Here is a 72,089-nt window from a genome sequence, read left to right on the forward strand (position 1 = left end):
ATCCCTAAAAGGGTATATCAGATTCAAGGTGCACATGGGGTCATTCTGAATAACTTCACACACACGCTACTGTGCATTTCCAAGTATAATTCTGTCAGTAAACCTATACCTGTCACCCAGCGCATAAATACTAGGCCTCAAATTTATATTCAGCTAAATCTGTCATTACTGCTGTACTGTTGTGGCTGGGCAAGTTATTTAGTGTCCGTCAAAGCACATTTTTTGTTCTGGGTTGAAATACAATTCCCAATTTAGCAATTTCCTAATTTAGTGGTTTCTGCTGTATCAGAGCTATTTGAAATCTATCCCTTAAAGGGTATATAATATTCAAGGTGCACATAGGGTCATTCTGAATAACTTCACACACACGCTACTGTGCATTTCCAAGTCTAATTCTGTCAGTAAACCTATACCTGTCACCCAGCGCCTAAATACTAGGCCTCAAATTTATATCCAGCTAAATCTGTCGTTACTGCTGTACTGTTGTGGCTGGACAAGTTATTTAGTGTCCGTCAAAGCACTTTTTTTTTTCTGGGTTGAAATACAATTCCCAATTTAGCAATTTCCTAATTTAGTGGTTTCTGCTGTATCAGAGCTATTTGAAATCTATCCCTAAAAGGGTATATAATATTCAAGGTGCACATAGGGTCATTCAGAATAACTTCACACACACGCTACTGTGCATTTCCAAGTCTAATTCTGTTAGTAAACCTATACCTGTCACCCAGCGCCTAAATACTAGGCCTCAAATTTATATCCAGCTAAATCTGTCGTTACTGCTGTACTGTTGTGGCTGGGCAAGTTATTTAGTGTCCGTCAAAGCACATTTTTTGTTCTGGGTTGAAATACAATTCCCAATTTAGCAATTTCCTAATTTAGTGGTTTCTGCTGTATCAGGCCTACTTTAAATACATCCCTAAAAGGGTATATCAGAATCATGGTGCTCATAGGGTCATTCTCAATAACTTCACACACACGCTACTGTGCATATCCCAGTCTAATTCTGTCCGTAAAACGTATACCTGTCACCCAGCGCCTAAATACTAGGCCTCAAATTCATGCCAATGGACTGTTGCAGTGGTGGCTGACGTGAAGCCTGATTCTCTGCTATGACATGCAGACTGATTCTCTGCTGACATGAAGCCAGATTCTCTGTTACGGGACCTCTCTCCTCTGCCTGTGTGCTGGGCCTAAATATATGCCAATGGACTGTTGCACTGGTGGCTGACGTGAAGCCTAATTGTCTGTTACGGGACCTCTCTCCTCTGCCTGGGTGCTGGGCCTAAATATCTGACAATGGACTGTTGCATTGGTGGCTGACGTGAAGCCTGATTCTCTTCTATGATATGAAGACTGATTCTCTGCTGACATGAAGCCAGATTCTCTGTTACGGGACCTCTCTCCTCTGCCTGGGTGCTGGGCCTAAATATATGCCAATGGACTGTTGCAGTGGTGGCTGACGTGAAGCCTGATTCTCTGCTATGACATGCAGACTGATTCTCTGCTGACATGAAGACAGATTCTCTGTTACGGGACCTCTCTCCTCTGCCTGTGTGCTGGGCCTAAATATATGCCAATGGACTGTTGCACTGGTGGCTGACGTGAAGCCTAATTGTCTGTTACGGGACCTCTCTCCTCTGCCTGGGTGCTGGGCCTAAATATCTGACAATGGACTGTTGCATTGGTGGCTGACGTGAAGCCTGATTCTCTTTTATGATATGAAGACTGATTCTCTGCTGACATGAAGCCAGATTGTCTGTTACGGGACCTCTCTCCTCTGCCTGGGTGCTTGGCCTAAATTTATGACAATGGACTGTTGCAGTGGTGGCTGACGTGAAGCCTGATTCTCTGCTATGACATGCAGACTGATTCTCTGCTGACATGAAGACAGATTCTCTGTTACGGGACCTCCCTCCTCTGCCTGGGTGCCGGGGCCTAAATATCAGAGAATGGACTGTTCCAGTGGTGGGTGACGTGAAGCCAGATTCTCTGCTATGGGACCTCTCTCCAATTGATTTTGGTAAATTTTTATTTATTTAATTTTTATTTTAATTCATTTCCCTATCCACATTTGTTTGCAGGGGATTTACCTACATGTTGCTGCCTTTTGCAGCCCTCTAGCCCTTTCCTGGGCTGTTTTACAGCCTTTTTAGTACCGAAAAGTTAGGGTCCCCATTGACTTCAATGGGGTTCGGGTTCGGGACGAAGTTCGGATCGGGTTCGGATCCCAAACCCGAACATTTCCGGGAAGTTCGGCCGAACTTCTCGAACCCGAACATCCAGGTATTCGCTCAACTCTAATAGCAACCCATTCTTTCATAATCACTTCTTGGAGTTTGTCAGAATTAGTGGGTTTTTGTTTGTCCACCCGCCTCTTGAGGATTGACCACAAGTTCTCAATGGGATTAAGATCTGGGGAGCTTCCAGGACATGGACCCAAAATGTCAACGTTTTGGTCCCCAAGCCACTTAGTTATCACTTTTGCCTTATGGCTCCATTGTGCTGGAAAGTGCATTGTTCTTCACCAAACTGTTGTTGGATTGTTGGAAGAAGTTGCTGTTGGAGGGTGTTTTGGTACCATTCTTTTTTCATGGCTGTGTTTTTGGCCAAAATTGTGAGTGAGCCCACTCCCTTGGATGAGAAGCAACCCCACACATGGGTTTCAGGATGCTTTACTGTTGGCATGACACAGGACTGATGCTAGCGCTCACCTTTTCTTCTCCTGACAAGCCTTTTTTCTGATGCCACAAACAATCGGAAAGAGGCTTCATCGGAGAATATGACTTTGCCCCAGTCCTCAGCAGTCCATTCACCATATTTTCTGCAGAAGATCAATCTGTCCCTGATGTTTTTTTGGGAGAGAAGTGGCTTCTTTGCTGCCCTTTTTGACACCAGGCCATCTTCCAAAAGTCTTCTGTGCGTGCAGATGCGCTCACACCTGCCTGCTGCCATTCATGAGCAAGCTCTGCACTGGTGGCACTCCGATCCCGCAGCTGAATCCACTTTAGGAGACGATCCTGGCACTTGCTGGACTTTCTTGTATGCCCTGAAGCCTTCTTAACAAGAATTTAAACTCTTTCCTTGAAGTTCTTGGTGATCCTATAAATTGTTGATTGAGGTGCAATCTTAGTAGCCACAATATCCTTGCCTGTAAAGCCATTTTTATGCAATGCAATGATGGCTGCATAAGTTTCTTTGCAAGTTACTATGGTTAACAATGGAAGAACAATGATTTCAAGCATTACCCTCCTTTTAACAGGTCAAGTCTGCCATTTTAACCCAATCAGCCTGACATAATGATCTACAGTAGAGTTGAGCGAACACCTGGATGTTCGGGTTCGAGAAGTTCGGCCGAACATCCCGGAAATGTTCGGGTTCGGGATCCGAACCCGATCCGAACTTCGTCCCGAACCCGAACCCCATTGAAGTCAATGGGGACCCGAACTTTTCGGCACTAAAAAGGCTGTAAAACAGCCCAGGAAAGAGCTAGAGGGCTGCAAAAGGCAGCAACATGTAGGTAAATCCCCTGCAAACAAATGTGGATAGGGAAATGAATTAAAATAAAAATTAAATAAATAAAAATTAACCAAAATCAATTGGAGAGAGGTTCCATAGCAGAGAATCTGGCTTCCCGTCACCCACCACTGGAACAGTCCATTCTCAGATATTTAGGCCCCGGCACCCAGGCAGAGGAGAGAGGTCCCGTAACAGAGAATCTGTCTTCATGTCAGCAGAGAATTAGTCTGCATGTCATAGCAGAGAATGAGGCTTCACGTCAGCCACCACTGCAACAGTCCATTGGCATATATTTAGGCCTAGCACACAGGCAGAGCAGAGAGGTCCCGTAACAGAGAATCTGGCTTCATGTCAGCAGAGAATCAGTCTGCATGTCATAGCAGAGAATGAGGCTTCACGTCACCCACCACTGCAACAGTCCATTGGCATATATTTAGGCCTAGCACACAGGCAGAGCAGAGAGGTCCCGTAACAGACAATCTGGCTTCATGTCAGCAGAGAATCAGTCTGCATGTCATAGCAGAGAATGAGGCTTCACGTCAGCCACCACTGCAACAATCCATTGGCATATATTTAGGCCTAGCACACAGGCAGAGCAGAGAGGTCCCGTAACAGACAATCTGGCTTCATGTCAGCAGAGAATCAGTCTGCATGTCATAGCAGAGAATCAGGCTTCACGTCAGCCACCACTGCAACAGTCCATTGTCATAAATTTAGGCCCAGCACCCAGGCAGAGGAGAGAGGTCCCGTAACAGACAATCTGGCTTCATGTCAGCAGAGAATTAGTCTGCATGTCATAGCAGAGAATCAGGCTTCATGTCAGCCACCACTGCAACAGTCCATTGGCATATATTTAGGCCCAGCACCCAGGCAGAGGAGGGAGGTCCCGTAACAGAGAATCTGTCTTCATGTCAGCAGAGAATCAGTCTGCATGTCATAGCAGAGAATGAGGCTTCACGTCACCCACCACTGCAACAGTCCATTGGCATATATTTAGGCCTAGCACACAGGCAGAGCAGAGAGGTCCCGTAACAGACAATCTGGCTTCATGTCAGCAGAGAATCAGTCTGCATGTCATAGCAGAGAATCAGGCTTCACGTCAGCCACCACTGCAACAGTCCATTGGCATATATTTAGGCCTAGCACACAGGCAGAGCAGAGAGGTCCCGTAACAGACAATCTGGCTTCATGTCAGCAGAGAATCAGTCTGCATGTCATAGCAGAGAATGAGGCTTCACGTCAGCCACCACTGCAACAGTCCATTGGCATATATTTAGGCCTAGCACACAGGCAGAGCAGAGAGGTCCCGTAACAGACAATCTGGCTTCATGTCAGCAGAGAATCAGTCTGCATGTCATAGCAGAGAATCAGGCTTCACGTCAGCCACCACTGCAACAGTCCATTGTCATAAATTTAGGCCCAGCACCCAGGCAGAGGAGAGAGGTCCCGTAACAGACAATCTGGCTTCATGTCAGCAGAGAATTAGTCTGCATGTCATAGCAGAGAATCAGGCTTCATGTCAGCCACCACTGCAACAGTCCATTGGCATATATTTAGGCCCAGCACCCAGGCAGAGGAGGGAGGTCCCGTAACAGAGAATCTGTCTTCATGTCAGCAGAGAATCAGTCTGCATGTCATAGCAGAGAATGAGGCTTCACGTCACCCACCACTGCAACAGTCCATTGGCATATATTTAGGCCTAGCACACAGGCAGAGCAGAGAGGTCCCGTAACAGACAATCTGGCTTCATGTCAGCAGAGAATCAGTCTGCATGTCATAGCAGAGAATCAGGCTTCACGTCAGCCACCACTGCAACAGTCCATTGGCATATATTTAGGCCTAGCACACAGGCAGAGCAGAGAGGTCCCGTAACAGACAATCTGGCTTCATGTCAGCAGAGAATCAGTCTGCATGTCATAGCAGAGAATGAGGCTTCACGTCAGCCACCACTGCAACAGTCCATTGGCATATATTTAGGCCCAGCACCCAGGCAGAGGAGGGAGGTCCCGTAACAGAGAATCTGTCTTCATGTCAGCAGAGAATCAGTCTGCATGTCATAGCAGAGAATGAGGCTTCACGTCACCCACCACTGCAACAGTCCATTGGCATATATTTAGGCCTAGCACACAGGCAGAGCAGAGAGGTCCCGTAACAGACAATCTGGCTTCATGTCAGCAGAGAATCAGTCTGCATGTCATAGCAGAGAATCAGGCTTCACGTCAGCCACCACTGCAACAGTCCATTGTCATAAATTTAGGCCCAGCACCCAGGCAGAGGAGAGAGGTCCCGTAACAGACAATCTGGCTTCATGTCAGCAGAGAATTAGTCTGCATGTCATAGCAGAGAATCAGGCTTCATGTCAGCCACCACTGCAACAGTCCATTGGCATATATTTAGGCCCAGCACCCAGGCAGAGGAGGGAGGTCCCGTAACAGAGAATCTGTCTTCATGTCAGCAGAGAATCAGTCTGCATGTCATAGCAGAGAATGAGGCTTCACGTCAGCCACCACTGCAACAGTCCATTGGCATATATTTAGGCCTAGCACACAGGCAGAGGAGAGGTTCATTCAACTTTGGGTAGCTTCGCAATATAATGGTAAAATGAAAATAAAAATAGGATTGAATGAGGAAGTGCCCTGGAGTCCAATAATATATGGTTATGGGGAGGTAGTTAATGTCTAATCTGGACAAGGGACGGACAGGTCCTGTGGGATCCATGCCTGGTTCATTTTTATGAACGTCAGCTTGTCCACATTGGCTGTAGACAGGCGGCTGCGTTTGTCTGTAATGACGCCCCCTGCCGTGCTGAATACACGTTCAGACAAAACGCTGGCTGCCGGGCAGGCCAGCACCTCCAAGGCATAAAAGGCTAGCTCTGGCCACGTGGACAATTTAGAGACCCAGAAGTTGAATGGGGCCGAACCATCAGTCAGTACGTGGAGGGGTGTGCACACGTACTGTTCCACCATGTTAGTGAAATGTTGCCTCCTGCTAACACGTTGCGTATCAGGTGGTGGTGCAGTTAGCTGTGGCGTGTTGACAAAAGTTTTCCACATCTCTGCCATGCTAACCCTGCCCTCAGAGGAGCTGGCCGTGACACAGCTGCCTTGGCGACCTCTTGCTCCTCCTCTGCCTTGGCCTTGGGCTTCCACTTGTTCCCCTGTGACATTTGGGAATGCTCTCAGTAGCGCGTCTACCAACGTGCGCTTGTACTCGCGCATCTTCCTATCACGCTCCAGTGCAGGAAGTAAGGTGGGCACATTGTCTTTGTAGCGTGGATCCAGCAGGGTGGCAACCCAGTAGTCCGCACAGGTTAAAATGTGGGCAACTCTGCTGTCGTTGCGCAGGCACTGCAGCATGTAGTCGCTCATGTGTGCCAGGCTGCCCAGGGGTAAGGACAAGCTGTCCTCTGTGGGAGGCGTATCGTCATCGTCCTGCCTTTCCCCCCAGCCACGCACCAGTGATGGACCCGAGCTGCGTTGGGTGCCACCCCGCTGTGACCATGCTTCATCCTCATCCTCCTCCACCTCCTCCTCATCCTCGTCCTCCTCGTCCTCCAGTAGTGGGCCCTGGCTGGCCACATTTGTACCTGGCCTCTGCTGTTGCCAAAAACCTCCCTCTGAGTCACTTCGAAGAGACTGGCCTGAAAGTGCTAAAAATGACCCCTCTTCCTCCTCCTCCTCCTCCTCCTCCTGGGCCACCTCCTCTTCCATCATCGCCCTAAGTGTTTTCTCAAGGAGACATAGAAGTGGTATTGTAACGCTGATAACGGTGTCATCGCCACTGGCCATGTTGGTGGAGTACTCGAAACAGCGCAACAGGGCACACAGGTCTCGCATGGAGGCCCAGTCATTGGTGGTGAAGTGGTGCTGTTCTGTAGTGCGACTGACCCGTGCGTGCTGCAGCTGAAACTCCACTATGGCCTGCTGCTGCTCGCACAGTCTGTCCAGCATGTGCAAGGTGGAGTTCCACCTGGTGGGCACGTCGCATATGAGGCGGTGAGCGGGAAGGCCGAAGTTACGCTGTAGCGCAGACAGGCGAGCAGCAGCAGGATGTGAACGCCGGAAGCGCGAACAGACGGCCCGCACTTTATGCAGCAGCTCTGACATGTCGGGGTAGTTGTGAATGAACTTCTGCACCACCAAATTCAGCACATGCGCCAAGCAAGGGATGTGCGTCAAATTGGCTAGTCCCAGAGCTGCAACGAGATTTCGCCCATTATCACACACCACCAGGCCGGGCTTGAGGCTCACCGGCAGCAACCACTCGTCGGTCTGTTGTTCTATACCCCGCCACAACTCCTGTGCGGTGTGGGGCCTGTCCCCCAAACATATGAGTTTCAGAATGGCCTGCTGACGTTTACCCCGGGCTGTGCTGAAGTTGGTGGTGAAGGTGTGTGGCTGACTGGATGAGCAGGTGGAAGAAGAGGAGGAGGAAGCCGAGAAGGAGGAGGTGGCAACAGGAGGCAAAGAATGTTGCCCTGCGATCCTTGGCGGCGGAAGGACGTGCGCCAAACAGCTCTCCGCCTGGGGCCCAGCTGCCACTACATTTACCCAGTGTGCAGTTAGGGAGATATAGCGTCCCTGGCCGTGCTTACTGGTCCACGTATCTGTGGTTAGGTGGACCTTGCCACAGATGGCGTTGCGCAGTGCACACTTGATTTTATCGGATACTTGGTTGTGCAGGGAAGGCACGGCTCTCTTGGAGAAGTAGTGCCGGCTGGGAACAACATACTGTGGGACAGCAAGCGACATGAGCTGTTTGAAGCTGTCTGTGTCCACCAGCCTAAATGACAGCATTTCATAGGCCAGTAGTTTAGAAATGCTGGCATTCAGGGCCAGGGATCGAGGGTGGCTAGGTGGGAATTTACGCTTTCTATCAAATGTTTGTGAGATGGAGAGCTGAACGCTGGCGTGTGACATGGTTGAGACGCTTGGTGACGGAGGTGGTGGTGGTGGTGTTGGTGGTACATCCCCTGTTTGCTGGGCGGCAGGTGCCAACGTTCCTCCAGAGGCGGAGGAAGAGGCCGAGGCGGCAGCAGCAGAATAGGCCGAGGCGGCAGCAGCAGAAGAGGTAGCAGGGGGAGCCTGAGTGACTTCCTTGGTTTTAAGGTGTTTACTCCACTGCAGTTCATGCTTTGCATGCAGGTGCCTGGTCATGCAGGTTGTGCTCAGGTTCAGAACGTTAATGCCTCGCTTCAGGCTCTGATGGCACAGCGTGCAAACCACTCGGGTCTTGTCGTCAGCACATTGTTTGAAGAAGTGCCATGCCAGGGAACTCCTTGAAGCTGCCTTTGGGGTGCTCGGTCCCAGATGGCGGCGGTCAGTAGCAGGCGGAGTCTCTTGGCGGCGGGTGTTCTGCTTTTGCCCACTGCTCCCTCTTTTGCTACGCTGTTGGCTCGGTCTCACCACTGCCTCTTCCTCCGAACTGTGAAAGTCAGTGGCACGACCTTCATTCCATGTGGGGTCTAGGACCTCATCGTCCCCTGCATCGTCTTCCACCCAGTCTTGATCCCTGACCTCCTGTTCAGTCTGCACACTGCAGAAAGACGCAGCAGTTGGCACCTGTGTTTCGTCATCATCAGAGACATGCTGAGGTGGTATTCCCATGTCCTCATCATCAGGAAACATAAGTGGTTGTGCGTCAGTGCATTCTATGTCTTTCACCGCTGGGGAAGGGCTAGGTGGATGCCCTTGGGAAACCCTGCCAGCGGAGTCTTCAAACAGCATAAGAGACTGCTGCATAACTTGAGGCTGAGACAGTTTCCCTGGTATGCATGGGGGTGATGTGACAGACTGATGGGGTTGGTTTTCAGGCGCCATCTGTGCGCTTTCTGCAGAAGACTGGGTGGGAGATAATGTGAACGTGCTGGATCCACTGTCGGCCACCCAATTGACTAATGCCTGTACCTGCTCAGGCCTTACCATCCTTAGAACGGCATTGGGCCCCACCATATATCGCTGTAAATTCTGGCGGCTACTGGGACCTGAGGTAGTTGGTACACTAGGACGTGTGGATGTGGCAGAACGGCCACGTCCTCTCCCAGCACCAGAGGGTCCACTAACACCACCACGACCATGTCCACATCCGCGTCCCTTACTAGATGTTTTTCTCATTGTTATGGTTCACCACAACAACAAATATATTATTTGGCCCAATGTATTGTATTCAAATTCAGCGGGATATAAATTTGAGGCCTAGTATTTAGGCGCTGGGTGACCGGTATGGATTTAGTGACAGAATTAGACTTGGAAATGCACAGAAGCGTGTGTGTGAAGTTATTCTGAATGACCCTATGTGCACCTTCAATATGATCTACCCTTTTAGGGATAGATTTCAAATAGCTCTGATATAGCAGAAACGACTAAATTATGAAATTGCTAAATTGGGAATTGTATTTCAACCCAGAACAAAAAATGTGCTTTGACGGACACTAAATAACTTTCCCAGCCACAACAGGACAGCTGTAACGCGAGATTTAGCGGGATATAAATTTGAGGCCTAGTATTTAGGCGCTGGGTGACAGGTATGGGTTTAGTGACAGAATTAGATTTGGAAATGCACAGTAGCGGGTGTGTGAAGTTATTCTGAATGACCCTATGTGCACCTTGAATATTATATACCCTTTTAGGGATAGATTTCAAATAGCTCTGATATAGCAGAAACCACTAAATTATGAAATTGCTAAATTGGGAATTGTATTTCAACCCAGAACAAGAAATGTGCTTGAACGGACACTAAATAACTCGCCCAGCTACAGCACTAGGGACAGATTTAGCGGGATATAAATTTGAGGCCTAGTATTTAGGCGCTGGGTGACAGGTATGGGTTTAGTGCCAGAATTAGACTTGGAAATACACAGTAGCGGGTGTGTGTGAAGTTATTCTGAATGACCCAATGTGCACCTTGAATATTATATACCCTTTTAGGGATAGATTTCAAATAGCTCTGATATAGCAGAAACCACTAAATTATGAAATTGCTAAATTGGGAATTGTATTTCAACCCAGAACAAGAAATGTGCTTGAACGGACACTAAATAACTCGCCCAGCTACAGCACTAGGGACAGATTTAGCGGGATATAAATTTGAGGCCTAGTATTTAGGCGCTGGGTGACAGGTATGGGTTTAGTGACAGAATTAGACTTGGAAATACACAGTAGCGGGTGTGTGTGAAGTTATTCTGAATGACCCAATGTGCACCTTGAATATTATATACCCTTTTAGGGATAGATTTCAAATAGCTCTGATATAGCAGAAACCACTAAATTATGAAATTGCTAAATTGGGAATTGTATTTCAACCCAGAACAAGAAATGTGCTTGAACGGACACTAAATAACTCGCCCAGCTACAGCACTAGGGACAGATTTAGCGGGATATAAATTTGAGGCCTAGTATTTAGGCGCTGGGTGACAGGTATGGGTTTAGTGCCAGAATTAGACTTGGAAATACACAGTAGCGGGTGTGTGTGAAGTTATTCTGAATGACCCAATGTGCACCTTGAATATTATATACCCTTTTAGGGATAGATTTCAAATAGCTCTGATATAGCAGAAACCACTAAATTATGAAATTGCTAAATTGGGAATTGTATTTCAACCCAGAACAAGAAATGTGCTTGAACGGACACTAAATAACTCGCCCAGCTACAGCACTAGGGACAGATTTAGCGGGATATAAATTTGAGGCCTAGTATTTAGGCGCTGGGTGACAGGTATGGGTTTAGTGCCAGAATTAGACTTGGAAATACACAGTAGCGGGTGTGTGTGAAGTTATTCTGAATGACCCAATGTGCACCTTGAATATTATATACCCTTTTAGGGATAGATTTCAAATAGCTCTGATATAGCAGAAACCACTAAATTATGAAATTGCTAAATTGGGAATTGTATTTCAACCCAGAACAAGAAATGTGCTTGAACGGACACTAAATAACTCGCCCAGCTACAGCACTAGGGACAGATTTAGCTGGATATAAATTTGAGGCCTAGTATTTAGGCGCTGGGTGACAGGTATGGGTTTAGTGCCAGAATTAGACTTGGAAATACACAGTAGCGGGTGTGTGTGAAGTTATTCTGAATGACCCAATGTGCACCTTGAATATTATATACCCTTTTAGGGATAGATTTCAAATAGCTCTGATATAGCAGAAACCACTAAATTATGAAATTGCTAAATTGGGAATTGTATTTCAACCCAGAACAAGAAATGTGCTTGAACGGACACTAAATAACTCGCCCAGCTACAGCACTAGGGACAGATTTAGCGGGATATAAATTTGAGGCCTAGTATTTAGGCGCTGGGTGACAGGTATGGGTTTAGTGACAGAATTAGACTTGGAAATACACAGTAGCGGGTGTGTGTGAAGTTATTCTGAATGACCCAATGTGCACCTTGAATATTATATACCCTTTTAGGGATAGATTTCAAATAGCTCTGATATAGCAGAAACCACTAAATTATGAAATTGCTAAATTGGGAATTGTATTTCAACCCAGAACAAGAAATGTGCTTGAACGGACACTAAATAACTCGCCCAGCTACAGCACTAAGGACAGATTTAGCGGGATATAAATTTGAGGCCTAGTATTTAGGCGCTGGGTGACAGGTATGGGTTTAGTGCCAGAATTAGACTTGGAAATACACAGTAGCGGGTGTGTGTGAAGTTATTCTGAATGACCCAATGTGCACCTTGAATATTATATACCCTTTTAGGGATAGATTTCAAATAGCTCTGATATAGCAGAAACCACTAAATTATGAAATTGCTAAATTGGGAATTGTATTTCAACCCAGAACAAGAAATGTGCTTGAACGGACACTAAATAACTCGCCCAGCTACAGCACTAGGGACAGATTTAGCTGGATATAAATTTGAGGCCTAGTATTTAGGCGCTGGGTGACAGGTATGGGTTTAGTGCCAGAATTAGACTTGGAAATACACAGTAGCGGGTGTGTGTGAAGTTATTCTGAATGACCCAATGTGCACCTTGAATATTATATACCCTTTTAGGGATAGATTTCAAATAGCTCTGATATAGCAGAAACCACTAAATTATGAAATTGCTAAATTGGGAATTGTATTTCAACCCAGAACAAGAAATGTGCTTGAACGGACACTAAATAACTCGCCCAGCTACAGCACTAAGGACAGATTTAGCGGGATATAAATTTGAGGCCTAGGATTTAGGCGCTGGGTGACAGGTATGGGTTTAGTGCCAGAATTAGACTTGGAAATACACAGTAGCGGGTGTGTGTGAAGTTATTCTGAATGACCCAATGTGCACCTTGAATATTATATACCCTTTTAGGGATAGATTTCAAATAGCTCTGATATAGCAGAAACCACTAAATTATGAAATTGCTAAATTGGGAATTGTATTTCAACCCAGAACAAGAAATGTGCTTGAACGGACACTAAATAACTCGCCCAGCTACAGCACTAGGGACAGATTTAGCTGGATATAAATTTGAGGCCTAGTATTTAGGCGCTGGGTGACAGGTATGGGTTTAGTGCCAGAATTAGACTTGGAAATACACAGTAGCGGGTGTGTGTGAAGTTATTCTGAATGACCCAATGTGCACCTTGAATATTATATACCCTTTTAGGGATAGATTTCAAATAGCTCTGATATAGCAGAAACCACTAAATTATGAAATTGCTAAATTGGGAATTGTATTTCAACCCAGAACAAGAAATGTGCTTGAACGGACACTAAATAACTCGCCCAGCTACAGCACTAGGGACAGATTTAGCTGGATATAAATTTGAGGCCTAGTATTTAGGCGCTGGGTGACAGGTATGGGTTTAGTGCCAGAATTAGACTTGGAAATACACAGTAGCGGGTGTGTGTGAAGTTATTCTGAATGACCCAATGTGCACCTTGAATATTATATACCCTTTTAGGGATAGATTTCAAATAGCTCTGATATAGCAGAAACCACTAAATTATGAAATTGCTAAATTGGGAATTGTATTTCAACCCAGAACAAGAAATGTGCTTGAACGGACACTAAATAACTCGCCCAGCTACAGCACTAAGGACAGATTTAGCGGGATATAAATTTGAGGCCTAGTATTTAGGCGCTGGGTGACCGGTATGGATTTAGTGACAGAATTAGACTGGGATATGGCCAAAAAATAAACAGACTATTGCTGGTTAAATGCACTTGGTGTGACAGCTTCACCCTGATGTAGGCTTTAGCCAAAAAACAACCACACCATTGAGGGTTAAATGCACTTGGTGACAGGCGCAGCTTGCCCCTGATTTAGTATATGGCCAAAAAATGAACAGACTATTGCTGGTTAAATGCACTTGGTGTGACAGCTTCACCCTGATGTAGGCTTTAGCCAAAAAACAACCACACCATTGAGGGTTAAATGCACTTGGTGACAGGCGCAGCTTGCCCCTGATTTTGTATATGGCCAAAAAATGAACAGACTATTGCTGGTTAAATGCACTTGGTGTGACAGCTTCACCCTGATGTAGGCTTTAGCCAAAAAACAACCACACCATTGAGGGTTAAATGCACTTGGTCGCAGCTTGTGCTGGCGCACCACAAGACACAAAATGGCCGCCGATCACCCCAGAAAAATGTGACTGACAAACGGTCTGGGCAGCCTAAAAACAGTGAGCAATTGAGGATCAGCAGCTCAATGATCCACAGCTGCAGATCGATCAGTTAATCAAGTCCTTTGGAGGAGTTAATCTGCCTAATCTCGCCCTACTGTCGCAGCCGCAACCTCTCCCTACGCTAATCAGAGCAGAGTGACGGGCGGCGCTATGTGACTCCAGCTTAAATAGAGGCTGGGTCACATGGTGCTCTGGCCAATCACAGCCATGCCAATAGTAGGCATGGCTGTGATGGCCTCTTGGGGCAAGTAGTATGACGCTTGTTGATTGGCTGCTTTGCAGCCTTTCAAAAAGCGCCAAGAAAGCGTCACAAAAGCGCGAAGAAAGCGACGAACACCGAACCCGAACCCGGACTTTTACGAAAATGTCCGGGTTCGGGTCCGTGTCACGGACACCCCAAAATTCGGTACGAACCCGAACTATACAGTTCGAGTTCGCTCATCCCTAATCTCCAGCCTTGTGCTCGTCAACATTCTCACCTGAGTTAACAAGACGATTACTGAAATGATCTCAGCAGTTTTTTTTTGGGATTAAGTTAATTTTCATGGCAAAGAAGGACTATGAAACTCATCTGATCACTCTTTATAACATTCTGTAGTATATGCAAATTGCTATTATAAAAACTTAAGCAGCAACTTTTCCAATTTCCAATATTTATGTAATTCTCAAAACGTTTTGCCACGACTGTACAAAGGGACCTCCAGAATCTGGACATAAATTAAACTGCGTGATCAATGAGACAATGTGCTGGGTTGAACTATGTAGACATACAGTTTAATGTGCTTGATAAACAGGTTGGCAAAGTAAATGGTAGTAGGGAGACAAAAAACTCACAGAGTGAACATAACCCTGTTCAAGGGAATATAGTAGAATTAGGTAAATTTGAAAACAGGGCCGCGGCTTCATCTAAACAGCGGTCATGCCGGGACGCCTAGAGCCTGCACTACCAGCCTCCTCTCAGTGACACCACCATCCTCCAGAGCTACCCACCGCATCCGGGCATCTCACTGGATACGCTAGTCCTCCTACTCCTTATAAGTTCTATTTTTACCTGTTATCAGCTACATTGTCTAATCATGCTTGGTGTTTCACATGTACTGACATCAACTACCTCCCATGTGAACACCACTATAAACACTATTATCTAATGTATTTAAATTAGACATACAGGTTGTGCTATCTTTCCCCAACCGGCAGTTAACATGTAGAGGAGTTAGGAGGCTATACTAATGTGCATCCATTTGGCAGTGTTTGAATAGATGGACGGCAATCTAAAAGGTGCTGTCACCAGTATCGCTGTAATGTGTGGCATGTGATAAAAGTCCCTATATCTATAATCCTGGTGTATCCAATTGCATAGAAATATCATTTACCTCTATGTGAGTCCAGAATCAGTGATCACTTTTTCAGATGAGTGAAATGTACCGTGGTCACGTATATATTCCTTTGTATTTTTACTTTTTAGTTCTATCGTCTATGGTGTAGGACACTCCGCTGTTCTTGGTTTACTCACCCTGAGGAGCCTAATACAAACAAGGCGAAACGCGTAGGGACGCCATTCTTACATTTTAGCACATCATTTATGCTTTTTTCCTGTGCACTATTGCTTCTGGGGTGGTTTATACTCCACCACATGGGGGTGTTTTACAAACCGGATTCCCAAAAAGCTGGGACACTAAACAAATTGTGTATAAAAACTGAATGCAATGATGTGGAGATGGCAAATGTCAATATTTTATTTGCAATAGAACGTAGATGACAGATCAAACGTTTAATCCGAGTAAATGTATCATTTTAAAGGAAAAATATGTTGATTCAAATTTTCACAGTGTCAACAAATCCCCAAAAAGTTGGGACAAGTAGCAGTAAACGGCTGGAAAAAGTAAATTTGAGCATAACGAAGAGCTGGAAGACCAATTAACACTAATTAGGTCAATTGGCAACATGATTGGGTATAAAAAGAGCTTCTCAGAGTGGCAGTGTCTCTCAGAAGCCAAGATGGGTAGAGGATCATCAATTCCCACAATGTTGCGCAGAAAGATAGTGGAGCAATATCAGAAAGGTGTTACCCAGCGAAAAATTGTAAACACTTTGCATCTATCATCATCAACTGTGCATACCATCATCCAAAGATCAATCTGGAACAATCTCTGTGCGTAAGGGTCAAGGCCGTAAAACCATACTGGATGCCCGTGATGTCCGGGCCCTTAAACGACCCTGCAACACAAACAGGAATGCTACTGTAAAGGAAATCACAGAATGGGCTCAGGAATACTTCCAAAAACCATTGTCGGTGATCACAATCCACCGTGCCATCCGCCGTTGCCAGCTGAAACTCTACAGTGCAAAGAAGAAGCCATTTCTAAGCAAGATCCACAATCTCAGGCGTTTTCACTGGGCCAGGGATCATTTAAAATTGAGTGTGGCAAAATGGAAGACTGCTCTGTGGTCAGACGAGTCACGATTCAAAGTTCTTTTTGGAAATCTGGGACGCCATGTCATCCGGACCAAAGAGGACAAGGACAACCCAAGTTGTTATCAACGCTCAGTTCAGAAGCCTGCATCTCTGATGGTATGGGGTTGCATGAGTGCGTGTGGCATGGGCAGCTTGCATGTCTGTAAAGGCACCATCAATGCAGAAAAATATATTCAGGTTCTAGAACAACATATGCTCCCATCCAGACGTCATCGCTTTCAGGGAAGACCCTGCATTTTTCAACAAGATAATGCCAGACCACATTCTGCATCAATCACAACATCATGGCTGCGTAGGAGAAGGATCCGGGTACTGAAATGGCCAGTCTGCAGTCCAGATCTTTCACCTATAGAGAACATTTGGTGCATCATAAAGAGGAAGGTGCAATAAAGAAGGCCCAAGATGATTGAACAGTTAGAGGCCTGTATTAGACAAGTATGGGAGAGCATTCCAATTTCTAAACTTGAGAAACTGGTCTCCTCGGTCTGTTGAGTGTTGTAAGAAGAAGGGGAGATGCCACACAGTGGTGAAAATGGCATTTGTTGACACCATGAAACACCGCCCCTTGGGCAGATTGAAGACGGTTCAAGCAAGTTATAAAACTTCAGTTTACTGTATTTAGAATGTGGACAGGGGGGATGCTTAGATGATTTTAATACCCCTTATAAGACCTGTACTGTCATATAGATACCTAAATATGCTTGTTGGGCCTGTCAGTGTCCCTTTAAGGACATGGCAATACCTAATATGTATACTTTTATTTATTTATTTATTTATTTAAGTGTTACACAATAAAAGCATTTTGAAACAAATAAAATAAAAATATGTTTTAGTGTCTCCATATTCTAAGAGCCATAGTTTTTTTGGGGGGCTATTGTCTTATGTTGGGGCCCATTTTTTGTGGTTTGATTGGTACCATTTTGGGGTGCATACAACTTTTTGATCACTTGGTGTTGCACTTTTTGTTATGTAAGATGACAAAAATGGCTTTTCTGGGCAGAGTTTTTATAATATTTTTTTACTGTGTTAAACTTACGGGGTAGATTATTTGATTATTTATTATGGTCTTCCAACAGTCTTGAAGGAGTTCCCAGAGATGCTTAGCACTTGTTGGCCCTTTTGCCTTCACTCTGCGGTCCAGCTCACCCCAAACCATCTCGATTGGGTTCAGGTCCGGTGACTGTGGAGGCCAGGTCATCTGGCGCAGCACCCCATCACTCTCCTTCATGGTCAAATAGCCCTTACACAGCCTGGAGGTGTATTTGGGGTCATTGTCCTGTTGAAAAATAAATGATGGTCCAACTAAACGCAAACCAGATGGAATAGCATGCTGCTGCAAGATGCTGTGGTAGCCATGCTGGTTCAGTATGCCTTTAATTTTGAATAAATCCCCCAACAGTGTCACCAGCAAAGCACCCCCACACCATTACACCTCCTTCTCCATGCTTCACGGTGGGAACCAGGCATGTAGAGTCCATCCGTTCACCTTTTCTGCGTTGCACAAAGACACGGTGGTTGGAACCAAAGATCTCAAATTTGGACTCATCAGACCAAAGCACAGATTTCCACTGGTCTAATGTCCATTCCTTGTGTTCTTTAGCCCAAACAAGTCTCTTCTGCTTGTTGCCTGTCCTTAGCAGTGGTTTCCTAGCAGAAATTCTACCATGAAGGCCTGTTTCACACAGTCTCCTCTTAACAGTTGTTCTAGAGATGTGTCTGCTGCTAGAACTCTGTGTGGCATTGACTTGGTCTCTAATCTGAGCTGCTGTTATCCTGCGATTTCTGAGGCTGGTGACTCGGATGAACTTATTCTCCGCAGCAGAGGTGACTCTTGGTCTTCCTTTCCTGGGGCGGTCCGCATGTGAGCCAGTTTCTTTGTAGCGCTTGATGGTTTTTGTGACTGCACTTGGGGACACTTTTTTTTATTATTAAAAACTATTTTTTTACTTTTTTTTACTTTATTTCTGTCTCAATCTGGGACTTCAACTTTCAGGGGTCTGATCTCCTCTGCAGTGCATTGCAATACATCTGATGACTGCGGCATAGAAGGGGTTATTCAGTAGTGTTGATCGCGATTATTCAAATTGCAATTTTTTATTGTGAATATTGGCACTTTGAGAATTCGCTAATATTTAGTGATATATATTCGTAGATTCGAATATTCGAGATTTTTTTTAAATCAGTATACATGATCCCTCCCTGCTTCTAGCTTGTGGGCCAATGAGAAGGCTGCAATATCTTTGACTTTAGGAGTAGTGTTGATTGCGAATTTTCGTAATGCAAATGTTCATAATGCAAATTTTCGTAATGCTAATTTTTGTAATGAGAATCAAAGAGATTGTGAAAACTCAGATTCAATGGTATATTCTGACCCCCAGGCGTTCCCATGGTGACGGGGACGCTTGTCGGGGAGGAGTATGCTAAAGTGGAACAACTGTACAGATAAAAAATTATATTAGTTTTTTAGAATATTCGGAATATTCTAAAACAAGAATATATAGCAATATAGCGAATATATATAAAAAAAACAAATATAGAGCAATTTAGCTAATATGGTGCTATAATCTTCTTTGTCTAATAGTTGTATTTTTTCTCATCTGAAAAAAAAGAAGATTATAGCACTATATTAGCTAAATTGCTCTATATTTGTTTTGTTTTTTTATCGTATATTCGCTATATTGCTATATATTCTTGTTTTAGAATATTTAGAATATTCTAAAAAACTAGATTAGTTTTTTGAGAATATTTGTCTTTTTTTTTTTTAATCTGTACAGTTGTTCCACTTTGGCATGCTCCTCCCCGAAAAGCGTCCCCGTCACCATGGGAACGTCTGGTGGTTAGAATATACCATCGGATCTGACTTTTCACGATCTCATTGATTCTCATTGCGAAAATTTGCATTACGAAATTTCGCAAGCAACACTACTCCCAACGAGTATTCAAATTCGCGAATATTCAACAAATATTTGACAAAATATTCACGAAATATTGCAAATTCGAATATGACCCCTGCCGCTCATCACTATTAATCAGCCAGCATCGGCTTTTACAGTGATGACAGCGGATACAGCAGGGGCCCAGCTATTAGTGACCACCGGGCCCCTGCACTGACCTGGCGAGCACCAGAGTGGTGGCCGCCTGATCAGCATGACGTAGCAGTATGTAAAATTTCAAGAAGTCATTTCCAGCTATGATGTATTATTACGTCATTTGTCAGAAAAGGGCTATTGGAGAGAAGTTTGCAGCCTCCTATTGAATAATTCCTCTCAGCACAGAAGGACATCTTACGGCTTGGAAAGCAGCATCAACTCCAGTTGTCCAATCGTTGGCATTCAACTTTTTTCTGATGATTGCAGAGACAGGTACAGTGAGTGCAGATAAAGTGGAATTAACTGCCGTTAATAGTTGACAAAACCCAAAAACCTCTGTATGGCACTCAAGCCCAGAGTCTAGGACTACATACAGTTTTTCCAGTTTTTTTTGTAATGTGTGATCAAATATTCCAGAAAGGGATGTGATGATCTCTCAAAAAGGCATTTCTTAAAATTGGCATATAGCCTATTCTCCTGCAGATGCTATAATACAATACAAACTACAAATGCAAATGTTTCTGATGCATAATACAATATAAAACGAATGTCTCACCTCACAGATTATGGTAATTAAGCCTTTATATTTATGCCTAGTGTCTATACCAGTCTGTTGCGGACAGAAATAAAAAATAAATAAATAATTCTTTTAAGTTATGACTCTCAAATTCCAATGAACCAGTAAACAATATATATTATAAAATATATATATTTTAATAATGATGATATTAATTAGGAATTGGAGAAACTAATATATAAATTAAATAATATAAAATAAAACAATAGAGGTCCAGTCCACTTAAATAGCAGTGTTGCGCGCGAATATTCGAATAGCGAATTTTAATCGTGTATATCGGCACTTCGAGAATTCACGAATATTTAGAATATAGTGCTAAATATTTGTAATGACGAATATTCATAATTTTTTTTCCATCTGAACTCGATTCCTCCCTGCTTCTTGCTTGTGGGCCAATGAGCAGGGAGGAATCATGACTTTAGATGGAAAAAAATGACAAATATTCTAAAAAATGTATGTATAGCACTATATTCAATATAAATTAATACAAAACAAATATATAGCACTATATTCAATATAGTGCGATATATTAGTTTTTTTAGAATATTCGTAATTTTTTTCCATTGAAGTCATGATTCCTCCCTACTTAAGTTGTTTGTGGGCCAAATGACTCATTGACCCACAAGCAAGAAGCAGGGAGGAATCGTATTCAGATGCAAAAATGACGAATATTAGTCATTACGAATAAATAGCAATATATTGAATATAGTGCTATATATTAGTTTTTCAGAAAGTTACTAATTTTCTGAAGTCATAATTTCTCCCTGCTTAAGTTACTTGTGGGCCAATGACAAGCAAGAAGCGGCGAGGAATCATGTGTTCAGATGGAAAAAATGACGAATATTCTAAAAGCGAACATATAGCACTATATTCTAGTGCACCGCAAACAACCGCAAACAGTCCATTTGCCCAACCGCAAACTTCCCATTTGCACAAGGTTGGATACCAAGCTAGCCATGTCCCGTTGATGTCATTGAAGGTTTCTTCCTCCACCCAGCCACGTACAACACAAAGGGTCCCGGAAAGGTGAATTAAATAGATTTTTCGAATGGGGAGATGGTTAAAAAAACGCTGGCTCCCTCCCCCATTTTTGACCCATACCTGTATTGAGCGTGCAATATTCACATATTACGCGATCATCACCTTGCCGATTTTCGGGTAAAAAAATTAGAATGTCGAATATAACGAATATACGAATTCGCAAATATATGAAGAAAATATTCTACAAAATATTTGTGAAATATCAAAAATTCTAATATGACCACTGCCGCTCATCACTAATAAATAGTGCTGCAGGCCCTGCAGCAATTTTCCACTATATAAAATATAATATAAATTTAGAGTTACAGTGATATATTGTACTGATATGTTGTAGAGATGTAAGATAATATGTTTCAGTCCTAAAGTAAACAATACAGTCCTCCACTCAGTGACCACCAATATGCCTTTTTACGGCTGTCACTAATGGGCCTTAGGCTGGACCACCACCTTTTGTATCGCACAGTCTCCCATGCAGTATGGGTCTCCTATGCAGCAGATATCCACGCTCCAGCTCTAGCGGTTCAGACCAGAAGGGGGAGCGATACAGGCTGTTTACACCCTTACATTCCACTTTCAATAGTGCCTGCAGCGTGTTACTGATTACAGAGGGAGCGGACTCCCTCTGTCTTCCATCATCACCCTGCAGATGAGATGGCAGGGTGCCAATGTCAGTGCAGGCAGGCCAGGATGTAGTGAAAGCCCCAGGCCTGCTTCTAGAGTTTCCCAGCAGGCTGTGACTCTCTAGTGCAGCCTGCTGGTGATTGTCAGTATAGCACAGAAATTAAAATACAATGCATTACAGAAATAACATTGTATTATAGAAGCGATTCAGCTATGCACACAGCTCCATAGGGAAAAAATAATGGGTCTTGGGATTTGGCTATGCAAAAACATTTTCTTCTTTTTAAAATAGTTTTTATTATGCAAAAGTAGTATAACGTTAAACAAAAAAAATATGTATTTGGTATTGCTGTAATCATACTGACCCAGAGAATAAAGTTATCATGTCATTTATGCCAAAAAATGAACATCGCAAAGTTTATGATGTAAAAACTCAGTGGTAGTATTATTGTTTTTTCCTATCCCTCTCCTAGAAAAAGTTAATAAAAGTTAATCACTAAGTTATGTCTGTGTACCCCAAAATGGCACCATTAAAAGCTACAATTTTCCCGCAAAAAAACATGTCCTCATATGACTATATAAACAGAAAAATAAAAAAGTTATTAACACTATATAAAATATAACCAAAAAACATGTCCATGAAGTATGTCCCATGGCTGGAATCATGCTATAACAGGCTGTAAAATACATTGTCCGTTGAGAAGATCAGAATGCCATCTAGATAAGGCACCACACAGACACAGAGGATTGCAGATGCTGCTGACATGTATTGCATAACAAGATGTTCATAATAGTTATCACGAGTGTTAAATCCTATCTTCCAATTATCTGTCTCTCTCTTGAATGATCCAATTTGGTGAAATGTTTAACCCACGGATCCTTTCAAAGGATAACTGGTAAATGAAGGAGGTAGTCTCTGGACGTTTGAAGAAATTTGAGGCCACAGGAACAGATAGACTGTAGCCAGACATCATAATTGGAATGGGGACCCTTAATGAAGGACTTGTCCAGTATTCCTATTAACAACATGTCCAGTATTCCTATTAACAGGAGAAAGAAGTCATAGCCAGGATAAACATAGAAGTAACAGATTCAGCTAAATATTCAGAGAGGACATGAAAGGCGATCTTCTCCATTTGCAGATCTTCTACCTGGAGATCCATGGGCACAGTAGAGTACAGGATAGATTCAGGGAAGGGTACTCACACTTACTGAAGCCACTGTAGATGACTAATCCACTTTAGTGGGTATGCATAAGACCTGATTCAGGAAGTTGCCAGCAGAATCAGAAGGCAATTATTTACATATTGTGCCCTACCACCAGAATAGAGGCTCAAACTGTTGTTGTTTCTAGTTGATGCTCCTCTTCAGAAAGCTTGTCTCATTCCAGGTGCATGGATTCCTGTAGAAAGGCAGATGAGGATGAGAAAAATGCCTTTTGATTAGAGATGTCGCGAACATAAAATTTTCTACAAATGTTCGCGAACGTGCGAACCGGGCGAACCGCCATTGACTTCTATAGGCAGGCGAATTTTAAAACCCACACTTTCTGGCCACAATAGTGATAGAAAAGTTGTTTCAAGGGGACTAACACCTGGACTGTGGCATGCCGGAGGGGGATCCATGGCAAAACTCCCATGGAAAATTACATAGTTGAAGCAGAGTTGGATTTTAATCCATAAAGGGCATAAATCACCTAACAATCCCAATTATTTTTTTGAACAACGTGGTTTAAAACATCCAGTGTGTGTATACGATCAGGTATGATGTTGTATCGATCAGGTAGTGTAAGGGTTACGCCCTCTTCACAGACATTGACAGACCAAACTCCCCTTTTATTGCACCGCAAACAGTCCATTTGCCCAACAGCAAACTTCCCATTTGCACAAGGTTGGATACCAAGCTAGCCATGTCCCGTTGATGTCATTGAAGGTTTCTTCCTCCACCCAGCCACGTACAACACCAAGGGTCCCGGAAAGGTGAATTGAATTGATTTTTCGAATGGGGAGATGGTAAAAAAAATGCTGGCTCCCTCCCCTTTGTTTGAATCCACGTTCACTGCGTCTGTGCCGTGCAATTTACTGCCCCACCCGATATGAGTGGTATTTCCTGTAGTTCTCTCTTCTCATCAGTTTAATCTCTGTTACGTCCCCAATCTGGGGTCCATTTATTTAATAGATTTTTCGAACGGGGAGATGGTTAAAAAATTGCTGGCTCCCTCCCCTTTGTTTGAATCCACGCCACGGTCACTGCGTCTGCGCCCTGCAATTTCCTGTAACACCCGATATGAGTGGTATTTTCTGTAGTACTATTCTCATCAGTTTAATCCCTGTTACGTCCCCTATCCGGGGACGTGTGTCAAATTGATTAATCATTGTCGAATTAACGACATCCTGAAATAATTTTGTTCTGAGCTCTGCGCTTGCTTTGCATTGGAATTGATGGGGATTTTTTTAATTGTCTGCATTATTTCTAATAAAAAAATCATAATAAAGTCTCTTAATAGTTTATTTTATGTATTAAAAACCCTTTTTGGACCGAGGTGACTTCTTTTGTCAGTGACAATGCCTCCTGCTGCACTGAAGGTCCTTTCTGACAGGACACTTGAAGCGGGGCAGGCCAGAAGTTCTATCGCAAACTGGGATAGTTCAGGCCACAGGTCAAGCCTGCACATCCAGTAGTCAAGGGGTTCATCGCTCCTCAGAGTGTCGATATCTGCAGTTAAGGCGAGGTAGTCTGCTACCTGTCGGTCGAGTTGTTCTCTAAGGCTGGATCCCGAAGGGCTGTGGCGATGTGTAGGACTGAAAAAGTTCTGCATGTCCTCCATCAACAACACATCTGTAAAGCGCCCTGTCCTTGCCGCCGTGGTCGTGGTAGGAGGAGGATTACTTTCACCTCTTCCCCTGTTATATTCCCGTTGTGCTGTGACATCCCCCTTATAAGCTGTGCAAAGCATATTTTTTAGTTTGGTTTTGAACTGCTGCATCCTTTCTGACTTCCGGTAATTTGGTAACATTTCCGCCACTTTCTGGTTATACCGGGGGTCTAGTAGCGTGGCCACCCAGTACAGGTCACTTTCCTTCATCCTTTTTATTCGAGGGTCCCTCAACAGACATGACAGCATGAAAGACCCCATTTGCACAAGGTTGGATGCCGAGCTACTCATTTCCCGTTCCTCCTCCTCACTGATGTCATTGACGGTCTGTTCTTCCCCCCAGCCACGTACAACACCACAGGTCCCAGATAGATGACAACAACGAGCACCCTGGGATGCCTGCTGTGGTTGGTCTTCCTCCTCCTCAAAGCCACATTCCTCCTCTGACTCCACTTCCTCATACTCCTCTTGAAGCGTTGCCGCAAGTCCGGCAAGCGATGATGACAAGGCTGTTTCTGGTGGTGATGGTGACCACAACTCTTCCTCTTCATGCTCATCTACAGCCTGATCCAGCACTCTTCGCAGGGCACGCTCCAGGAAGAAAACAAATGGGATGAGGTCGCTGATGGTGCCTTCGGTGCGACTGACTAGGTTTGTCACCTCCTCAAAAGGACGCATGAGCCTACAGGCATTGCGCATGAGCATTCAGTAACGTGGCAAAAAAATTCCCAGCTCCGCAGAGGCTGTTCTAGCTCCCTGGTCATACAAATACTCATTGATGGCTTTTTCTTGTTGGAGCAGGCAGTCGAACATTAGGAGTGTTGAATTCCAACGTGTCAGGCTGTCGCAAAAAAAGCGCCTCACTGGCATGTTGTTTCGGCGCTGAATGTCTGAAAAGTGCGCCATGGCCGTGTAGGAACGCCTGAAATGACCACACACCTTTCTGGCCTGCTTAAGGGCTTCCTGTAAGCCTGGGTACTTAGACACAAAGCGTTGTATGATGAGATTCAACACATGTGCCATGCACGGCCCAAATTTAATGCCGCCAACAAATTGCTTCCATTGTCACACACCACTTTGCCGATCTCCAGTTGGTGCGGGGTTAGCCACTGATCCACCTGTGCGTTCAGGGCAGACAGGAGTGCTGGTCCGGTGTGGCTCTCTGCTTTCAGGCAAGTCAACCCCAAGACAGCGTGACACTGTCGTATCCAGGATGTGGAATAGCCCCTGGGGAGCTGGGGGGATTCAGTTGATGTGCAGCCTGCGCCGCAGCAGAAGAGGACTCAGCCGAGGAGCTTATGGAAGAGGATGGAGTAGGAGGAGTAGAGGGGGTGGCAGTAGGCCTGCCTGCAAGTCGTGGCGGTTTCACCAACTCTGCTGCAGAGCCACGCATTCCATGCTTGGCAGCCGTCAGCAGGTTGACCCAATGGGCAGTGTAGGTGATATACCTGCCCTAACCATGCTTTGCAGACCAGGTATCAGTGGTCAGAAGGACCCTTGCCCCAACACTGTATGCCAGAGATGCCATGACTTCCTTTTCAATCACTGAGAAGAGGTTTGGGATTGCCTTATTTGAAAATAAATTTCGTACCGGTACCTACCACTGTGGTGTCCCAATAGCGACAAATTTTTTTAAGGCCTCAGACTCCACCAGCTGATATGGTAAAAGCTGGCGGGCTAAGAGTTCCGTCAAGCCAGCTGTCAGACACCGGGCAAGGGGGTGACTCTGTGACATTGGCTTCTTACGCTCAAACATTTCCTTTACGAGGGAGGTGCGCATGAGAGCGTCTGACGTGGGACGCTAGGGCTCCGCCCTCCCTGCACGATGGCTTTCTGCCGCCTGCTTGCTGTTCAGGACATCTGACCTCCGTGAGTCTGCTTCTATGCCGAGGCCGCCCTAGACTGTCCGAGATGCCGAGATGCCGACGTGGATGTCTGGATTTTGACCTTCGTCCCGCGCTGTTAGGAGTTGTGGGGTGGTGAGTTACCCCCAGCACCCGCACTGTGGGGGAGGATCGAGAATAAAAGTGTTGGTGTGCTGAAGGCTGGTGGAGTTGGAATATGGCGTGCTAACTATCATCGCTAAGGGGGAGCACCGGCTGAACGCCGCCTGTTAATGGCTGGATTCCATGGAGATAGCGTCTGAGGGTGCAGCTGCCTGCTTCTGAGGTCCTGCTTTGTTGATCCCTGTGGATTCCTGTGGGCTCTTAGTGGAGAGGCCGACCTGGTTTGCAGTACTTGAAGGGCCGCCCCCCCCGGGTTTTTGGATTGGAGATTTGTAGAAGAAATTGACTGTGGGGGTGCAGGTCTCCCCTTGTGACCTTCATTCAGTTCCCGTATATATGTCTGTTGTTGCTGTGATGCTGTGCAATACCCCTGAGACTGCAGTTGACAGATGGCTTATCTGTCATTATGGCTGTGAATATGGGAGTTTAGTTTGAGTTCGTCGCAGATTAAACAATAGCAGACAGTGATACCTGGAATTGAATGTGGAGAGAAAAGAGCGAGGGGGTTCGGATTTTGGAGTATAATCCTTAAACAACTTTGGAGGAGAAAATCCTCACCTCCCTTAGATCTCAAGCCAAAATAATGGTATTAGACTTCCCTGAACTAATCAACTAACTGACGGCATTCCGTATATGTCTGGACCTTAGGCCTGAGCCTTAACTCTTTTAGGATTTTTTATTTTTTTTATTTTTTTTTGTTTCCGGACCAAGGTCTTGATTAATATTATCGACTTTATAACCAACTAATTGACTGTATTTCGTATATGTATGGATTTTGGGCCCTGAGCCCCAACTCTTGGAGGAATTTTTATTTTTATTTTTCTGGCAAGGTCTGACTAACATTATTGACTTTCTTTCCCTTGGAACTGACCTTTGTGTTTAATATGGATGTAATTCACTGTTTTAATTCATGAGATTAATGCGACTAACTTGAACAGGGGAGTGCATTTGGTCTTGTTAGATACATATATATATATATATATATATTCTTTTTTTTTGAGGTTAGTAAGTGAGTTTCTCTTTTTTTCTCGCCCCTTTTTTATTTTTCCTTTTTTTCTCAATAAGGCGTTGTTATACTAAGAAAGGGGCGGGAAGGAAGGGGAAGGAGAGGGAGGGAGGAAAGGAGAGGAAAGGGGAGGGAAGGAAAGGGAAAAGAAAAGAAAAAGAAGAGAAGGATAGGGAAAGGAGAGGGAAAAGGGAAGAAAGGGGAGAGAGAGGGGGAGTGGGAGGTAAGAGGGAAGGAAAGGAAAGAGAAAAAGGGAAGAAAAAATAAAAGGGGGAAGAGAACTTAAAATGCCATAAAAAAAAAGGGAAGAACAGCGTGGCCCTACGGGGAGTACCGCCAGGCGATCAGCAGTAGGCTTGGAAAGTGGGTTTAAACAATTGGGTCTAAATAAGTATCTGGTCCCGAAGTCACCCGGGGCTAGATCCCCACAAAATGAAAAAACTGTGGACGCCAGTTTGCAGGGTCCGACACATGAGACGTTAGTGGAGGGGGAGAGGGGAACACCAGTGACATATACAGAAACAGATGTAAGAATGGTGCAGGATATACTTTGCATGGTTTCACGGATGGAAAATTTAATGGGTAATTTAGTAACCCAGCTTGGGACAGTGCAAACGGATGTTATGGTTATACGAGCTGAGATGGAAAAAGTAAGGCAGCGTCTGCAAGAGATGGAAAAAAGGATTCCCACCCTAGAGAAATCTGTGTATAAATTAGAGAAGGAGGTGGCTCTTTTAAAACAAATAAATGTCAAGATGGAACAAAAACTGGTAGACCAGGAGGATAGAGCAAGAAGGTCTAATATAAGATGTGTGGGGATCCCAGAGTGAGTGGAGGGAGAAAATTGTACTGAATTTATGGAGAAATGGTTAAAGGAAAATAGTAAAGACGGTACTCTCTCCCCCTTATTCTCTATTGAAAGAGCACACAGGGTCCCCACAAAAAATAGGGTGCCAGGGGATTATCCTAGACCGATATTGGTGAAATGTTTACTATCTAAGGATCACAATGGAATATTATCCGATGCTAGAACCTCGGAAAAATATCACATACAGGGTGTAAAGGTTAAACTTTTCCCAGATTATTCATTTTGTACTAATGCACAAAGAAGAGAATTTATATCGGTCAAAAAAAGATTAAGGGAGGTAGGTATAAAATATAGCCTACTTTTTCCGGCAAAATTAAGGGTGAAACACAATGGCAAGATTGTTTTCTTTCAGACTCCGGAGGAAGTTAGTGAATGGGCGGATGGAGAGGGACTTTGAGGCTGGGGGGAGGAGGTGACAGGAGTCATTATGCTAAGTTATGGAGCCGCCCGGACTGCTGGTTAGCAGAAGGGGGGACTATATAGATGGGAGGGTATATATGGGATGTGGGTGGGGGGGACATGGAAATTTTTTATTTTTATTTTTTGTTCCTCCCCCTCGGTTAGATGGTTAGGATCCTTTCATTGAATGTGAGAGGGCTCCGTGAGAGGGTTAAAAGATACGCTATCCTTGAGTGGATGAAGAGGTTTCTGCCAGCCATCATTTGCCTCCAGGAGACACATTTGGATAAGGGATCAGTAAGGTGGTTAGAGAAGAGATGGATGGTGGCGGGATATCATTTGGTATACACTACTTATTCTAGAGGGGTCTCAATTTTGATCCATAACAAGATTAAGTTTGAAGTTCTGGCATGTGAGGCCGATGGCTATGGCAGATACCTCTTCTTACATTGTTATGTAGAAGGGATTAAAACTGTAATCGCAAATATATATATTCCACCACCATATAGATCAGATGTTTTGTATCAATTTCATAGATTTATGTTGAAAAAACAGGAATGTATATTGATTGCGGTAGGCAATTATAATGCGGTTATGGATCCACTCAGGGATAGGATGTCTGGCAGAGGGGGAGGAGCACAAAATGTAGATTTATGCAAATTAGCCCATGGATTTAATTGGGTAGATGTATGGCGGGTTCAGAACCCGGACGAAATTATGTATTCTTGTTACTCAAAAACACACCAAACTTGGTTGAGAATAGATATGACTTTTGGAAATAAAAACTTAATGTCCCAAAACAGGATCACAATAAAGTATATACCTATGGCTCTGTCAGATCATAATGCAATGGTAATTGAGCTGGACTTGAATAAAAATAATACTTAACCAGTGGGAATTGAACTTGAACAACGGCAATTATTGATCTCAGATAAAGAGAGTATAACTGAGGAGTTAAAAATTTTTTTTATGAAAAAATGGTTCTGCCAGTAGACTTGTGGTTTGGGACACTTTCAAGGCTTTTTTGAGGGGAGTACTGTTTAAAAAAGTAGACAAAAGTACTAGAAAAAACGCTAAGGTATTGGAGAAAAAATTGCGAGAGGCAGGAATGGCATGTATGAGATACCCTACCGCACTTAATAAGAGAGTTTGGGAGGAAGAACAAGAAAAGTTGAAGATATATCAATTAGAAAAAAGTAGGAAAGAATTGCTTTTTCAAGGGATCCAGTTAGCCTCGGAGGGTGAAAAGGTTGGTAAAATACTAGCAAATATAGTGAAAAATCAAAAAGGGAAATCATGGATCGGTGCAATTAAAGATAAAATGGGTAAATTAATCACCATACCTGAAGGTATTAAAAATGTGTTCTGGGAGTATTTCCTAGAGCTATATAAGTCCAGGGTACAATACTCAAAACAAGAGTTAGATTCATACTTAGATAAGATTGCTTTTAGTAGGATATCTAAGGCCCAAAAAGAATATCTGGAGAAAGAAATAACGGTGGCAGAAATAAATCTAGCTCTGGGGAAGGTTAAACTTGAGAAGGCACCAGGAGGAGATGGGCTTCCTTTTGAAATATATAAAACCTTCTCTCAGGTTTTGGTACCAGAATTAAAAATAACATTGGACAAGGCTCGAAAATTAGGCGACTTACCGAACTCTATGAAGGAAGCAATTATTACATTAATAGTAAGGCTGTTAACAGCCTGCATTTGTGGGAGGGGCGTCTGGCTATTTATCCCCCTACCTGCCGCTCAGCCAGGCGCCAAAGCCTCACGCATTCCTGCGGTATCGCGCTCCTCCCCTCTGATCCGAAAACCTTCCTTCCGGTTCCTGCATACACGCACCGCCGGCGTCTGAATCATCGCCCTCCTCTCCGGCCTTCCAGGTAATCGAGGCGCAGCTGGCGCCGTCCTAGCTGTGCCTCACGTCTGGGCTCGTGCCCCCTGGTGGGACAAGTCAGGTGCCGCTCTCCCCCAGCCTAGTACCAATCGCTGGATTCCGGCTGCAGGGCCGGCAAGCTGCGTCCCGGTTCACTATTTTGCCGGTCACGTGCCGCGCAACTGGGGTGTGTAACGGATCTCCTGGCTCCCCGACCGGGTACCTCCGTCGATAGATGCTTCTAGTGCTTTCCGAGGACTCCAAGCACTCCACTTGGCACCGTACGCACTGCAGACCCCACGAACCGCCGTAGCTTGGTTGGGGCCTCACCGTCCTCCACCCACGCTGGACCTACTACAAGGCTCCAGTGGGTGAACCTCTCCTACAGCCAGAGAGCAGGAACAGCTCTTACAAGAGCTAGTAGTTATGCCAGGGGAGTATAGCAAATCTTCAGCGTATAGCAATCCCCCAGTTTTGATCAGTTATCCAAACACCAGTCTCAGCATGATGAAGGATAAAACAGGAACACTTTATTGAGGGCTACCCGCCCGTATTTATGCAGGTCCCTATCTGGTGGACACGCCCCCAGGGGACCAGAATGGAGACTGCGACACACCGAACAGATACAAAACATCCCCACAATGCATCATGGTTTCCTCCTCTCTGCCCCAGAGACAACCGAGGGATAATCCAATTATCTCTCAGGACAAAGGGGAGATCGCCAATACACATGCGGGGACAACAGGACAGAAATCACCAGTTAAACACACAATGTCACACCCTCCCAGCAACCACAGACATTTAACATATTCCCAGATAGCTCAAGTCTGAGTGCATATCATTAGGTGAATGGCACTCAGAATACACGAATACAATACTATTAGCTATCTGGGTGCCCTCACATAACATACAATTTAACCGAACGCATAATAACATAAAATACAATTCCAAAGACAGATTTAAGCTGTGCGGCCGGTCTGTCTTCTTTAAAGTTAGTATGGGCCATAATCCTGAGGCAGGAGGCTGGCAACCAGCCCCCTCCAAAACACAGTGGCGAGATTGGTTTCGTCACAGGGTGCTAAGTAGTTTCGCTTTGGGCAGACAGTGTTGTTCTCACATTTCACCACCCATGCACGCTTCTGATCTTTTGGCAAGTGTTAGCACAAGTAATTCAGGCATTGTTCTGGCTCTGTGATGCAGGCAGCGCGCCCACTTGGGGGGGGGGGGGGGCGCAGTTTTTGAAACCATGTACCCTCTTGATAGGCAGTGCACAAAAAAAAAAGGAAGGGAGAGGGGATAATAAAATTCCTTAATCGGGGGGGGGAACGATTCCCTACAGTCAGTCTGCCCTCGTCACTGCCTCAGCATCACATCGCCAGAATTCGCGCCATGAAGTTGGTGATACATCACTGTTCAATTCAGCGGTTTTTCTATCTCACGCTGCTTTAGTCTCCGGATCCTCACACTTTTTTGGGGTCCTCCGGATCATCCAGGGTTTCCGTGCCTTGTGGTTCACCCAGGGTGTCACGTCACTGGGTCGCCCAGGTTGTCATTGTTCCTGGATCGCCCAGGTTGTCAGTGTTCCTGGATCGCCCAGGTTGTCAGTGTTCCTGGATCGCCCAGGTTGTCAGTGTTCCTGGATCGCCCAGGTTGTCAGTGTTCCTGGATCGCCCAGGTTGTCAGTGTTCCTGGATCGCCCAGGTTGTCAGTGTTCCTGGATCGCCCAGGTTGTCAATGTTCCTGGATCGCCAAGGTTGTTAATGTTCCTGGATCGCCCAGGTTGTCAATATTCCTGGATCGCCCAGGTTGTCAATGTTCCTGGATCGCCCAGGTTGTCAATGTTCCTGGATCGCCCAGGTTGTCAGTGTTCCTGGATCGCCCAGGTTGTCAGTGTTCCTGGATCGCCCAGGTTGTCAGTGTTCCTGGATCGCCCAGGTTGTCAGTGTTCCTGGATCACCCAGGTTGTCAGTGTTCCTGGATCGCCCAGGTTGTCAGTGTTCCTGGATCGCCCAGGTTGTCAATGTTCCTGGATCGCCCAGGTTGTCAATGTTCCTGGATCGCCCAGGTTGTCAATGTTCCTGGATCGCCCAGGTTGTCAATATTCCTGGATCGCCCAGGTTCTGTCTTTGTTTTCTAAGGGTTTTTACATCTGTTCTGATATTGGTTGTTCCTTCCTTTAGATTGGGCAGTTGTTATTTTTCCTTCCTCTCCTTCGTGTCATCTAGGAATTTCGAGGCAATTTCAGGTAAGTCGGCTCAGAGACGGTCACTGGAGCGGGGTCAACCGTCAGTTCGATACTCAGTCCATTCTTTTTCATTAGTTCCATTGAAACGATTGTGTTTTTTTTTTGGAGCCGTGTTTCCAAATCCGTCTGTATCCCGTCAGGTAGGTTCCTACGTTGTTCACTTTTTACACACTTTCAGTCTCACACCTTCTCTCGACCACTCTCTCCGCATCGTCTGTGCTTCTTTCCGTTTTCAGGTAGGCATAAGTTTGCCTTTTTTTCTCAGGTCAACATGTCTCACATGTCCGATATGGATGACAACCTCTCTTTGCCAGGATCGTCCATCTCGGGGCATAATAGCTGCACATCGTTAAGGAGTTGGACAGTACCAAAGTTGATCGCCGAGCTCAATCGCAGGGGGATTCGGCATCCCGCAACTGCCCGCAAGGCCGAATTATACCGTCTCCTGATGACTACTCCGGGTTCGTCAGCTGAGCAGTCCAATCACGACTCCATCCGGCTGGCCCTAGCACAGATCCAGTCGTCCATCACCGGACTCGTTAGCTCAGTCACGGACATTCAGTCCAGGGTAGCGGTTTTAGAAACCAGGCCAGCTGCCTCACCGCAATATCCGGGTTCGGCAGTCATGTCTGCCATTCCTCCGGACGTGGCAGGTAGGCCTTCTGCCACCCCCCAAATGGCTCCTTCCCATTTTGTGCCAGAACATATTAAGAAGGATATCCTGGCAGGCAAGGATGTCAATTTGGCATCCATTTTGATTGCCTCCCAGGATATTTCCGAAAACCGGGTAATTAACTGCGGAGAGGTTTCCGTGGTCTTGAAGGCCAAGGATGCTCGGCTAAATAGGAAATTGTCCGTTTCCGAATTCGTCCTGGCCTTCAGCCTCTACAGGGACGTGGTGTGCTCCGCCCAGCCTAATCGCAGGGAGGAGTTAGATACCTACTTGTACCGGATTGCGCATTTGGGGCACAAGTACGGCAGCTCGGCATTTTACGACTATCATCGTTCGTTTTCTGCCAAAGCCGCTGCAGCCCTGCATCAATTCCAGTTCATGTCCAACTGGGCAGACTTGGACATGGAGTTATTCTGCCGGCACTTCGCGGGTCTGAAGGCGCCTCTGTGCGCTATGTGCTAATCTATTTTTCATTCTACGGAATGGTGCCCCAATCCGGTACAAGATCCACAGTCAGCGCCCAATCCAGGTCCTTCCGGGTCCTCCAGGTCTTCCTCCTCATTAGACAAGCTGGGCAGGCCAATTGTGTATCTCGGCAGCAGCCAGGTGTGCAACAATTTTAATGCCAAGGGCTGCGCCTTCAATGCGTGCCGAGCACTGCACATTTGCTCACTTTGTTTTCGGGTTCACCCTCGTCCTTCCTGTCCCAGGAAGTCAGCCAGGGACTCCTGACTAGCCGACCTCAACTTGGAATTACTGGCTGCACTCCTGCAGAGCCATCCAGATCGTCACTTTGTCGCCTTCTTATTGGATGGGTGCAGAGAGGGGTTTCACACTGGCATTGTCACGCGCCACCAGGGCTGCTGGATGGGCCCCAATCTGCTATCCGCCTCCAGTGACCCTGAGGCGGTGACCACCCTGATTCAAGCAGAGGTCGATAAGGGGTTCGTCATTGGTCCCTTCCTAAAGATTCCGTTCCAGTCGTGGCGCATAAATCCTATCGGCCTTGTCACAAAACTATCATCCAATAAAAAACGTCTCATTTACGACCTCTCCGCGCCTCATATGTCCTCCATTCCGAGCCTCAATTCACTCATCCCCTCTGAGGAATATTCCATGCAGTATTCTTCAGAAGACGAGGCCATCCAGTATATTCTTCAAGCAGGTGTCGGGGCTTGGCTGGCCAAGGTAGATATTGCCGATGCTTTCAAGCTGCTCCCGATACACCCGCAGCTCTGGAAGTACTACGGCATTCAGTGGGCAGATAAATTTTACTTTGCCAATCGGCTTACTTTTGGGTCCAAGAGCAGCCCTTGGCTTTTTGAACAACTTGACAAAGCCCTGCACTGGATTCTCATCCATCACGGTGGCTTATCCATTGTCGTCCACTACTTGGACGACTTCCTTTTCATTGAAAGGCCCAGTCAGGTCCCTTCCATTCCCCATTCACTTCTGGATATTTTTTCCCGTCTCCAGGTTCCCGTGGCCAAGACTGAGGGTCCGGCTACCAAGGTCACCTTCCTGGGCATCATTTTAGATACCATCAAAATGGAGGCTAGCCTCCCCAGCGAGAAGTTGCTCAGGATCCGCTCTGCTATTTCCCGGGCGGTCCAGTCTCACTCTCTGACCAGGGCGGAGCTCCAATCCTTGCTGGGGATGCTTAACTTCGCCTCCAGAATTATGCCTCAAGGCAGGGCCTTCCTTTCCAGGTTGTTATGTCTCCTGCCCTCTGCCCCAGAGCAGGATTCTGTCATCCATCTGGACAGCCAGGCCTTTGCAGATCTCGACATGTGGAGTAGTTTTCTCTCTGACTGGAATGGCATTTTTTTGTTCGTTCCGCGGTGGGATTCCTCTTCCCCCATGGTTTTCTCAGACGCCGCTGGTTCCTCTGGATTCGCTGCCATTTTCAGGTCTCACTGGCTGGCTGCCGGATGGCCGCCAGAATTAGCCTCAGACTCAGCAGCTCTAAAATCCTCCCCCCTTTTGGAACTGTATCCCATTGTGGCGGCTGCTCAGGTCTGGGGTCACCATTGGTCCACCACTTCCGTGACATTCATTACGGATAGTCAGACCTTGGTGGACATCGTCCACAAGGGCAGGGCCCAGTCCCCCAGGATCATGGCGTTGTTGCGCAAGTTAGTGTGGTTATCCCTCCACCACAATTTTCACATGCGCTGCGTACACATTTCAGGCGAACAGAATAGGGCCGCGAACGCTCTTTCCCGTGCTACTTTTGCGGTTTTCTTTCAGGAAATGCCCGACGCGGATCAGTCGGGCACGCCGGTGCCCCAATGCAGCACTCTCGTCCTGGCTTAGATTCGCTCTTAGAGGAGGCCAAGGGTCTGGTCGCAAAATCATTATCACGCAATACGGCTAGGAATTAACAGGCTGGCCTAAGAGCTTTTGACAAATTCTCTAAGAGTCATCTGAGGGGTCAACACTCCGAAACCTCTTACATCATGGCCTTCTTGGCCTATTGTCACTCACATCTCTCTCTGTCATATGGTACTATCAGACTTTATTTAGCCAGAATTCAACATCACGCCATGCTGGCCACTCCTCATCACAGGTCCTTTTTTTCCATTCAAGCTATTAAAGCCACCCTTCGGGGTATTCAAAAGGAGGGGAAGGGGTCCGTGAGCCATAGGCAACCAGTGTCCAGTAAATTGTTCAGGGATCTCTCCTCGTCATTGAATGGTAATCCTTTTGGGCCCTCCACTAGCCTGATTTTGAAAGCGGCCATGTATCTCACCTTTTATGGGTTTCTCCGGCCCGGAGAGGTTCTGGTCGGTCCAAATCATCATAACCATCCTCTGAAGCAGCATCTGTTATGGGGCCAGGGCCATTACACTCTCCTGCTACCCTCCACCAAAACCAATCAGACGGGTCCCCCTTCTGAGGTTAAATTCTACCCAACGTTGAACGATTGGTGCCCAGTTCAAGTGCTGCATCAACTGCTAGCTCTCATCCGAGGTTCATCACCAGATAGCCCGCTCCTGCCACAGGCAGGCAAGCCTCTTAGCACCTCTCACTTTATATCTTACATCCATGCCCTCGCCCAGGGACTAGGCTATGACCCCAAGGTAATTTCGGGGCACTCATTCCGCATAGGGGCGGCCTCCGCTGCTTCTCGGCGTCAGGTGCCAGCCCACGTCATCCGGTCCATGGGGCGGTGGCGGTCCTCCTGCTTTACCAGGTATATACCCAATCCTCAAGTAGAGATATCTCGTGCCTTTCGATCTCTGGCTTTGTAATTTGTAATAAAGTATTGTACCTAACTGATGTTTTTTGCCCCCTTTTTTTCACAGGTGTACCCGCGCCCGTGGCTCCCGGCACAATTCAGCCACTATGTTCAGGGCAGGTTTCTCTGCGTACGCCGACGTTGTCCTAGCCCTGACCATAAATTCCAAAAGAGGGAAAATAACAAACAGATCCTGGTTCATATATGCCAATATCCCTGTTAAACACGGATGTTAAAATTTTGGCAAAAGTCCTCGCTGATAGGCTTTCAAGGGTTATCAAAGTAATAATAAATAAAGACCAGACAGGATATATACCGGGTAGAACAATATACTCCAATATAAGAAGGTTATTTCTCAAGCCAATAGAGTAGATGCAGGGGAGAAAGCGATACTTTCATTGGATGCCCAAAAGGCATTTGATTGTATTGAATGGGAGTATCTATGGGCAGTATTAAGGAGATTTGGTATAGGGGAGGGATTTATAGGGTGGATACAGTTAATATATCGTAACCCTAGGGCTAGAGTGGTTGTGGATGGGAGCTTGTCCCTGCCGTTTGCCTTATCTCGTGGCACAAGGCAGGGATGCCCGCTCTCCCCCCTCTTATTTGCTATTGCAATTGAACCTTTGGCAAATATAATAAGAAATGATAGGGAGATTAAAAGTTTTCAATATGTGGGCGGCGAAGAAAAATTGTTAATGTATGCGGACGATATTTTACTTTTTTTGCAAAACACTGGGGATCAGTTTAATAAAGTAATAGAGATAATAGATAAATTTGGTTTTTTTTCTGGCCTTAATATTAATTGGGGCAAATCACATATGTTATTATTAGGAGATGGACAATTACAGGGAGACACACGGGTACACGTTCTTAAAAAACACGAAAATTTTTAATACCTCGGCATACAAATCTCCGGAAATATAGAAGAATATGAAAAATTAAATGTCCTTCCCCTAATAAAACAATTAAGAACTAAAATACACATATGGAAAAGACTACCAATGTCAATACAAGGTAGGGTAAATCTAATAAAAATGGTCCTTCTCCCGAAGATACTTTATGTATTACAAAATGCCCCAGCGAGAATACCGCAGAATATTTTCAAATTATTTGATAGATTAATGGGGGATTTTATTTGGAAGGGTGCGATCCCTCGGATAAAGAAGGAAGTACAGGAGGGAGTATTAGCGGTCCCCAATTTGTTTTTTTTATTTTTTATTTTTTATTATTATTTTATTTTTTAATAACACAATACGGGAATATAAAGGGTAGTTTAGATAGTCAGGTGGGTAGACAAGAATTAAATAGATGGGGATGGAAAGAGGAATGTAATCACTTAGAGGTGTTGGAATCAGGTTTTTTTGGGGAAAAAAATACTGATAATAGGATATTAAATTTAATAGAATACGTATGGGGGGAAATTAAGAAGCTATTGGAGATTAAAGGGTTTTTGAACTATACACTGATATGGAAAAATCTTAATTTAAAGGAATTGGAAACAATAAGGGATTATATAGATTTGGGAAAAAAAGGAGTGAAATATCTAGACCAGATTTTTGAGGAGGATAAGCTGAAGGACTTTAACAAAATGGTGTCGGAATTTGGGATCCCCCACAGTGATATGTACTAATATTTCCAGCTTAGGAATGCACTGCGGACAGTGGTACAGGAGGATAGGTATAGAAGGGAAAAATCAGACAGGCTGGATAAGTTTACTGCAGAAGGAGAAGGAGGAGGAATAACCGCAAGGAGATATAGGTTTTTGATGGAGGCAAAGAGAAAAAGGATTACAATGCTTGCTGAGAAAAAATGGGAGAAAGATCTAGATTCCTTTACGGAAGAAAATTGGAGAGATGCCCTTAGAAATTATGCAACAATCTCGGATAGGGGCTCACATAAGATCTCACAATTTTTCATAGTGCATAGATTACATCGATCTCCATGGATGTTGAAAAGAATGGGAGTGAGAGAAACAGATAAGTGTTCAAGATGCTGGGAGGAGAGAGCAGATTTGATACATTGCTTTTGGAGATGTCCCAAGCTTCATAGATACTGGACAGAAATAATGGAAACTGTGTTTTTGCTCCTGAAGGTTCGGTTGCCCAATGATCCAGTAATTTGTATTCTAGGGGCAACTGAACATTTGAAGTTAAATAAAAAAATACGACTGGTATTGAATAAAGTATTATTTCAGGCCAGACTTCTTATACTCAGAAAATGGATAAAGGCAGACCCACCGACAGTGGGACAGTGGAGACAGTGTGCACGTGCTGTCTGTGACTGAGCCTGCAGCCTCTCACATACGGGCAGCCAGGCAACTGCAATATATATAAATAAATAAATTTAAAAAAGCACACTGATGTTCCAGCCCTGAAAAGGGCTTTTTGTGGTGCTGTCAGGACGCTGTCCTTACAGCAGATGAGTCTGTGGACCCAGAACAATGCCCTAGCTAACACTTTCCCTGTTGAATCAGCAGCAGCAGCACTGTCCCTCCTCTCACTGTAAATGCAGCTTCCGAATGAATCTAAAATGGATGCTGTCCAGGAGGTGGGAGGGTCTGGGAGGGAGGGTCTGCTGCTGATTGGCTGGAATGTGTCTGCTGACTGTGAGGTACAGGGTCAAAGTTTACTCAATGATGATGTATAGGGGCGGACCGAACATCGCATATGTTCACCCACCACGGCGAAGGCGAACAAGCTAATAATTTGAGGGGCATGGCGAGTTCCTAGAATATATTTATTTGGGCACAAGTTATTTCAAATTATTATATATATTTTTTTTTTCCTTACAAAGTCCCATATTCCACTAACTTGTGACAAAAAGTAAAATTTTACATGAACTCGCCATTCCCCTCATGAAATACCTTGGGGTGTCTTCTTTCCAAAATGGGGTCACTTGTGGGGTATTTAGACAGCCCTGGCATTTTAGGGGACCTAAAGCGTGAGAAGTAGTTTGAAATCCAAATGCGTAACAAATGCCCTGTGAAATCGTAAAGGTACTCATTGGAATTTTGGCCCCTTTGTGCACCTAGGCTGCAAAAAAGTGTCACACATGTGGTATCGCCGTACTCAGAACAAGTAGGGGAATGTGTTTTGGGGTGTATTTTTACATATACCCATGCTGAGTGAAATAAATATCTCTGCAAAAGACAACTTTTCCCATTTTTTTTATACAAAGTTGTCATTTTACAGAGATATTTCTCTCACCCAGCATGGGTATATGTAAAAAGACACCCCAAAACACATTGCCTTACTTCTCCTGAGTACGGCCACATGTGTGACACTTTTTTGCAGCCTAGGTGCGCATAGGGGCCCAAAAATGAGTTCCTTTTAGGAGAGCATTTTTAGACATTTGGATTCCAGACTTCTTCTCACGCTTTAGGGCCCCTAAAATGCCATTGCAGTATAAATACCCCACATGTGACTCCATTTTGGAAAGAAGACACCCCAAGGTATTCCGTGAGTGGCATGTCGAGTTCATAGAAGATTTTTTTTGGCACAAGTTAGCGGAAATTGATATATATTTTTTTTTTTCTCACAAAGTCTCCCTTTCCGCTAACTTGGGACAAAAAGTTCAATCTTTCATGAACTCAATATGCCCCTCAGTAAATACCTTGTGGTGTCTTCTTTCCAAAATGGGGTCATTTGTGGGGTGTTTGTACTGCCCTGGCATTTTAGGGTCTCCACAATCATTACATGTATGGCCAGCATTAGGAGTTTCTGCTATTCTCCTTATATTGAGCATACGGGCAATGATATTTTTTTTTTCCGTTCTGCCTCTGGGCTGAAAGAAAAATGAACAGCACAGATTTCTTCATTCGCATCGATGAATGTGGATGAAAAAATGTCTGCCAAAAAATGTGCAAAAAAAAAAAAAAGGCGGGGAAAGGCGTCTGCCAGGACATAGGAGCTCCACCCAACATCCAAACCTACTCAGCCCGTATGTCCTGGCAAACCCAATTTCTCCATTCACATCAATCGATGTGGATGAATAAATCATTGCCGGAATTTTTTTTTTCCTTTTTTTATATACAAAGTGTTTGCTAAAGCATATGAACACCGCCCCTCAGCTCATAAGCCTCGGCAAACTTATCTTTTTTACTGCAGAGGAGAAATCTCTGCATACACCGACTTTTGTTTAATCTGACAGAAGCTCAATACTTCTGTCAGAATGCACATCAGTGCTGCAGCTGGTTGATCGGTTGGTCCACCTAGAAGGTAAAAAAACAAAAAACAAAAAAACTGGCCGCAACACATTTATTAACATTAACGTTATATATCATTTGAAACAGAACATTAACTTTTATAAACTTTATTGAACTTTTGGAAGATTAACTTTTTTGCTTACCTGTGATTTTATTTTATTTTTTTACCTTTATAGGACAAACCTCTCCTTCCCCATGGGACAATGTGCAAAGCGCAAACCACCCATAGATGTGGCGAAGTACATTATGCACTTTGTCCCAGGTGAAAGGAGAGGTTTGCAGAAGCTCTGTGTGAAAGGGCCCTAAGAACCCTGTGTGCATGTCCTGTGTCACGCAATCCCTATACTAAGTGTACCTGTGTGTGGTACTTCCGGTAACACTCCCCTAAGCATAGGGCAGGGTGGCTCAGGCAGTCAGGACAGAAATAGCGGGTGTCACACCTTATTCCACTCCTGCTACAGACACAACATCTTTTTCGGGGTGGCGCTTGGTTTGAGGTACCAGCAACGACATTGGGGAAATGTTGCTCGTGTAGACGTCTCACTACACTGGTGGTTGGGGCCACGGAACCTCCTGGATACAGGAGGTTCTCGATGATCTCTTCTTGAAATTTGAGGAAGGATCCTGTTCTCGTAGCCTTACTGTGGAGAACAAAACTATTGTACATAGCCAATTGAATTAGGTAAACAGACACCTTCTTATACCAGCTTCTGGTCCTGTGAGAGAGTAAATAAGGAGCCAACATCTGGTCATTGAAGTCCACCCCTCCCATGAGCGAATTATAGTTGTGGACACAGAGGGGCTTTTCAATGACTCCAGTTGCTCGTTCAATTTGGATTGTCGTGTCTGCGTTAATGGAGGAGAGCATGTAAACGTCACGCTTGTCTCTCCATTTCACCGCGAGCAGTTCTTCGTTACACAAGGCAGCCCTCTCCCCCCTTGCAAGACGGTTGGGGGAAGCCCCGGCAACTAGGTCGCACGGTGCCACAGCAGCCAATCTGTTCTAGAAACAAATGCCTGAAGAGGGGCACACTTGTGTAGAAATTGTCCACAAAAAGGTGGTACCCCTTGCCAAATAAGGGTGACACCAAGTCCCAGACTGTCTTCCCACTGCTCCCCAGGTAGTCAGGGCAACCAACCGGCTCCAGGGTCTGATCTTTACCCTCATAGATACGAAATTTGTGCGTATAGACTGTGGCCCTTTCACAGAGCTTATACAATTTGACCCCATACAGGGCGCGCTTGCTTGGGATTAAAGTGGTCTATGAGGGGCCGAATTTTGTGGAGCCGGTCAAAAGCTGGGTGGTCTCTGGGAAGAGAGATGCTGTTATCACTAAAGTGCAGGAAACGCAGGATGGTCTCACATCGTGTCCTGGACATGGCAGCAAAGAACAAGGGCATGTGATGAATTGGGTTCGTGGACCAATATGACCACAATTCATGCTTTTTTGTCAGACCCATGTTGAGGAGAAGGCCCAGAAAAGTTTTAAGTTCGGAAGACTGGGCATAAAAGCTTCCCGGGTTGGCGGCTATAAATTGAGTGGCATACCGGTTTGTTTCTGCCACGACTAAGTCAAAGAGCTCCGCAGTGAAGAAGAGCTCAAAAAACCCCAGTGCCGATCCGATCTGAGCTATCTCAACCCGAACTCCAGACTGGGCGGTGAAAGGGGGAACTACTGGTGCGGCTGAAGGTGGGGGTTGCCAATCAGTGTTTGCCACCACCTCAGGGACTCTACGGGCTCTACGGGCCTGTTTGTGCGGTGGCTGCGACGGTGAACTACTGCACGTGCCACCGTACCAGCTTCAACTGCCCTTCTGGTGCTCGCCACTTCACCATGTTCTACGGTAGTGCTGGTACTAGGTCTAAGATGGGCTGCGCTGCTGGTGTATGCCTCACCACGTAATCCGACAGCGCCAGCCCCACTCTACTGCCCTTGAAGCGGATCCTGCGCAACCTGTGGTCTAGCAACACGGGTCGGGTACGCCTGGCGGTATCAGGGACTTCGACCTCATCGTCCGAACTTTGGGTCAGACTGCCACTGCTTTCTACAGGTTCGTATTCTGACCCGCTGGATTCCTCAGATGAGGGTTCCCATATCTCATCTGACTGAGTCAGAAGCCTGTAGGCCTCTTCAGAAGAATACCCCTTACTTGCCATTTGGTCAACTAAATTTAGGGTGTATTCCCTGAGACTACCCAAGAGAATAAGCAAGCCTGTCTTACAAATGGGAGGCTAGCGAAGTAAAGGAAGCCGCTGCGATTGATAAAAAATATCAAAACTGATTTATTTTTTTTATCGCTGCAGCGCTTGTGTAGTGATTGTGCAGTGATAAAAAAAAAGTACTATAAAAGTACCAATGCTGATTAGCGATACGCTAATCAGCGAATCAGTGACTGCGGTGCGGTGGGCTGGGCGCTAACTGAAGCTAACTACCTACCAAAGGAGCCTAAACTAACCTAAACCTAACAGTCAATGCTGGTAAAAAATAAAAATAAAAGTAACAGTTTACACTGATCACTTTTTTCCCTTTCACTAGTGATTGACAGGGGTGATCAATGAGTTAATTGGGGTGATGGGGGGGTGATCTGGGGCTAAATGTGTTGTGCTTGGTGTACTCACAGTGATCTGTGCTCTCTGCTGGGACCAACCGACGAAAAGGAACTAGCAGAGAGCACAGAAGCCATTTAACACATTATATTTATAAATATAATGTGTTAAATGGCTTGTGATTCGATTTTTAAAAAGTCACCAACCTGCCAGCGGTGATCATTGGCTGGCAGGCTGGTGACGAACTTCTCCTGCGACTTTTCCTGGCCCGCACTGCGCATGTGCGGGCCGGATATGACGCGCAGATTCGTCTATGAGGAACAACCCGACCACTCACAGGACGCATCCCTGCATTAGGCGGTCGGGAGGCGGTTGAAAAACAACAACAATTTTGAGCAAGAAACATAAATTGTGGCCTAGTCTGGATCTGTACGTGTGAGATACACACTTTACATACTGTCGTTCTATTCTGCTATTAATAAAGCACCCATTTTGGGCAAAAATATATAATTGAGGCCTAGTCTAGATCTGCACCTGTGAGGTACACCCTTTACATACTGTCATTCTATTATGCTATTAGAAAAACACTTATTTTGGGCAAAAATCTTTCATTGCGGCCTAGTTTGCAACTGTACGTGTAAGATACACACTTTAAATACTGTGGTTCTATTCTGTTATTTGAAAAACAGCCATTTTGGCCAAAAAACTTAAATTGTGGCATAGTCTGGACCTGTACATGTAAGATACACACTTTACATACTGTTGTTCTTTTCTGCTATTAATAAAACACCCATTTTGGGCAAAAATCTTTAATTGCGGCCTAGTCTGGATCTGTATGTGTGAGATACACCCTTTAAATACTGTCGTTCTATTCTGCTATTAGAAAAACAATAATTTGGGGCAAAAATCTTTAATTGAGGCCTAGTTTGCATCTGTACGTGTGAGATACACACTTTAGATACTGTGGTTCTATTCTGTTATTTGAGAAACAACCATTTTGGGCAAAAAACTTAAATTGCGGCCTAGTCTGGATCTGTACATGTGGGATACACACTTTATATGGTTCTATTCTGCTAAAAATAAAACACCCATTTTGTGCAAAAATATGTAATTGTGGCCTAGCCTGGATCTGTACGTATGAGATATACCCCGATACATACTGTGGTTCTATTCTGCCATTAATAAAACAATTAATTTGTGCAAAAATCTTCAATTGCGGCCTAGCCTGGATCTGTACGTCTGAGATACACACTTTAAATCCTGTGGTTCTATTCTGTTATTTGAAAAAGAGCCATTTTGGGCAAAAAACTGCGGCCTAGTCTGGATCTGTATATGTGAGATACACACTTTAGATACTGTGGTTCTATTCTGTTATTTTAAAAAGACTATTTTGGGCAAAAAAATTCAATTTCTGCCTAGTCTGGATCTGTATGTGTGAGATACACCCTTTACATACTGTGGTTCTATTCTGCTATTAATAAAACACCCATTTTGTACAAAAATCTTTAATTGCGGCCTAGTCTGGAAATGTACGTGTGAGATACACCCTTTACATACTGTGGTTATATTCTATTAATAAAATAATGATTTAGTGCAAGATCCTAAATTTGAGAAATATGAGGAGAGCATCAATTAAGGGACGTGGCCCAGGTCATGGTGCTGCTGGTGGAGCTTGCGTTGCAGGGAGAGGACATGGTCGATCTATGCCAGCTACACGCACAAGTAAAGCCTTTTTCTCAGGTGCGAGTAGTCGACAGAACCTGCAGAGGTATTTGGTGGGGCCTAATGCGGCTCTACGAATGTTGAGGCCAGAACAAGTACAGGCGATAGTAGATTAGGTTGCTGACATTGCCTCCAGTTCCTTCACATTGTCTCCCATCCAGTCTCCTGCTGAAAGATCAGAGTTGGCACCTGCAGCCGATGTCCATCAGTCTTTCACCTCAGCCCCCCTGCAAATCAAGCAAGCAGTTTGAGCCCCAAGTCATGCAGCAGTTTCTTCTGCTTTGTGATGACTTTGTTAGCAGGGTTTCCCGGGCCCATCCACCTATCCCTGCCCCAGAAGTGGAAGAGTTTGATTGCACCGATGCCCAACCACTTATGTTTCAAGATGAGTACATGGGAGGACATACGCAGCATGTCTCGGATGATGACGAAACACAGGTGCCAACTGCTGGGGCTTTTGAAAGTGTGCAGACCGACAAGAAGGACAGGGGTAAAGACTGGGTGAAAGATGATGTGGAGGACGATGAGGTCCACGACCCCACATGGAATCAAGGTCATGCGAGTGACCTGTGTAGTTCAGGGGAAGAGGCGGTGGTCGCACCGAGCCACCAGCACAGCAGAAGAGGGAACAGGGTGCAAAAGCAAAGCGGCCGTCCCCTAGACAGTACGCCAGTGCTGACGGCAAGACATGAGTGGTTTGCACGCTGTGCAATCAAAGCCTAAAGCAAGGCATAAATGTTCTTAACCTGAGCAGAATCTGCATGACCAGGCATCTAAGTGCAAAGCACGAGCTGCAGTGGAGTAGACACCTCAAAAACCAAGAAAGGTCTCTGGCTTCTTCTGCTGCAGTCTCAGCCTCTTCATCCCCCTCTGGAGTGACAGTGCCACCTGCCACCCTGCAAACAGAGGATCTGCCAGCAACACCACCATCTGGGTCATCAAGCATCTCCACAATGTCCCACAGAAGCGTTCAGCTCTCCATCTCCCAAACACTAGAGCGGAAGAGGAATCATCCCCTACCCACCCGCGATCCCTGTCCCTGAATACCAGCATTTCAAAATGACTGGCCTTTGAAATGCTGTCATTCCGTCTGGAGGAGATGTAAAGTTTTAAAGGCCTTATGGCGGTGGCTGTCCCACAGTACATTGTGCCCAGCCGCCACTACTTTTGCAGGCGAGCCATCTATTCCCTGCACAACCAAGTGGGGGACAAAATCAGGTGTGCACTGCACAACGCCATAGACCAACGCCACAACGTACATAGACCAGTAAGCATGGTCAGGGACATTATATCTCCATAAAGGCACACTGGGTAAATGCAGTGGCGGCTTGGCCTGAGGCGGATAGCAGTTTGCCCCATGTCCTTCCACCACCGAGGAATGTTGCTTCCTCCTTCTACTCCGCTTCCTCGTCCTCTACCGCCTCTTCATCCAGTCAGCGTAACACTAGAATTGAGCGAACTCGAACTGTAAAGTTCGGGTTTGTACCGAACTTTACGATTTTTTCCACACTAAAATTTTCGCAAAAGTTTGCATTCAGTGTTCGCGATTTCTATGGCGCTTTTTGAAAGGCTGCAAAGCAGCCAATCAATAAGCGTCATACTACTTGCCCCAAGAGGCCATCACAGCCATGCCTACTATTGGCATGGCTGTGATTGGCCAAATGCACCATGTGACCCAGCCTCCTTCAAAGCTGAAGTCACTTTGCACTGCACCTCACTCTGCTCTTCACTGGTGTAGGGATAGGTTGCTGCTGCTGTGAGGGAAAGATTAGGAAGGAAGAAATACAATGAAGTCCTGAAATTCTACACATCTACAGCTGAGAATCATCAATCTTTTGTGGGTGCAGAGCACACAGGTTTTGTGCCTGCCTTGGGCGTTTTTTTCAGACACTTTTTTTATTGGTCATCAGCTGCCATTTTACCTCAATTGCAGTGCACCAGCACAGCATTGCATGATCTGACGCTTGTCTTCAGGCCATACTGCTCTGACCCAAAATGTGTGTAACAGAATTGTAAACAATTTTGAAGTAGCTGAACAAAAGCTATTTTACTGGGAATCTGTCAGTTTAACCAGCCCATATACACCGCTGTGACACTATCTGTGTCTGACCGAACCTATTTAGAAGTAGCTGAAATAAATCTATTTTGCTGAGAATCTGTCATATTAACCAGCCCATATATGCTGTTCCCTTTATTTTTTATTTCTTGCCTGGTGGAACGCTAACCATGAGGAAAAATTCTAATAAGGGACGCGGTCATGTTCGCGGTGGTGGTGTTGGTGGAGCCACTGCTGCAGGGAGAGGACGTGGCCATTCAGGCCCAGCTACACGTCCTAGTGAACATACTACTTTGGGTCCCAGTAGGCGCCAGAATTTCCAGAGATATTTGGTCGGGCCTAATGCCGTTCTAAGGATGGTAAGGCCTGAGTAAGTACAGGCGATAGTCAATTGGGTGGTCGACAGTGGATCCAGCACGTTCACATTATCTCCCACCCAGTCTTCTGCAAAAAGCTGACAGGTGGCGCCTGAAATCCATGCCCATCAGTCTTTCACATCACCCCCGTGCATATCAGGGAACCTGTCTGAGCCTCAAGTCATGCAGCAGTCTCTTATGCTGTTTGCAGACTCTGCTGGCAGGATTTCCCAAGGGAATCCACCTAGTCCTTCCCCAGGGGTGGAAGACATAGAATGCACTAATGCACAACCACTTATGTTTACTGATGAGGACATGGGAATACCACCTCAACATGTCTCTGATGATGACGAAACACAGGTGCCAACTGCTGCATCTTTCTGCAGTGTGCAGACCGAAAAGGAGGTCAGGGAGGAAGACTGGGTGGAAGACGATGCAGGGGATGATGAGGTCCTAGATTCCAAATGGAATGAAGGTTGTGCCACTGACTTTCAGAGTTCAGAGGAAGAGGCAGTAGTGAGACCGAGCCAACAGTGCAGCAAAAGAGGGAGCAGGGTGCAAAAGCAGAGCAGCTGTGGCAAAGACAGTTCGCCTGCTACGGGCCACCATGAACAAGGACCGAGCACACCAAAGGCAGCTTTAAGGAGTTCCCTGGCATGACACTACTTCAAACAATGTGCTTACAACAAGACCCGAGTGGTTTGAACGCTGTGCCATCAGAGCCTGAAGCGAGACATTAACGTTCTGAACCTTAGCACAACCTGCATGACCAGGCATCTTCATGCAAGACATGGGCTGCAGTGGAGTAAGCACCTTCAAAACCAAGAAAGGGCTCAGGACCCTTCTGCTCCCTCTTCTGCTGCTGCCTCGGCATCTGCCTCTGGAGGAACGTTGGCACCTGCCACTCAGCAGACGATGTGCCACCAACACCACCACCTCCGTCACCAAGCATCTCCACCATGTCACACAGAAGCGTTCAGCTCTTCATCTCCCAAACCTTGGAGAGAAAGCATAAATTCCCACCTAGCCACCCTCGATCTCTGGCCCTGAATGCCAGCATTTCTAAACTACTGGCCTTTGAAATGCTGGCATTCAGGCTGGTGGAGACGGACACTTCAAACAGCTCATGTCGCTTGCTGTCCCACAGTACGTCGTTCCCAGCCGCCACTACTTCTCCAGGAGAGCCGTGCCTTCCCTGCGCAACCAATTATCGGATAAAATCAAGTGTGCCCTGCGCAACGCCATCTGTGGCAAGGTCCACCTAATCACAGATACGTGGACCAGTAAGCACGGCCAGGGATGCTATATCTCCCTGACTGCATACTGGGCAAATGTGGTGGCGGCTGGGCTACAGGCGGAGAGCTGTTTGACGCATGTCCTTCCACTGCCAAGGATCGGAGGGCATCATTCTTTGCCTCCTATTCCTACTCGGCTTCCTCCTCCTCTTCTACCACCTCCTCATCCGGTCAGCGATAGACCTTCACCACCAACTTCAGCACAGCCAAGGGTAAACGTCAGCAGGCCGTTCTGAAACTGATGTGTTTAGGGGACAGGCCCCACACTGCACAGGAGTTGTGGCGGGGTATAGAACAACAGACCGACGAGTAGTTGCTGCCAGTGAGCCTCAAGCCCAGCCTGGTGGTGTGCGATAATGGGCAAAATCTCGTTGCAACTCTGGGACTAGCAGGTTGGACGCACATCCCTTGCCTGGCAAATGTGCTGAATTTGGTGGTGCAGAAATTCATTCACAACTACCCCACTGAGCTACTGCATAAAGTGCGGTCCGTCTGTGCGCGCTTCCGGCGTTCTCATGCTGCCGCCGCTTGCCTGTCTGCGCTACAGCGTAACCGGCCTTCCCGCTCCCCGCCTCATATGCGACGTGCCCACCAGGTGGAACTCCACCTTGCACATGCTGGAGAGACTGTGCGAGCAGCAGCAGGCCATAGTGGAGTTTCAGCTGCAGCACACACGGTTGAGTCACACTGCGGAACAGCACCACTTCACGACCAATGACTGAGCCTCCATGTGAGACCTGTGTGCCCTGTTGCGCTGTTTCGAGTACTCCACCAACTTGGCCAGTGGCGATGAGGCCGTTATCAGCGTTACAATGCCACTTCTATGTCTCCTTGAGAAAATACTTAGGGCGATGATAGAAGAGCATGTGGGCCAGGCGGAGCAAGAGGAGGAGGAAGAGGGGTCATTTCTAAGACTTTCAGGTCAGTCTTTTAGAATTGCCTCAGAGGGAGGTTTTTTGCAACAGCAGAGGCCAGGTACAAATTTGGCCAGCCAGGGCCCACTACTGGAGGACGATGAGGATAAGGAGGAGGAGGAGGAGGAGGAGGATGAAGCATGTTCACAGCAGTTACCAGAAAAAATGAGCCCTAGTAAAGACCCTCGGGAGGTAAACCTCAAATACACCACTGGTCACAAGACCAAAAGAAATCCCTGTAGGGTCTACTAATTTTGAAAATTAAAACATACACTTTATTTAGTCTTATTTAAAAAATGTTGCTCACAGCAGGGTAGCACCCAAGTCAGCTCGTGTTCATCACTGGTGCATGGCTGGGGGGAATATGGAGGACGCAGACAATATGCCTCCCACAGAGCACAGCTTGTCCTTACCTCTTGGCAGCCTGGCACACATAAACGACTACATGCTGCAGTGCCTGCGCAACAACAGCAGAGTTGCCCACTTTTTAACGTGTGCTGACTACTGGGTGGCCACCCTGCTGGATCCCCGTTATAATTCCCTCACTGGAGCGTGATAGGAAGATGCGCCACTACAAACTCGCGCTCGTAGAGGCTCTCCTGAGAGCATTGCCGACTGACACTGGGGGACAAGTGGAAGCACAAGGCGAAGGCAGGGGAGGAGGAAGAGGTCACCAAAGCAGCGGTGTCAGCGCCAACACCTCAGAAGGCAGGGTGAGCATGGCCGACATGTGGAAAAGCTTTGTCACCTCGCAGCAACAACCAGCTCCAACTGCTAATATGGAGCGTGTTAGCAGGAGGCAGCATTTGACCAACATGGTGGAACAGTACCTGTGCACATGACTACACGTACTGACTGATGGTTCTGCCCCATTCAACTTCTGGGTCTCTAAATTGTCCACATGACCAGAGCTTGCCCTGTATGCCTTGGAGGTGCTGGCATGTCCTGCAGCCAGTGTACTCTCTGAACGTGTATTTAGCACGGCAGGAGGCGTCATTACAGACAGACGCAGCCGCCTGTCCACAGGCAACGTGGACAAGCTCGCGTTCATTAAAATGAACCAGGCCTGGCTCCCACAAGACTTGTCTGTACCTTGTGCAGAGTAGACAGTTCTGACAGCCTCAACCATCCATCCTTGTACTCAAGTGCACTTATTCCTTTTTTTTATATGTCTTAATATTTTGTGGGATACTCCTATGTAAAAATGCAAAATAACACACATCTGTGTTGGCTACCTATTCCTCCTTTTAAGGTCTTTTATGTTATTGTAATTCATTTCCCTATCTACATTTGTTTGCAGAGCATTTGCCATGCTCTTAAGCACATTTTGCTGCCTTTTGCAGACCTCTAGCTCTTTTCAGGGCAATTTTAGAGCCATTTTAGTGGCCAAAAGTTCGGGTCCCCATTGACTTTAATGGGGTTCGGGGTCAAGTTCGGGTCCCGAACCCAAACTTTTTTTTAAAGTTCGGTCGAACCTGCCGAACCCGAACATCCAGGTGTCTGCTCAACTCTATGTAACACCTTCACCACTAACATTAGCACAGCCAGGGGTAAACGGCAGCAGGCAGTTTAAAAAACATATCTGTTTTTGGTGATAAACCCCACACCGGGCAGCAGCTATGCACGGGCCTTGAACAACAGACCGATGAGCGGTTGGTGCCAGTGAGCATCAAGCCCGGCCTTGTGGTGTGCAATAATGGGCAAAATCTCGTAGCAACTCTGGGACTAGCAGGTTTGACGCACATTCCTTGCCTGGCGCATGTGCTGAATTTGGTGGTGCAGAGATTCCTTAATAATTACCCCAATATGTCAGAGCTGTTGCATAAAGTGCGGTTCATCTGTGTGCGCTTTCAGCGTTCTCACCCTGCTGCTGATCTCCTGTCAGCGCTGCAGCGGAACAGCACCACTTTACCACCAATGACTGGGCCTCCATGCGAGACCTGTGTTCCTTTTTGCGCTGTTTTGAGTACTCCACTAACATGGCCAATGCCGATAATCCTGTTCTCAGCGTTACTATGATACTTCTATGTCTCCTTGAAAAAACGCTGCTGGCGATGATGGAAGAGGATGTGGCACAGGAGGAGGAGGAGAAAGAGAGATCATTTCGTAGTGTTTCCGGACAGTCATTCACAAGTGGCTCCAAGGGTGGGTTCCTGCACCCACAAACGTCAGGTACACAATTGTCTAGCCAGGGCACAGTTCTGGAGGATGACGAGGTGGAGGATGAGGAGGAGGAGATGGAGGAGAAGGAACCTTGTTCACATCAGGGTGGTACCAGACCAGCTCATAGCCATAGCCATCACTGGTGCGTGGTTTGGGGGGATACAGAGGACACAGACGATACACCTCCCACAGAGGACAGCTTTTCATTGCCTCTGGGTAGCCTGGCACACATGAGCGATTACATGCTGCAGTGTCTCCGCAACAACCTCCTAGTTGCACACATTCTAACTTGTGCTTATTACTGGGTGCCCACGCTTAATTACGTCACTGGAGTGTGATCGTAAGATGTGCGAGTACAAGCGCATGCTGGTAGATGCGCTGCTGATGGCATTCCCATCTGACAGCGGGGGCACAGTGGAAGCACAAGGAGAAGGCAGAGGAGGAGGAAGAGGTCGCAAATGCAGCTGGGGCACCGCCAGCACCTCAGAAGGCAGAATTAGCATGGCCAAAATGTGGAAATGCATTGTCAGCACGCCACAACAACCAGCACCACCTGCTGATATGGGACGTCTTAGTAGGAGGCAGCATTTCACCAACATGGTGGAGCAGTATGTGTGCACGGCAGGGGGTGTTATCACAGACAAGCGCAGCCGCCTGTCCACAGCCATTAAAATGAACCAGGCATGGATCCCACAGGACTTGTCTGTACCTTGTACAGAATAGACATGTATACCAGCCTTAACCAGTCTTTTGGAGTGTACCCTAACAAAAAAAAAAAAAAAATTAAACTAAAAACCAGTGTTGGCTCCCTCATCCTCCTCCACCGCTGCTTCCACCTACACCGCTATGTCCACCGCCTCCTCAAACTCCTACTCCATTTGGACCTCCACCTCATAAATCAAGTTGTTGTTTTTTTTGTACGTGTATTTTATTTTATGTCATTTCACTAATTTGTCTGTTAAATTTTTGGGTGAGATTCACCAATTTTTGGGTGTGTTGTACCACTGCTCTACCTAGTAGACAGGTTAAAAAAAATATCACAAATTTGTCTGTTACATTTTCGGGTGAAAAAAAACCTTTTTTGGGTGTAATATACCACTGCTATACCTAGTAGACAGTTAAATAAATCCACTAATTTGTCTGTTACATTTTCTGGTGAAATTCACCAATTGTTGGGTGTGATGTACCACTGCTCTACTTAGTAGACAGGTTAAAAAAAATCACAAATTTGTCTGTTACATTTTTGGGTGAAAAAAAACTTTTTGGGGTGTGCTATACCACTGATATACCTAGTATACAGTTAAATTCACTAATTTGTCTGTTACATTTTCTGGTGAAATTCACCAATTTTTGGCTGTGATATACCACTACTGTACCTAGACAGGTAAAAAAAAATAATCACTGATTTGTCTGTTACATTTTCTGGTGAAATTAACACATTTTTGGCTGTAATATAACCCTCCTCTACCTAGTTGACAGCGTAATAAATTTCACAAATTTTTCTTTTACATTTTCGTGTGACAATAAACACGAAAATGTTTTTTTCTGTTATAGACCCCTACTCTACCATAGACCCCTACTTACATTTCTGTAATTTTTCTGTTAAATTATTGGGTTGACATTTTACAATTTTTGACGTGAATAATCGTCTGCTCTTCATAGGTGACAGGGACATACATTTTTAAAAATAATCTGTTTCATTGGTGGGTGAAATTAACCTATTTCTGGCAACGAAAAAAACACTACTTTGTGACAGGGACCTAAATTTCTAAAAAATGTTTTCTTTAATTGTCACTTTCATTCGAATCTTCTGCTTTAATAACTTTTCCCATATTTCCGCTCTATGAAAATAAGATTTTATCCACTTATCTCCTTTGGATGTGGTCTCTCTTTCTCACGCTCCCTCTCCAGCGTGGAACCCTGATTTGCCAAAAAACTGTGATCAACATGGTAGGCTCAGAAAAGAACATCAAAAGTTGATAGAGAAGATATCCAAATAGATGGTGGACATCACGGGGGCACCTCTGCATCGGTGACAGGAACAAAAATTTCATCTGTTACATTGTCAGGTGACATTTTACCAATTTTGCCGGATAGAAACCTGTGCTTTGCATAGGTGACAGGGAATAAAATTTCAAAACTTCTTCTTTAATTGATGCGCGCCACCTCCTTTCATTCAATTCTTAAACTTTAACAAGTTGTCCTACATTTGACTTCAATACTTTGTCCCATATTTCCACTCTATCATATTTAATTTTAAACAATTAACCTCCCTTGGATGTGGTCTCTATTTCTCATGCTCCATCTCTGGCGTGGAACTTGACATTCTCTTAAGCACATTTTGCTGGCATTTGCAGCCCTCTAGCCCTTTCCATGACATTTTTACAGCCATTTTAGTGCTCAAAAGTTCGGGTTCCCAATGACTTCAATGGGTTTCGGGTTTGGGGTCAAGTTCGGGTGAAGTTCGAGTCCCGAACTCAAACTTTTTTGTGAATTTCGGCCAAACCCGTCAAACCCGAACATCCAGGTGAACACTCAACTCTAGTTATTTGCGCTAAAAGCATTCATTGTCATATTTCACTACAATACGAAAAAATTGATGCAGTTCACAATTGTTGTTTTTTGCGCTAAAATAGTTTATTGCCATATCTCTAGAGAAAAATAGAAAAATAGACTAAGTTCATATTTGCAGTTATTTGCGCTAAAAGTGTTTCTCGGCATATTTCACTATGACATGAGAAAAATAGATGCAGTTCATATTTGGTGTTATTTGCGCTAAAAGTGTTTATTGACATATTTCTAGAGAAAAAGAGAAAAATAGACTAAGTTCATATTTGCGCTAAAAGTGTTTCTTGTCATATCTCACTAGAATACGAGAAAAAATAGATGCAGTTTACATTTGGTGTTATTTGAGCTCAAGCGTTTATTGCCATATTTCTAGAGAAAAAAGAGAAACATAGACTTAGTTCATATTTGCTGTTATTTACGCTAGAAGCGTTTCTTGTTATATTTCATTACAATACGAGAAAAATAGACTAAGTTCATATTTGCTGTTATTTGCGCTAAAAGTGTTTTGTTTCATATTTCACTCCAATACGAGAAAAATAGACACAGTTCAAATTTGGTGTTATTTGCACTAAAAGCTTTTTTTGTCATACTTCACTACAATACAAGAAAAGTAAACACAGTTTACATTTGGTGTTATTTGAGCTTAAGTGTTTATTGCTATATTTCTAGAGAAAAATAGACTAAGTTCATATTTGCTGTCATTTCCACTGAAAGTGTTTCTTGTCATATTTCATTCCAATACAAGAAAAATAGACGCAGTTAACATTTAGAGTTATTTGCGCTAAAAGCATTTATTGTCATATTTCTAGACAAAAAGAGTAACAGACTAAGTTCATAGTTGATGTTATTTGCGCTAAAAGCGTTTCTTGTCAAATTACACTACAATTCAAGAAAAATAAACACATTTCACTTTTGCTGTTATTTGCGCTAAAAGTGTTTATTGCCATATTAATACGAGAAAAATAGATGCAGTTCACATTTGGTGTTATTTGAGCTAAAGCGTTTATTTCCATGTTTCTAGAGAAAAATAGAAAAATAGAGTCATTACATATTTGGTGACATTTGCTCTAAAAACTTTTCTTTCATACTTCACTACAATACGAGAAAAATAGAAGCAGTTTATATTTGGTATTACTTGCGCTAAAAGCATTTTTTGTCATTTTACACTACAATATGAGAAAAATAAACGCAGTTCAAAATTGCAGTTTTTTGCGCTAAAAGCATTTATTGCCATAATTCTAGAGAGAAAGAGCAAAATAAACTAAGTTCATATTTGCTTTTATTTCCTCTAAAAGCATTTCTTGTCATATTTCACTTCAATACGAGAAAAATAGACGCAGTTCACATTTGGTTATTTGCGCTCAAAGCGTTTATTTCCATATTTTACTACAATACGAGAAAAATAGACACAGTTCATATTTGGTGTTATTTGCGCTAAAAGTGTTTCATGTCACATTTGACTATAATACGAGAAATAAAGACGCAGTTCAAAATTGCTGTTATTTGCGCTAAAAGCATTTATTGTCATGTTTCACTTCAATACGTGAAAAATAGACATATTTCACATTTGGTGTTATTTGCGGTAAAAGCGTTTATTGCCATATTTCTAAAGAAAAAGAGAAAAGTTGACTATGTTCATATTTTGTGTTATTTGCGCTTAAAGCGTTTCTTGTCTTATTTCTCTACAATACGAGAAATATAGACACAGTTCACATTTGGTGTTATTTGCGATAAAAGTGTTTATTGCCATATTTCTAGAGAGAAAGAAAAAAATTGACTGAACAAATATTTGATGTTATTTGCGCTAAAACTGTTTGTCATATTTCACTATGATACAAGAAAAGTAGATACAGTTCACATTTGGTGTTATTTGAACTAAAGCGTGTATTGCCATATTTCTATAGATATAGCGAAAAATAGACTTTGCCATATTTCTAGAGAAAAATAAAAAAAAATAGACTAACGGTTTTAGCGCATATACAAGAAATATGAACTAAGTTCATATTTGCTGTTATTTGCGCTAAAAAAAATTCTTGTCATATTTCATTACAATATGAGAAAAATAGACTAGGCTCATATTTGGTGTTATTTGCGCTAAAAACATTTCTTGTCATATTTCACTACTATACGAGAAAAATAGATTCAGTTCACATTTTGTGTTATTTGCGCTAAAAGCATTTATTGCCATATTTCACTCCAATACGAGAAAAATAAACGCAGTTAACATTTGGTGTTATTTGCGCTAAAAGCATTTATTGACATATTTCTAGAGAAAAAGAGAAACATAGACTAAGTAAATATTTGCTGTTAGGCTACTTTCACACTAGCGTTGTTTAAATCCGACGTTCAATTCCAACACCGGAACTGCCCACCGGATCCGGAAAAACGTGTGAAAACGGATTACATTTGAATCCTGATCAGGATTTTGATCACAATGTAAAAATGGTCATCTCTGGGCCAATACCAGCGTAATGTTTGTCACCGACAGTCAGGACTTGGTGGACATCGTTTCCAAAGGCCGAGCCAAATCCGCCAGGGTCATGTCCTTGCTGCGAAAACTAGTCTGGCTGGCCATGGTCAATAATTTCCACTTTACTTGTGCCCATATTCCAGGTGTCAGCAACACGGCGGCCGATGCTTTGTCCAGGTTCAACTTTCTAACCTTCTTTCAGGTATGTCCCGATGCAGACCAGACCGGGGCCCGGATTCCCGGTTTCCACGACCTGATGTTGGACTGAGGTCCCTGCTGGCTACCGCCAGGGTACTTATGCACCGATCCCTCTCGGTCAACACGGCCCGGAATTACAACACGGGTTGGAACCTGTTCCAAAAATTTTCAAGAGATCACCCGCAGCAAGATACCACCTTCGTGGCATATGTCATGGCTTTCATGGCCCATTGCCATGTCAATCTCAAACTGGCACCCAGCACCATCCGTTTGTACCTGGCCGGGGCTCAACATTTCTTGGTTCTACGGAATCCGGAAGTTCGCACAGCTTTCACTTCCCAAGCCGTCAAGGCCACTCTCAGGGGTATCGAGAAGAGCAGCAAGGAATCAGCTCCTGCCCGCCGACCGGTCTCAGGTGAACTCTTCAGGCAACTATCCGCTTCCCTAGATGGTAACCCTTTTGGCCCTTCCGTTAGCCTTGTCATCAAGGCCGCGATGTACCTGAGCTTCTACGGATTCCTGCGCCCAGGTGAATTCTCCGTCTCTTCCCAGAAGTCGACCTTCCTGAAGAGAAAACAGCTGTCCTGGAACCAGGACCATCTGGTGTTAACTCTTCCATCCACCAAGACGGCACAAACTGGTCCTCCCACTCGGATCCGCTTCTTCAAATCCGGTAACGCCTGGTGCCCTGTGGTAGTACTCCAGAGTCTCATCGATTCCACGCCTTCTCCAAACCCCGAGGCTCCGTTGCTCCCGTGCCAAGGGAAACCCCTATCCACGCCACGGTTTGTGTCTTACATCCGGTCCCTGGTCGCTGGGTTAGGGGTGGACCCCAAAACAATATCAGGTCATTCCTTCCGCATTGGGGCGGCCTCCGCAGCCTCCAAGCACGGGACACCTCCGCACGTCATTCGCCACATGGGTAGGTGGAGATCTGCCTGTTTCTCCCGGTACATTCCGGATCCGCTGACTGAAACCCGCCAGGTATTCCGTTCCTTGGTTTTGTAATCTGTGTTGCACGCATTAAACAGCACCTTCCCTACCCTGTGTCTTTTGGCCCTCTTTTAGGCTGGCCCACGTCCCGTGGCTCCAGGCACACACCAGCCACCGTTAGGACCCCCTCCTGTCACACCTCTGACCGTGGCCGCGGCCACAAATAGTTAAGGCTGCAAGCAGCCTGTAATTGTGGGAGGGGCCAGGTCCCCTTCTTAAACCCCCTGCTCCCTGACCTCGTTGCCGCGTCGCTCCTCCGTTGTCCCCCCCCCTTGTTCCCTCCCTTTTCTTCTACTCTCCCTAGGGTTGGCCCTCTTTTAGGCTGGCCCACGTCCCGTGGCTCCAGGCACACACCAGCCACCGTTAGGACCCCCTCCTGTCACACCTCTGACCGTGGCCGCGGCCACAATGTAAAAATGCATTGGAACAAACGGATCCACCATTTATGGACTTTAACTTTTTTTTTTCACATTTTTCGGGTTTAACATGCAAAAGTCGGATCCTGTTTGACTGAACACACGGGGCCGGATCCGGCGATAATGCAAGTCAATGGGAAAAAGGCCTGATCCGGTGTTCAGTCAAAGTGTTCAGGATTTTTGGCCGGAGGAAAAAATACAGCATGCTACGGTTTTTTGAAAAGCCTGATCAGTCAAAAAGACTGAAATGAAGACATCCTGATGCATCCTGAACGGATTACTCTCCATTCAGAATGCATTAGGATAAAACTGATCAGTTATTTTCCGGATTTGAGCCCCTAGGACGGAACTCAGCGCCGGAAAAGAAAAACGCTAGTGTGAAAGTACCCTTACTTCCGCTAAAAGCTTTTATTGTCATATTTTGCTACAATACGAGAAAAATAGACGCAGTTCACAATTGCTTTGATTTGCGGTATAAGCGTTTATTGTTATATTTCACTACAATACAAAAAAAATAGAAGCAGTTCACATTTGGTATTATTTCCCTAAAAGCGTTTATTGTAATATTTCATTGCAATACAAGAAAAATAGACTTAGTTAATATTTGGTGTTATTTGCACTAAAAGCTTTTATTGTCAAAATTCACTACAATATGAGAAACGTAAACACAGTTCACATTTGGTGTTATTCGCGCTAAAAGTGTTTATTGACATGTTTCTAGAGAAAAATAGAGTAAGTTCATATTTGCTGTTATTTGCGATAAAAGCTTTTCCTGTCATATTTCATTAGAATACGAGAAAAATAGATGCAGTTCACATTTGGTGTTATTTGAGCTAAAGCGTTTATTTCAATGTTACTAGAGAAAAATCGAGTCAGTACATATTTGGTGATATTTGCTCTAAAAGCGTTTCTTTCATACGTCACGACAATACGAGAAAAATAGAAGCAGTTTATATTTGCTGTTATTTGCGCTAAAAGCATTTATTGCCATAATTCTAGAGAAAAAGAGCAAAATTGACTAAGTTCATATTTGCTTTTATTTCCTCTAAAAGCATTTCTTGTCATATTTCACTACAATACGAGAAGAATAGACACAGTTCACATTTGGTTATTTGCGCTGAAAGCATTTATTGTCATATTTTACTACAATACAAGAAAAATAGACAGTTCATATTTGGTGTTATTTGCGCTAAAAGCATTTCATGTCACATTTTACTCTAATACGAGAAATGAAGACGCAGTTCACAATTGCTGTTATTTGCGCTAAAAGCGTTTATTGCCATATTTCTAGAGAAAAAGAGAAAAATAGACTTAGTTCATATTTTATGTTATTAGCTCTAAAAGTGTTTCTTGTCATATTACACTACAATACGAGAAAAATAAACGGAGTTCACAATTGTTGTTATTTGCGCTAAAAGTATTTATTGCCATAATTCTATAGAAATAGAGCAAAATAGACTAAATTCATATTTGCTGTTATTTCCTCTAAAAGCGTTTCTTGTCATATTTCACTACAATAAGAAAAAAATAGATGCAGCTCACATTTAGTGTTATTTGCGCTAAAAGCTTTTATTGCCATATTTCTAGAGAAAAAGAGAAAAATAGGCTTAGTTCATAATTGCTATCTGCGTTAAAAGTGTTTATTTTCATATTTCACTCCAATACAATGAAAAATAGACGCAGTTCACATTTGGTGTTATTTGCGCTAAAAGCTTTTATTGCCATATTTGTAGAGAAAAAGAGAACCATAGACTTAGTTCATATTTACTGTTATTTGTGCTAAAAACATTTCTTGTCATTTTTTTTTACAATACGAGAAAAATAGATGCAGTTCACATTTGGTATTATTTGAGCTAATGCGTTTATTGCCATATTTCTAGAGAAAAAGAGAAAAATAGACTAAGTTTATATTTGCTGTTATTTCCACAAAAATAGTTTATTGTCAAATTTCACTATAATGCAAGAAAAATAGAAGCAGTTCACATTTGGTGTTATTTACGATAAAAGCATTTATTGTAATATTTAATTACAATATGAAAAAAATTGACTCAGTTCACGTTTGATAATATTTGCGCTAAAAAGAGAAACATATTTTGTGTTATTTGCACTAAAAGCGTGTCTTAACATTTTTCTCTACAGTACGAGAAATATAGACGCAGTTCACATTTGGTGTTATTTGCGCTAAAAGCTTTTATTGCCATATTTCTAGAGGAAAAGAGAAACATAGACTAAGTTCATATTTCCAGTATTTGCGCTAAATGCGTTTCTTGTCATAATTCTGGAGAAAAATAGACTTAGGCTTCATTCACATCACCGTTCAAAGGATGGAAAGGTACATAACTGACACCAAACTGAGTCAAACTGAACCCTTAGGACCCCATAGACTATAATGGGGTCCGTTATGTTTCCGCTCAGAAGATGATTTTTAAGCGGAGACAAAAGTTGTGCATCACAGGTGATGTGAATGAAGCCTAAGTTAACATTTAATGTTATTTGCACTAAAAACATTGCTTGTCGTATTTCATTGCAATACGAGAAAATAGACTAGGTTCATATATGGTGTTATTTGCGCCAAAAGCGTTTGTCATATTTTACTACAATACGGAAAAATAGACGCAGTTCACATTTAGTGTCTCGTATTGTGTAAAAACAAACGCTAATAGCTCAATATTAGTGTTTGTTTTATGTTTTTACACAATACAAGACTAGTAGAAGTAGTTCACATTTGGTTTTATTTGCGCTAAATGCGTTTCTTTCATTTTCACTACAATACGAACAAATAGATGCAGTTCACATTTGGTGTTATTTGCGCTGAAAGCATTTATTGCCATATTTCTAGAGAAAAAGAAAATGCAAACTATGTTCATATTTTGTGTTATTTGCGCTAAAAGCACTTTGTGTCATATTTCTCTTCAGTACGAGAATATAGACGCCGTTTACATTTGGTGTTATTTGCGATTAAAGCATTTATTGCCATATTTCTAGAGAAAAAGAAAACAATAGACTGAGTTAATATTTGATGTTATTTGCACTTAAAGCATTTCTTTAACATTTCGCTACAATACGAGAAAAATACACAGTTCACATTTGGTGTTATTTGCGCTAAAGAAATTTATTGCAATATTTTTAGAGAAAATACAGTAGACTTATTACATATTTGCTATTATTTGCGCTAAAAGCAGTTTTTTGTCATATTTCACTCGAATACAAGAAAAATAGACAAAGTTCACATTTGGTGTTATTTGCGCTAAAAGCTTTTATTGCCATATTTCTAGAGAAAAAGAGAAACATAGACTAAGTTCATATTTCCAGTATTTGCGCTAAATGTGTTTCTTGTCATAATTCTAGAGAAAAATAGACTTAGGCTTCATTCACATCACCGTTCAAAGGATGGAAAGGTACATAACTGACACCAAACTGAGTCAAACTGAACCCTTGGGACCCCATAGACTATAATGGGGTCTGTTATGTTTCCGCTCAGAAAGTGATTTTTAAGCGGAGACAAAAGTTGTGCATCACAGGTGATGTGAATGAAGCCTTAGTTAACGTTTAATGTTATTTGCACTAAAAACATTGCTTGTCGTATTTCATTGCAATACGAAAAAATAGACTAGGTTCATATATGGTGTTATTTGCGCCAAAAGCGTTTGTCATATTTTACTACAATACGAAAAAAATAGACGCAGTTCACATTTAGTGTCTCGTATTGTGTAAAAACATAAAACAAACGCTAATAGCTCAATATTAGTGTTTGTTTTAAGTTTTTACACAATACAAGACTACAGGGAGTGCAGAATTATTAGGCAAGTTGTATTTTTGAGGATTAATTTTATTATTGAACAACAACCATGTTCTCAATGAACCCAAAAAACTCATTAATATCAAAGCTGAATATTTTTGGAAGTAGTTTTTAGTTTGTTTTTAGTTTTAGCTATTTTAGGGGGATATCTGTGTGTGCAGGTGACTATTACTGTACATAATTATTAGGCAACTTAACAAAAAACAAATATATACCCATTTCAATTATTTATTTTTACCAGTGAAACCAATATAACATCTCAACATTCACAAATATACATTTCTGACATTCAAAAACAAAACAAAAACAAATCAGTGACCAATATAGCCACCTTTCTTTGCAAGGACACTCAAAAGCCTGCCATCCATGGATTCTGTCAGTGTTTTGATCTGTTCACCATCAACATTGCGTGCAGCAGCAACCACAGCCTCCGAGACACTGTTCAGAGAGGTGTGCTGTTTTCCCTCCTTGTAAATCTCACATTTGATGATGGATCACAGGTTCTCAATGGGGTTCAGATCAGGTGAACAAGGAGGCCATGTCATTAGATTTTCTTCTTTTATACCCTTTCTTGCCAGCCACGTTGTGGAGTACTTGGACGCGTGTGATGGAGCATTGTCCTGCATGAAAATCATGTTTTTCTTACCTTGCAGACTTCTTCCTGTACCACTGCTTGAAGAAGGTGTCTTCCAGAAACTGGCAGTAGGACTGGGAGTTGAGCTTGACTCCATCCTCAACCCAAAAAGGCCCCACAAGCTCATTTTTGATGATACCAGCCCAAACCAGTACTCCACCTCCACCTTGCTGGCGTCTGAGTCGGACTGGAGCTCTCTGCCCTTTACCAATCCAGCCATCTGGCCCATCAAGACTCACTCTCATTTCATCAGTCCATAAAACCTTAGAAGAAATCAGTCTTGAGATATTTCTTGGCCCAGTCTTGACGTTTCAGCTTGTGTGTCTTGTTCAGTGGTGGTCGTCTTTCATCCTTTCTTACCTTGGCCATGTCTCTGAGTATTGCACACCTTGTGCTTTTGGGCACTCCAGTGATGTTGCAGCTCTGAAATATGGCCAAACTGGTGGCAAGTGGCATCTTGGCAGCTGCACGCTTGACTTTTCTCAGTTCATGGGCAGTTATTTTGCGCCTTGGTTTTTCCACACGCTTCTTGCGACCCTGTTGACTATTTTGAATGAAACGCTTGATTGTTCGATGATCACGGTTCAGAAGCTTTGCAATTTTAAGAGTGCTGCATCCCTCTGCAAGATATCTCACTATTTTTGACTTTTCTGAGCCTGTCAAGTCCTTCTTTTGACCCATTTTGCCAAAGGAAAGGAAGTTGCCTAAATATTATGCACACCTGATATAGGGTGTTGATGTCATTAGACCACACCCCTTCTCATTACAAAGATGCACATCACCTAATATGCTTAATTGGTAGTAGGCTTTCGAGCCTATACAGCTTGGAGTAAGACAACATGCATAAATAGGATGATGTGGTCAAAATACTCATTTGCCTAATAATTCTGCACGTAGTGTAGTAGAAGTAGTTCACATTTGGTTTTATTTGCACTAAATGCGTTTCTTTCATTTTCACTACAATACGAACAAATAGATGCAGTTCACATTTGGTGTTATTTGCGCTGAAAGCATTTATTGCAATATTTCTAGAGAAAAAGAAAATGCAAACTATGTTCATATTTTGTGTTATTTGCACTAAAAGCATTTCTTTAACATTTCACTACAATACGAGAAAAATACACAGTTCACATTTGGTGTTATTTGCGCTAAAGAAGTTTATTGCCATATTTTTTGAGAAAAAGAGAAAATGCAGTAGACTTATTACATATTTGCTATTATTTGCGCTAAAAGCAGTTTTTTGTCATATTTCACTCGAATACTAGAAAAATAAATGCAATTCACATTTGGTGTTTTTTGCGGTAAAAGTGTTTCTTGTCATATTATACTACAATACGAGAAAAATAAACGCAATTCGCAATTGCTGTTATTTGCGCTAAAAGCGTTTATTGCCATATTTCTAGAGAAAAAGAGAAAAATACAGTAGACTTATTACATATTTGCTATTTTTTGCGCTAAAAGCATTTTTTTGTCATATTTCACTCGAATACTAGAAAAATAAATGCAATTCACATTTGGTGTTTTTTGCGGTAAAAACGTTTATTGTCATATTTCACTCCAAAACGAGAAACATAGATGCAGTTCACATTTGGTGTTATTTGCGCTAAAAGCGTTTATTGCCATGTTTCTTGAGAAAAAGAGAAAAATAGACTTAGTTCATATTTCCAGTTATTTCCAGTAAAAGTGTTTCTTGTCATATTTCACTATAATATGAGAAAAATGCATGCAGTTCACATTTGGTGTTATTTGTGCTAAAAGCTTTTATTGTCATATTTCACTACAATATGAGAAAAATAGATGCAGTTCACATTTGGTGCTAATTGCGATAAAAGCGCTTATTATCATTTTTCCTTACAAGATAAAAAAATAGATGCAGTTTACATTTGGTGTTATTTGTGCTAAAAAGAGAAACATAGACTTAGTTCATATATGCTGTTATTTGCGCTGAAAGCGTTTCTTTCTCTACAATTCATGAAATATAGTCGCAGTTCACATTTGGCGTTATTTGCACTAAAAGCTTTTATTGCCATATTTCTAGAGAAAAAGAGAAAAATAGACTAAGTTCATATTTGCAGTTATTTCCGCAAAAAGCTTTTCTTGTCATAATTTATTACAATACGAGAAAAATTGACGCACTTCATATTTGGTGTTATTACGCTAAAAGCATTTATTTCTCATATTTCACTACAATACAAAAAAATAGACGCAGGTCACATTCGATGTTATTTGCGCTAAAAGCATTTTTTTGCCATATTTCTAGAGAAAAAGAGAAACATAGGCTTAGTTCATATTTGCTGTATTTGCGATAAAAGCATTTGTCATATGTCGCACCAATACGATAAAAATAGATGCAGTTCAGATTTGGTGTGATTTGCTCTAAAAGCGTTTATTGCCATATTTCTTGAGAAAAAGAGACGCAGTTCGTATTTGATGTTATTTGGGCTAAAAGCGTTTCTTCTCATGTTTCACTCCAATACGAGAAAAATAGTCACAGTTCACATTTGGTGTTATTTGCGCTAAAAGTGTTTATTGCCATATTTCTAAAGAAAAAGAGAAAAAAGACTTATTTCATATTTGATGTTATTTGTGCTAAAAATGTTTCTTGTCATATAATACTACAATACGATCAAAATAAACACAGTTCACAATTTCTGTTATTTGCGCTAAAAGCGCTTATTGCCATATTTCTAGAAAAAATAGAAAACTAGACTAAGTTCATCTTTGGTAATATTTGCACTAAAATCGTTTCTTTCATATTTCACTCCAATAAGAGAAAAATAGACGCAGTTCACATTTGGATTTATTTGCCAAATTTCTAGAGAAAAATTGATTTAGTTCATATTTGATGTTATTTGCCCTAATGCGTTTCTTGTCAAATTACACTACAATTCGAGAAAAATAAATGCAGTTCACAATTTCTTTTATTTGCTTTAAAAATTGTATTGCCATATTTCTAGAGAAAAAGAGAAAAATAGACTAAGTTCACATTTGGAGTTATTTGCGCAAAAAACGTTTATTGACATATTTCTTGAGAAAAATAGACGCAGTTCGTATTTGGTGTTATTTGTGCTAAAAACGTTTGTTTCATATTTCACCACAATACAAGAAAAATAGACGCAGTTCACATTTGGTGTTATTTTTGCTAAAAGTGTTTCTTGTCAAATTTCACTACAATACGGGAAAAATAATCATGGTTCACATTTGGTTTATTTGCGCTAAAAGCGTTTCTTGTCAAATTTCACTACAATACGAGAAAAATAGACATGGTTCACATTTGGTTTATTTGCGCTAAAAGCGTTTTTTGCCATATTTCTAGAGAAAAAGAGAAAAATAGACTTAGTTCATATTTGAGGTGACTTCCACTAAAAGTGTTTCTTACCACATTTCACTATAACATGAGAAAAATAGATGCAGTTCACATTAGATGTTATTTGCGCTAAATGCGTTTTTATTGTCATATTTTAATTCAATACGAGAAAAATAGACGCAGTTCACATTTGGTGTTATTTGCACTAAAAGCTTTATTTGTCATATTTCACTTCAATATGAGAAAAGTAAACACATTTCACTTTTGCTGTTATTTGCACTAACAGCATTTATTGTCATATTTCACTCCAAAACGAGAAAATTTGTCGCAATTCACATTTGGTGTTATTTGTGCTTAAAGTATAACTGTCATATTTTTATTTATTTTTTGGAGTATTGGATTGTGGTGATTAATATCACCATGGTGGCCCTAATTCAACTTTTCACTGTGTATTCAATTACCCCTTAATTTCACATTTTTGTTCCCTGTACTGCCTGCTTTTCCCTGTGCTTAAAAAAAGGTTGCTAGGCATGTTCCGTCTATGTGTTAAAGGACGGAGGACGCAGAAGCACGCAGTGTGCAAGGTCACATTCCTGACAGCCAGGGACTGTAAGTAAATGATTAAAGCCAGGTCCTCCCCAGCAGCTGATAACAGTGCCTGGGTTGTGTGCACTTCTCCCTGTTCCTGGGCTTGGCAGACGCTCCCTCACTCAGCAGACTTGGACAATGCAGAGCCGAAGCAGCACAGACCAGGGAAGGGAGATCTGCCATCTGCATAGTGTATAAATGAAAGCAACATGTGGTAAGCGGACCCCTTTGTGCTGCAGGAGATTAACCCTTTAGGGGGAGGACTCTGGTTACTGACACTTTTGGGAGCTATTGTTACTGGCTAGTGAGGGCAGGCGGGTTTAGCCTCAGGGTGAGGGCAGTGGCGGCCATCTTAACTGAATGGTGAGATTGCAGTTTTATGCAGACTGGTTGCTAAGGGTTGAATCTTATTAAATATGGGGTAAGTCAGTCTAATAGTAACTGATTCTGGAATATCATGTTATTAGTAACTACATATATGAAAATTTAAATTAGGGTCTAAGTGTGACAGTTATCCTTTAAAGAGGTTATCTGACTTTAATATATTTTTTCTAATTACTCTTATTATATGCCATTAAAAGATTCTTCAAATCACTTACATTATCTATCTTTCCCCATTTGGCCAGTTCACTTATGTGTCATGTGACCCCCGACGTCATCAAGCCAGCTCTGGCCCTGACGTCTCGTTCACAATCTTCTCCCTGCTTGAGGGAGCGGCCAGGCTCTGTAAACGAGACCTCAGTGCCTTTGGTGCCCTCCCCTCTCTCGCTTATCTAACACTGTCTTGGCGATGGTATGCGATCGCGCATGCGTGGTGCGTACCAGAGCCGAAGCAATATCTTCTACAGCAGGGTATGTTTCCTGCACTCACATGGACCAGAGGTGACAGTTTTTACCCGTTGCCCTCTGCGTCTGGGGATTGTGATTACAGCCACTTTCCAAGTACACATTCCACAGCCCAAGAAAAATATATATATATAATTGTCCATCATATTCAAAAATATTTCTATAGCTATATCTAAACTATAGCTATATATAATCCATATCTGCTACCAATATATATAATTATCTAAGCTATATCCATATTGAATATATATTTGAATAATATAGATATTGCTTAGATACAGATACTGCTTAGGGTAGTTTCACACCAGCGTAAGGAAACTTTCACATTAACAGCAGGATGTATCCGACAGGCTGTTCACCCTGTCGGATCCACCCTGCCACTATTTGGCCGTGCCGCTGGACTGCCGCTCTGTCCCCATTGACTATAATGGGGACCGGGGCGGAGCTCCGGCGCAGCTAGGTAATGCACGGCAAGAGGTCGCCGGTCTAAGTCTACTTTCACACTTGCAGCAGAGTGATCCGGCGAGCAGTTCTGTCACCGAAACTGCCTGCCGGCATTGCAAAACAACTGAAGGACGTAGACCAGGAAAACTGTCAAAAAGACTGCCAGACGGATCCGTCCATCCGCATGACAAGCGGACAGATGGATCCGTTCTTGCCATGCATTTGTAGACGAATGCACACCCTGATCCATCTACAAAGGCTGTCAGTTGTCACACTGATCGGCGGATCCGGCAGGCTGATCCGACGATGGAACTGCCTGCCGGATCACACTGAAGCTAGTGTTAAAGTACCCTAAAAAGTAGGACACGCATTACTTTTAGTCCGGCGGCCTCTCGCCGTGCACTGCCGTGCTCCGCCGTAGCTCCACCGTAGCTTCACCCCGTCCCTATTATAGTCAATGGGGACAGAGCAGCAGTCAGGCGGCACGGTGAAATAGCGGCAAGAAGGATTCGACACGGTGAACAGCCTGTTGGATCCGTCCTGCCTCTAGTGTGAAAGTACATACCCTTAGTGTGATCCGGCAGGCAGTTCCATCGTCGGAGAAGCCTGCCGGATCCACCAATCAGTGTGACAACTGACAGCATTTGTGACGAGGGTAGGGAAATTTTATAAAACACCAGTGTTCAGCCAGATGTCACCACCAGACATCTGAGAAGCTCTGACAGACATCCTTCAGAACCTCCTCCTTGAGGTTCCTTTTGTTTTGCTTTCATTTTCTCATCTCGTTAGCCTCTCTCAGCTGTCATGTAGTTGCACTGATTGCATCCCTTTAAATCCCTTCCCATCACTTTGCGGTTTATAGAACTTCCTGGAGTGTGTGCATGTTGGATGCTACTACTGAGTCTTCTACAGATAAGTTTTGTTCATTCATTTGTATTTTCCTGTTTGCTGGATCCCAGGTGACCCTGACTCCCTCTGTATCAAGTGTAGGGAGCCGGTGGTTGTGTCCCCTCACTATTATAGGGTGTACAGGTGTTATACAGTCGAGGAACGAGGATATGCGATCATCTACCATTGAGATTTTTGCATAGGCTGAGCAGTAAGGGAGAGAGCCAGGTCTGTTGCAGGGCTATCCTTTTGGTTCCTTAGTTTTGGATCCAGTCAGTCGGATCTTCATTTTGTGTCTTCTAGTTTTCTGTACACCTTCCGTGGCATTATAAACCGCCAAAACTGTCTTAAGCATGAATCCGGTTTCAACCTTGATCGACCGCATGCAGGGTCTTTCACTGGAGGTAGAAGATCTCCGGAAAACTGTCTGTCAGTTTGAGGTGACCGTTTATGCTTGCGTTCATGGAATTTGTTCTGAGCCTAAAATCTCGCTTCTGGATACGTTCTCCGGGGGTAGTGAGAATTTTGTTTGTTTTAGAGACACTTGCAAACTCCATTTTCGCCTACTTCCCCATTTCTCTGGTGATGAGGAGCGGAGGGTGGGGATCATCATCTCGCTGCTCAGGGATAACGCTCAGTCTTGGGCCTTTTCGCTGCCGGTGGGGGCACGGCCCCTCCGTTCAGTGCAAGAATTATTTTTAGCCCTGGGTCAGATATATGATGATCTGGATCGTATTGCTCTGGCTGAGTCTAGACTACGTCTTTACCCTTACTATGTCAGGGTAAACAATCCGCAGAGATATACTGCTCATAATTTTGGAGATGGGCAGCTGATACTGATTGGAATGATGCTGCACTCCGAAGTCAATTTTGCCATGGTCTTTCAGAGGGATTGAAAGATGCATTTGCCTTTCATGAGAGACCTACCTCCTTGGACTCTGCCATGTCTCGGGCCGTTCGTATTGACAGGCGTCTTAGAGAGAGAGGAGAGATAACTCCTTCCTGTCATACTCAGTCCAAGGACATTGCGGCGGTCTCATTCAGTGCACAGGGGTCTCAGTCGCTCTCAATCCCTTCTGTGCAGGGGCCCATGCAGCTGGGTTTGCTTGCCTCTGACAATAGAGGATTCAGCTCTCATAGGAAGGTTTGTTTCTGTTGTGGAGGTATAAATCATTTGGCAAATGTTTGTCCCTCTAGGAGATTCAGGCAGTTTTTTGAGAGTAATAAAGAAACAAAAAGAAAAAAATCCTCTAAAAACGTTCCATCTGTTACCATTGGCAAGGTTGATGCGGAAATTGAAGGTTTTCTGTTTGCTTGTAGTTCCCGTTTTGTCCTACCTGCCAGGGTGGCGCTAGAGAGCAAGAACATTTTTTGTGAGATTTTTGTAGATAGTGGAGCAGCTGTCAATCTCATTGATAGTCAATTTGCTATAACTCATGGCTTCCAGGTATGCACTTTGGGAAAGGATATACCTGTTTTTGCTATTGATTCCGTTCCACTTTCTCAGAAATCGTTAAAGGGCATAGTTCACAATATCCGTTTGATTGTGAGTGATACTCATGTTGAGGATGTGTCATGTTTCGTCCTAAGCGGGTTGCCTACTCCTCTAGTGTTGGGGCTACCCTGGCTCACTAAGCATAACCCCACCATTGATTGGCAAGCGAGGCAAACAAATGGTTGGAGTGACTTTTGCAGAGAGAATTGCCTCACGACATCTGTTTCTGAGGTTTCTACTAAGACTGTACCATCTTTTCTCTCTGAATTTTCGGATGTGTTTTCTGAGAGTGGTGTTCAGGACTTGCCCCCTCACAGGGAGTACAATTGCCCTATTAATCTCACCCCAGGCGTGAAGCTGCCTAAATCTTGTTTATACAATCTCTCCCAACCTGAAAGGGTCGCTATGCATGCTTATATCTCTGAGAGTCTGAGAAAGGGACACATACGACCCTCGAAGTCACCTGTTGCCGCTGGTTTTTTCTTTGTTAACCACTTCCCATCTGGGCCATTTGCCCCCTTCCTGACCAGGCCTAATTTTGCAAAACTGACATATCTCACTTCATGTGGTAATAACTTTGGAAGGCCTTTATTTATCCAAGTCATTCAGAGATTGTTTTCTCGTGACACATTGTACTTCATGATAGTCATAAATTTGAGTCAAAATATTTCACCTTTATTTATGAAAACATCCCAAATTTACCCAAAAATTTGAAAAATTCGCAATTTTCTAAATTTCAATTTCTCTGCTTTTAAAACAGAAAGTGATACCTCATAAAATATTTATTATTTAACATTCCCCATAAGTCTACTTTATGTTGGCATATTTTTGGAAATGTCATTTTATTTTTTTAGGACGTTAGAAGGCTTAGAAGTTTAGAAGAAATTCTTCAAATTTTTAAGAAAATTGCCAAAACCCACTTTATAAGGACCAGTTCAGGTCTGAAGTCACTTTGTGGGGCCTACATAGTGGATACCCCCATAAATGACCCCATTGTAGAAACTACACCCCTCAAGTTACTCAAAACTGATTTT

This window comes from Bufo gargarizans, chromosome 2, assembly GCF_014858855.1.
Source record: "Bufo gargarizans isolate SCDJY-AF-19 chromosome 2, ASM1485885v1, whole genome shotgun sequence".
NCBI classification, from domain to species: Eukaryota; Metazoa; Chordata; class Amphibia; order Anura; family Bufonidae; genus Bufo; species Bufo gargarizans.